The following is a 72,089-nucleotide window of genomic DNA, read 5'->3' as shown; positions in this document are numbered from 1 at the left end:
ACTCTCCCACTATCGTATGGTAAAAATATATTATGTTCATACATATATATATGTATTAAAAAATAACATTTTATTTTTTTTAACTTACATTAATTATTTATTAATTTTAAGGTTATTTAAGTATTTTAAATATGTTCAAGTAAATTATATTTATTATTTAATTAATTTTCAATTAATTTTAAGACGTTAAAAAAATTCGATATTTTGACTAACTATATTTTTTACAACAATATTTTTGATTCGATATTATTGTACTGACCTGTTTGTAGATAGGAATACGATATTTTTGCATTCTATATTTTTTCATCGATATTTAGGTAAGTCTGTATTTTGGTCATCGATATTATGTCAGTGATCCGATTTAATGGTGGAACGGATGGTGAGAGGCTGCTGTGAGTGTTTGAGCAGTGATATGATTCTGACATTTTGCGTACAACTCCTGGGCTTATGCAAAATGATTTGCCTATGGAAACTCCAACCTATCTATAACTTCACAATGGTGACCGTCATTGTGTAATATACACACACACGGGCTTTCGATCTGCCCAAATCGTCCATTGGTCTATTCAATCATCATTCACGGTTTTGCTTCGTCTACCACAGTATGACGCATGGGGCAAGGAATCCGCCTACCTCAGCCATCAGCTCACTTCACTGTGTACAATGACATTTTACATGTGCACATGTGCATTATCTGTCTAAAAAGTAGTTGAAATGAAATGAAAAAATAATTTATAAACCGCGATGGCTACCCAGGGCATCCCAGCGCTACAGAGGTTGGGCTAAAGCGGAGTACGCTAGATTTAGACGGAGTTATTCAAGATGGTTTATTAAAAAGATGATTTCTTAAAAAGCCAGGTTTTAAGGAGTTTTCGGAAGGTAAGTAGTTTAGGCTCAGATCTGATTGAGAGGGGGAGAGTGTTCCAGATTTTGGCTAGGTTGTAGGAGAGCGACCGGCCTCCAAACCTGGCTCTTTTGATTCGCGGCACTGTGGTAAGACAAGAGGTCCCAGATCTGAGGAGACGATTGGGATGATAGGCATTTACCAGGGGGAGGTTGATAGCAGGGCCTGTTCCCCAGTAAGAGCGGTTAGCAATACACATGGCCTTGAATTCAATCCTCGATTTCACAGGAAGCCAGTGGAGCTCTCTCAGTCGGGATTTAACTGAGACTCGTCGTGGGATATCGAGGAGGGTCCTGGCGGCACAGTTTGGGATAATTTGAAGTCTATTGAGCGTGGACTGTGGGGCCCCAAGGTATAGGGCGTTTCCGCAGTCAAGGCGAGATAGAATCAATCCTTGGACCATGATCCGTCTTGAGTGGAACGGGAGAAGAGGGAGGATTTTGCGAAGTAGCCTCAGGAGTCCAAAGCATGTGGCAGCAAGCTTGGTTGCCTGGTGGTTAAAGTTGAGTGTTCTGTCTAGCCAGATGCCGAGACTTTTGATTTGTTCTTTGGGTTCCGGGGGACAACCTAGGCAAAGGGGCCAGATGGAGTCGATGGGTTTGGTGATGGTATTTCCCAAGAGCATAATCTCTGTTTTCTCCCCGTTTAGTTTGAAGCAGGAGGCCGACATCCAGGCGGCGATTGCTTCCAAACATTTGTATAGGCTGTGGTTGGAATTGAGAGGGGGGTCTAACGCCACCACCAGCTGTGTGTCGTCCGCATAGGTGATAATTTTCACTCCAAAGGGGCGGACGACATCAGCCAGAGGGCTGAGGTAAACATTAAAAAGGGTGGGGCTCAGGGAGGAGCCCTGGGGCACTCCACAGTTCAGGGGTTTGCTGGAGGAGGTGAAATCTTTCTCAAATACCTGAAAAGATCGATCTGTAAGAAAGGATCTCAGCCAGGTGAGTGTCGTTCCCGAGATTCCTATACTACTGAGGCGGTGGAGAAGAATACTATGGTTTACAGTGTCGAAGGCGGCACTAAGGTCGAGTAGAACGATGGCCGCTGACCCACCGCAGTCCAGGATCCTTCGTGCCTCCTCCGTCACTGCGACCAAGGCTGTTTCGGTTCCGTGAAGGGACCGAAAACCCGTCTGTGAGGAATCAAGTATGTCGTTTGATTCCAAGAAGTGTGTCAGGACTGAATTGACATACTTCTCGAGTAGTTTGCTGAGCCAGGGTAGTAGGGAGATAGGTCTGTAGTTGGAGGGATTGTTTTGATCGAGGCTAGGTTTCTTTAATAAAGCCTTGACCATTGCTCTCTTCCATAAAGGCGGGACGATGCCAGCATGGAGAGAGGAGTTAAGCAGGTCCTGAATGGTGGGTGAGATCTGACTGGTGATCGGGGTGAGAACCCATGGAGGGGCCGGATAAGTAGGTGATCCTGATTTGACTTGTTGCATGATGCTTTCTAAATGGGTGAGATCTAAGGGAGGGATACATGTGAGGGAGACTGGTAGTGCTGCCACAGAGCCTGGATCTACAGAACCGCTGGGCGAAGGGGTATTTTGAGAGAAAGAGGAATTGATGATTTCGGTTTTGCGGTAGAAAAAGTCCGCTAACTCGTCACAGTGGACCTGGGTGTTGCTGTGCTCCTTTGGTGTCTCGGGTAGTTGCAAGAGGGATTTTGCTATCCGATAGATCTCCTTGGGCTTGGAGGCTGCCTTGTCAATCTTTTCTTCGAAATATTTTGCCTGCGCTAATTTAATGCTGGATTTGTAGCTTTTGAATGCTGTTTTGTAAGCTATTTTGTCCGCTGGTAAGTAATCGAGACGCCATTTTCTCTTGATTCTTTTGCAGGTACGTTTGGCCTCTCGGAGATCAGTGGTGTACCATGGGGCGGTCAGGGTCCTTCGCTTAGGGTGGGTACGTTTAAGTGGAAGTACCAGATCTAGAGAGTTGGTGATCCAGCTGTTGTAGTTATCGTTGCCCTCAATAGGATTGGAAGTTTTGGTGGGTATGGTTAGATCAAGGTTCTCCCGCCATTCCAGCTGGGGGATTTTGGACCAGTTACGTGACTGTTGCCAGTCATGGGTTTGGGTAGGGGGTGGTTGGGGAGGATCCATGTGAGAGGGATAAGGAAGTGATCAGTCCAGGGAAGGGGGGAAGGATTTCCAATGTGTAGGTTCGGGCAGTTGCTGAATATGGGGTCCAAAAGGTGGCCCTTTAGGTGGGTGGGGCCGAGGACTAGCTGCTGTAATTCGAGAGCACCTAGGCTGGAGGATAGTTCTCTGGAGTTTGAGTCGTTAGGGTCGTCAAGGTGGGTGTTGAGGTCACCCAGGAGTGTGAAGTTGGCGGAGCTAAGTGCGAGGTTTGCAGTCGTTGGGGCAAGGTTAGAGAGAAATTGTCCTTGCGACCCGGGTGGGCGGTAAATAAGCATACCTGAAAACGTATTGGTGGGGCTAAGTTTTATAGTGAAGGGAATGCATTCACTATCTGGAACACGACAGGAGAGACAGTGACTCCGTAGCCTATCTTGTGGATCACTGCTAGCCCTCCACCGATTCCAGTTTTACGGTCAAGGGGGAATATTTGGTATCCGTGTGGAAGACTTTGTACCAAATCAGGTTCCGAGTGTTCATTCAGCCAAGTCTCTGTGAGGAAGAGGATGTCCGGGTTTGCATCCTCTATCAGTAGAGAGATTTCCGTAGTATGCTTGGGAAGGGATCTGCAGTTGAGCAAGAGCATGGAATATTGTGTGGGTTCCGTTTTTGCGTGGGGTGAGAAACGAAATCCACACTGGTTGCAAGCGGGATGCTGTGCGGATGGGTCCCACGTGTGTAGACAGGGTGGGGCAGCTTCCTGCTTAAGTTGGAGGAGGGAGTGCGGACTCTAAATTCTGGCCCGGTAGGGCGATCGGGCAGGGGGGGTGGCCCCTAGCCCCGGTCGGCCGTGGACGGGCACAGACGGGCTTGCCTTTGGCGCGCGGGCGGCGCGCCCGCTGCGCTCGTCCGCTGCGCGTCCGGGAAAGGCACATTTTATATATGAGAGGGGGGCGTGGCCTCAGGGCCGTGGGCGTGTCCTGTGGGCTGAGAAGGAGGAATGGCGGCGAAGATCCCTGTGCCGTGGCAGCCTTAATATCGGCTGCCCGGTGATTTCTGTGAGAGATTAGGGTGGGAGAGTGCCCTATGTAAGTGCAGTGCAAGTAAAAACAAATTATTTTGTGACAGTTTCAATTTTTAAAAATCGGGCGTGCTCCCGGCTTCCGCCTCAGGAGTGCTATACCTCTGCATGGGAGCTTTCCAGTCAGCGCGCTTTAAATAGCCGGTATGAGGGGGGCGTGGCCTTAGGGCCGTGGGCGTGGCCTGTGGGCTGAGGAGGAGGAATGGCGGCGAAGAACACTGTGCCGTGGCAGCCTTAATATCGGCTGCGCGGCGATTTCTGCGAGAGATTAGGGTGGGAGAGTGCCCTAGGTAAGTGCAGTGCAAGTAAAAACAAATTATTTTGTGACAGTTTCAATTCCAGTTCACTTCCATGCAGTGCTTGAAATGGAAAAATAGAAGTGCAGGTACTCTGTGCCAGAGTGTTTGAAAAAAGTAATTAGGAACTAATGTTTAAACAAAGGACAAAGACGGACTAGTGACAGCATAAACTATGATTAAACAGAATACATGGTAGAAAATTATTTTATTAAGTATTCATTATGGTAAAAAACACATTATCATTTAGATATACATGGTTATTGTGTGCATGCCTTCATTATACATTTGACTTTTTATCTGCATATATGGACATTTATGGTCGGGTCCTATACATATTTCATGATCAAAAAAAGTTTAAATTGAGATCTGTGCGAAGGCTTTTTTTTAAATAAACACATTATACATTAAAACATGGCTAGGTATATCATCTACGCGCGTTTCGGCTGGAGGCCTTCATCAGGGAGCCATGTAGGTATCCAAGTGGACCTATACATATTAAAAGATATAAACAATAGTAATGCTTGTCAATGTCCGTAAAGAGTCCTAGATATATACATATTAAGAAAACAAGGCGAACTTTGTAGTGATACATTTATACAGTGCTAGAACATAAGACAAAAATGTCGTGAAGAGAGAAAGAACCCGGTCTATTATTTACAGTTATGTACAGTGTGCTACCAATTTTTGATTAATACATTTACTAGGTAGCAAAAACAGATTTGCTAAACATGTAACAGAAGCTATGTAGCATGATTAACGGTAAGGGGAGAGGAAATGAGGACTGAAGTGATAACTGAAGTAACACTCAGGAATAACAGTGCTAGATGGAGGTTAGAGATAAGGAGGGGACGGGGAGGGGGCCCGTGACAGGTTAAGAAGGTGTAACAGTGGATGGAGGATACAAAACAGAGGTCAAGAGTGAGGTGGGAGGGTAGGTAAGATAGTACCTGAACGTATAACTGAAGTTGGTTCTCACATAGGTGGAATGGAAAAATTGGTGCGGAATGGAAGATGGTATGTCTGGAAGACTTAAACACTGATTTACTGACAAAAAAAGAGAAAAAGGCAATTAAGGGGCGTGGTTATCAATGGCCCAAGCTAAGAGTTCAGAGAGTACACAAACAGGTTACAAAATTAGATGAGTACCTTTGCAGTGTATCGTTAATCTGTGTCTGAATTTCTTGTTTCACATGTTTTTTCGTTTAAGGGTAAGCTTCTGGTATTTAAGCTGTGGAGTGAAATTGACTATCTTAGAGATTAGATGGAAAATACTATTGTTATCGGAGCTAGTAGCAGACAACAAGGTAAGAGTAATACCTGTGGAACCGCTCCTGTTTGGTAAGAGGCTACGTGCTATAGGTACCCAGTAGTTGATATGTAGATAACCTGTATATCGGAGTACATATATATTGGGGGGTTAGTTGGGGTGGATGGATGCAGTGGCAAATAAACATGGTAGTCAAGAGCCAAAAAGGTACCTGTTGACTCGATTTAGATAGTTCTCTAGATGATAGTCTGTTGACGATTCAGGTCGCACTGGCAATCTAAGTATTGACGGGGGCATGGAAAGAATAAAGTATTTAGAGGGAGTTGTTTTGGCTTGTCATCGTTCGCTACTGAAAGCTAATAATACATTTGTTCGTTGTTACCTTGACATGCGCCAACGAGGTGTCGCACGTGGGGTCTGTAAGTTTCAGGACGTTAGCCGACGGTTGTCATCCTGTGGATGGCAGTACGTGGACGCATGGAGTGACTGAAAGGGGGGGGAAAAAAAGAAAAACACAAGGCCAAAGGTGGCATCTTAGGCTGTGTCATATGGGGCAAGTGCGGACGCTAAATAGTGAGTCGTAGTTCTGTGCGCATAGGGGCTTACCTGGTGTTTTTATATTTATCGTCTTCCGATCGAGGGGTCTGGTCGGCGTCCGTCTGCATGGGGCCAAGGAAGGAATAGACTCAATGGCGCCGACTGTATTTGAGCCGGAAGGGTCACTGTGAGGAGCCAATGCGTGTATGTGTTTAGTGTGGTATAAAGATGAAGGACGGACTATGCGTGGTAACGTCCTAAATCGTTGTGGCAAACTGGCTGACATGTTGGAACGGTGAATTATTTACTCATTGGCTCGATAGGGTGTTTGGTAAACGTACCTATGGATCTCGGGAACGTGACGCCAAGGGTGTTAAGATCGAGAAGGTCACTGTGAGTGGCCCTGTTTGGGCATGTGTTATGTTGTACATAGTGAATGTTGCTGTTCGGGATAATGATGTTAAATGTAGTACTGGGAGTCGGCAGACATATTGGAATGGAGGGCACGTTGTTGTTCAATAATTGATGTGGTGCTTTTCTTGAAAGTTGTCCAGATTGGTTCCAGGGAGGAGAGACAATTGATGATAGAGAGTGGTAGACAGTGACAAAATTTGTTTGGAGAGATAAAAGTCTGGAAGCTATCCATATAGATGAGGTACAGGGACTAGTTTTAGCCGTAGTTGTATTTCAGTACTTGGTCCCATGGGATTTCGTTGTTCATGCCCTTGGTATATGTTTCCAAGGTAAAAATCCAATATACCTCACGACATTTACGCACCCGAGTGCTGAGTGTGCCGGATGTTTTGCGGATTTTTTCCAGGATGAACCAACGGATATCGTTGGGGTTATGTTTGGCCTCCTGATAATGCTTGACTAGAGGAGCTAGTTGTTTACCTGTGCGTATAGCTGATCTATGCTCTGACAGACGTGTGGACATCATCCTAGCTGTTTCACCAACGTAGCCCTGATTGCATGGGCAGAGTAGGAGGTATACTACGTTGGTGGTTTTGCAATTGGTTAGAGTTTGGGAACAGATATTCTTGTTGTTGAAGTTCAGTTCTTTCGTTTCAATTGCAAATTGACAGGCAGTGCAGTCAAGGCACTTGTAATTGCCTATCACAGGTCTCTGATCAGTGAGTGTTCTTTGCATTGGGGTTCTTTGGTTGTTGGGTTCCATTCTTGTCTAAAAAGTAGTTGAAATGAAATGAAAAAATAATTTATAAACCGCGATGGCTACCCAGGGCGTCCCAGCGCTACAGAGGTTGGGCTAAAGCGGAGTACGCTAGATTTAGACGGAGTTATTCAAGATGGTTTATTAAAAAGATGATTTCTTAAAAAGCCAGGTTTTAAGGAGTTTTCGGAAGGTAAGTAGTTTAGGCTCAGATCTGATTGAGAGGGGGAGAGTGTTCCAGATTTTGGCTAGGTTGTAGGAGAGCGACCGGCCTCCACACCTGGCTCTTTTGATTCGCGGCACTGTGGTAAGACAAGAGGTCCCAGATCTGAGGAGATGATTGGGATGATAGGCATTTACCAGGGGGAGGTTGATAGCAGGGCCTGTTCCCCAGTAAGAGCGGTTAGCAATACACATGGCCTTGAATTCAATCCTCGATTTCACAGGAAGCCAGTGGAGCTCTCTCAGTCGGGATTTAACTGAGACTCGTCGTGGGATATCGAGGAGGGTCCTGGCGGCACAGTTTGGGATAATTTGAAGTCTATTGAGCGTGGACTGTGGGGCCCCAAGGTATAGGGCGTTTCCGCAGTCAAGGCGAGATAGAATCAATCCTTGGACCATGATCCGTCTTGAGTGGAACGGGAGAAGAGGGAGGATTTTGCGAAGTAGCCTCAGGAGTCCAAAGCATGTGGCAGCAAGCTTGGTTGCCTGGTGGTTAAAGTTGAGTGTTCTGTCTAGCCAGATGCCGAGACTTTTGATTTGTTCTTTGGGTTCCGGGGGACAGCCTAGGCAAAGGGGCCAGATGGAGTCGATGGGTTTGGTGATGGTATTTCCCAAGAGCATAATCTCTGTTTTCTCCCCGTTTAGTTTGAAGCAGGAGGCCGACATCCAGGCGGCGATTGCTTCCAAACATTTGTATAGGCTGTGGTTGGAATTGAGAGGGGGGTCTAACGCCACCACCAGCTGTGTGTCGTCCGCATAGGTGATAATTTTCACTCCAAAGGGGCGGACGACATCAGCCAGAGGGCTGAGGTAAACATTAAAAAGGGTGGGGCTCAGGGAGGAGCCCTGGGGCACTCCACAGTTCAGGGGTTTGCTGGAGGAGGTGAAATCTTTCTCAAATACCTGAAAAGATCGATCTGTAAGAAAGGATCTCAGCCAGGTGAGTGCCGTTCCCGAGATTCCTATACTACTGAGGCGGTGGAGAAGAATACTATGGTTTACAGTGTCGAAGGCGGCACTAAGGTCGAGTAGAACGATGGCCGCTGACCCACCGCAGTCCAGGATCCTTCGTGCCTCCTCCGTCACTGCGACCAAGGCTGTTTCGGTTCCGTGAAGGGACCGAAAACCCGTCTGTGAGGAATCAAGTATGTCGTTTGATTCCAAGAAGTGAGTCAGGACTGAATTGACATACTTCTCGAGTAGTTTGCTGAGCCAGGGTAGTAGGGAGATAGGTCTGTAGTTGGAGGGATTGTTTTGATCGAGGCTAGGTTTCTTTAATAAAGCCTTGACCATTGCTCTCTTCCATAAAGGCGGGACGATGCCAGCATGGAGAGAGGAGTTAAGCAGGTCCTGAATGGTGGGTGAGATCTGACTGGTGATCGGGGTGAGAACCCATGGAGGGGCCGGATAAGTAGGTGATCCTGATTTGACTTGTTGCATGATGCTTTCTAAATGGGTGAGATCTAAGGGAGGGATACATGTGAGGGAGACTGGTAGTGCTGCCACAGAGCCTGGATCTACAGGACCGCTGGGCGAAGGGGTATTTTGAGAGAAAGAGGAATTGATGATTTCGGTTTTGCGGTAGAAAAAGTCCGCTAACTCGTCACAGTGGACCTGGGTGTTGCTGTGCTCCTTTGGTGTCTCGGGTAGTTGCAAGAGGGATTTTGCTATCCGATAGATCTCCTTGGGCTTGGAGGCTGCCTTGTCAATCTTTTCTTCGAAATATTTTGCCTGCGCTAATTTAATGCTGGATTTGTAGCTTTTGAATGCTGTTTTGTAAGCTATTTTGTCCGCTGGTAAGTAATCGAGACGCCATTTTCTCTTGATTCTTTTGCAGGTACGTTTGGCCTCTCGGAGATCAGTGGTGTACCATGGGGCGGTCAGGGTCCTTCGCTTAGGGTGGGTACGTTTAAGTGGAAGTACCAGATCTAGAGAGTTGGTGATCCAGCTGTTGTAGTTATCGTTGCCCTCAATAGGATTGGAAGTTTTGGTGGGTATGGTTAGATCAAGGTTCTCCCGCCATTCCAGCTGGGGGATTTTGGACCAGTTACGTGACTGTTGCCAGTCATGGGTTTGGGTAGGGGGTGGTTGGGGAGGATCCATGTGAGAGGGATAAGGAAGTGATCAGTCCAGGGAAGGGGGGAAGGATTTCCAATGTGTAGGTTCGGGCAGTTGCTGAATATGGGGTCCAAAAGGTGGCCCTTTAGGTGGGTGGGGCCGAGGACTAGCTGCTGTAATTTGAGAGCACCTAGGCTGGAGGATAGTTCTCTGGCATTTGAGTCGTTAGGGTCGTCAAGGTGGGTGTTGAGGTCACCCAGGAGTGTGAAGTTGGCGGAGCTAAGTGCGAGGTTTGCAGTCGTTGGGGCAAGGTTAGAGAGAAATTGTCCTTGCGACCCGGGTGGGCGGTAAATAAGCATACCTGAAAACGTATTGGTGGGGCTAAGTTTTATAGTGAAGGGAAGGCATTCACTATCTGGAACACGGACAGGAGTGCCAGTGACTTCGTAGCCTATCTTGTGGATCACTGCTAGCCCTCCACCGATTCCAGTTTTACGGTCAAGGGGGAATATTTGGTATCCGTGTGGAAGACTTTGTACCAAATCAGGTTCCGAGTGTTCATTCAGCCAAGTCTCTGTGAGGAAGAGGATGTCCGGGTTTGCATCCTCTATCAGTAGAGAGATTTCCGTAGTATGCTTGGGAAGGGATCTGCAGTTGAGCAAGAGCATGGAATATTGTGTGGGTTCCGTTTTTGCGTGGGGTGAGAAACGAAATCCACACTGGTTGCAAGCGGGATGCTGTGCGGATGGGTCCCACGTGTGTAGACAGGGTGGGGCAGCTTCCTGCTTAAGTTGGAGGAGGGAGTGCGGACTCTAAATTCTGGCCCGGTAGGGCGATCGGGCGGGGGGTGGCCCCTAGCCCCGGTCGGCCGTGGACGGGCACAGACGGGCTTGCCTTTGGCGCGCGGGCGGCGCGCCCGCTGCGCTCGTCCGCTGCGCGTCCGGGAAAGGCACATTTTATATATGAGAGGGGGGCGTGGCCTCAGGGCAGTGGGCGTGTCCTGTGGGCTGAGAAGGAGGAATGGCGGCGAAGATCCCTGTGCCGTGGCAGCCTTAATATCGGCTGCCCGGTGATTTCTGTGAGAGATTAGGGTGGGAGAGTGCCCTATGTAAGTGCAGTGCAAGTAAAAACAAATTATTTTGTGACAGTTTCAATTTTTAAAAATCGGGCGTGCTCCCGGCTTCCGCCTCAGGAGTGCTATACCTCTGCATGGGAGCTTTCCAGTCAGCGCGCTTTAAATAGCCGGTATGAGGGGGGCGTGGCCTTAGGGCCGTGGGCATGGCCTGTGGGCTGAGGAGGAGGAATGGCGGCGAAGATCACTGTGCCGTGGCAGCCTTAATATCGGCTGCGCGGCGATTTCTGCGAGAGATTAGGGTGGGAGAGTGCCCTAGGTAAGTGCAGTGCAAGTAAAAACAAATTATTTTGTGACAGTTTCAATTCCAGTTCACTTCCATGCAGTGCTTGAAATGGAAAAATAGAAGTGCAGGTACTCTGTGCCAGAGTACCTGCTTGTTTCTGAGAAGGGCGGTGCTCTCCAATTAAAAGTACTGCATTTCTCTTGCGCAGTGCCGGTACTCTCCCTCTCAAAATTAAAAAGTGCTGGTACTCTGTACCGGACAGTACCAGACCATTTAAAGCACTGCTTCTATGCCAAGACTGGTGATGCAAACGATGTTTTTCTTTCATATTTTTTAAACTTTTCTTTAATGGTAATTTTTTACTTTGTATTACTTTATTGCCTATTGCATATGTTTACCAAAAATTATTAAAGGAATCCAAGCTGGCGAAGGCCAGACCCTTTGCTAATACTTGTTTACATTGCACCAGCATCACAGCTCCCTGCTTTGCAACTACACGTCCCTAGTAGTTACTTTCTAATGAGCCTTTGTTATTCAGTACACTACACCCACTAATATAATGCAGAGGATCTCATCCTCTCCAAACATTTCCTATGCTTCTATTGCCACTATGTCATTCTTTCCGACCTAAAAACAGACTCCTCCATCATTCCACCACTCTGATCTTGGTGAATAGAAAACTACTTTGTAACCTACCACCATGGCTGTCATTGTACCATGTGTTATTAATTACAACGGTATCTAAATTATCATCTACCATGAAGGTCTGTAAATCTGGCAGCTGCACTACCCTGTGTCATTAACACATGTGACCTTCACTTTCCTGAAACCAGTCATAATGTCTTCATTCCTCTTTGTAATCCCCTCTGATGCTGTTTCTTGCTTTCAATGAATCATGGTCTGTATGTGTTTTATTTTGTGCCATGATTGCTTGGTGGTGACAGTGCATCCACTTCATCTCCCCTGCAGCGACTGTCGCAGTACGTGCAGCCTTTAACAACTCAGCACAGGAGGAAATAATAATAATTACCTCTGAGGGCAGAATGTCTGCGGCTCTCTTCTCGTGCTCTTCTGCAGCCCGTTCTGTGCCATCTACTCAAGGGCCTGTGAGCCATTCAGCTGTTCCCAACGTTTCCTCCCTGTTAACATAAGAGGAGTGTTGTGGGGTATGTGCTACAGCAGAACTCACAGCACATGCTTGTGTATAACTCAGTGCAGGCACAGCCTCTTCTCTAGGTACTGCCACAGTTGATGCCCCCACTCTGGGCCTGCTACCACTAGTACCTGGTTTGTACTCACATGCTGTACTTGTCATACCCCGAGTTGCCTTTTCCTGCTCTGAGCCATCTTCTTCAGGACATGGCAGTGCTATGCGCTGTGCCCTGCACACGGATTGCTGCATTGCTTCTGCTTCCATTAACCATGCTGTTATCCCCATCGTGCCTGGCAATCGGGGATGTGGCCTGATCTACTATGGTTTGGCCTGAGTTGTCAACACTTCGTCCCACTACTTTACATAACTACCACCGAGGGAGTAATTGTGAAATATTCTTACAAGCTGCATTTCTGCAGGTTTAAGACAGAATCATAAAGCTAACGATCATAAATGTTGCAGACTTTCAATGCAAAAAAGATTATTATTCTAGTTTCTATAAATACATTGGAAGATGGTTCATTGTGCTCCTTCTGACAGGCATAGGTATCAAATGAGCCACTGCAAGGTCTAACACATCTAGACATTTCTGGCTTGTAAGCCAATGGCACATATCCATGATATTTTGTAGCATTTGTATAGTGCTTTTTACTCCTTACTGGGTGCCGAAGCAGATGGATAGCACATTACTTCGGAGGATGCGATAAAATATTGCGATAAAATATTGACAACCAAAATTTTATGAAGGTAGGTATATAAGTAAGCATGGATTTACAATTCTTAACTCCTTATACATGTACCTTGACAAAAAATCTTCATGGGTCCTAGATAGTATAGTGCATCTATACTTACCTATAAGCATGCACTTTCACGAAATTTTGGTCCTAGAAATTTAGGCCACAATATTTTGGAACCACAAGATGTTTGTGCTCCTTTTTCTCACAGATAACCATTTGTCATGCTGTTCATCGCTCATTCGTAACACTGTATGTAGGCAGTCTGCCGTGAAATTTGTCATGCAATCTGTAATGTGTAAAGTTATCACATAACTGTCAGGCAACCTTTCATGCAGTCTATTGTGCAAAATGTACAGGAGAGGTACCACCAACTCGAGGCCGTGACCGAGGGAAGACGTAGATGCCGCAACTACTTATGGTGACGACACATATCACCGGAATTGGATATAAATAATGATGCCATTCCATTACGTTTCCATCCAATCAAAACCCATTTGAGGAGAACTGACTAATGTATTTTAAAATCAGGCTATCCATGCCACTTAATATTTGAAGAAATGCCTCGAGAAAAAGCCTTGGAATGATTAATCCATGATCTACTCTTTGATAACCTTCGCCCTGAAGAAGTCCTTCGGACGAAACGTGTTGGTTACTTGTGTGTGAAGATCTTTTGGAATAAAAGCAAGAAAAGAAAACTCTATGGCCTACTGATATCATTAATTTGATCCATACTGTAACTGTATTTTGCATGGTGTGCTGAACCATTGTGGTGTGTCATAGAGTGTAATGGCACAGAGTAGAGTGAAGTTATGTAGATTGAAGTAAAGTGACGTTGAGTGGCGTAAAGTGGAGCAGCAAGTCGTAGAGTGGAGTGGTGTAGAGTGGAGAGACATAGAGTGGTATGACGTGGAGTACAGTGGTATATAGTGGAGTGACGTAGAGTGTCATGGAGTAGAGTCTTATAGGGTGGAGTTTCGTAGAGTGGAGTATGCATTGTCTGGTATTGCCATTACTGACAAAACATTTTCAGTTGAACTTCCCATTAAATTTGCTCAGACATGCAGTCTTATTGATAAAACTATACAGCACACAAACGATAATGTAAGGAAATTGGCATCACCTATTGTTTTGATCATATGAAAATATTTGTTTCCACCAATCTACAGAATTACAAAAAATGTGTTTCATTTGTGCTTTCCTAATTCTGATATATTTTGAAATATTTGTACAGTACACTTACTGGCATTTAAATGTTGTTGTGTGCTAGAAAAAAACATCAGCATTTCCTTTCACACCCCTCCGGGCATATTACCAACAACTAGCGATATTTATCGCTAAATGGGCTAAGCGAGTTTTTTTTTATTGCCAAGCATCGCCGGATATTATCGCAGAGATAACGTGCTATTAGTAACGTTTATCTCTAAAGCGATAAAATATCCAGCGATAGCGGCGAAATGCGTGAATATCGCTGAGAATACAGCTATATTCACGCATTAACGCCAATAGGGTCTTAGCCATAAAAATCCACCTCCCATTGGATATAATGGCTAAGAACTGGTCTGAGCAGGCGTTAGCTTTTGGAGATATTCGCGCTTAGCACGAATATTTCCATTGCTATGCCTACCTTGCTAATTGGCGATAGCGATGTTAGCGACTGCTTTCAGTTGCTAACAGGTTGGGTGTGCCCACTTTGCATGTCATTAGCGATAAATATCGCTGACATGCAAAGCGGGCCCCAAACCGCTTGCTATCGCCTCAAAGCTGTCGCTAACATCAGTTAGCGACAGCTTGCTACTAGGGCGATGTAATTATCGCCGCTTAGCGGCCGAAAACGGCCGCTAAAGCGGCGATAATCTAATATCGCCAGGCTTGGTAATATGCCCCCTAGTTCCCAGGAAGATGGTCATATAATTCCTCTCACTTTGCAGTCGGAGAAAGAAAAGTAGACTTCAACCTCCCTTGGAAGACAGAGCTCAACATTTGACTGCACAGCAAATGTTACAAGATAAAAACCAAAATTTAAATGCCTTTATGTTTTTTTCTGAACTCTAGCATGTCTACGTTGAGGGTACTTCAGAAATCCCTAACCCCTTACTTCCAGCATCTAAGGAATGGGTGTGAAATTAAAGAAGATGATTGGGATCCAGCGGAAGCGGGTTGTTTCCGAGTGAACCCTTTTTTATTACAACTTTTCTTTCTGGATCGCTAAATCTCAATTCATCAGGCCCATTTTATCTTTTTCTAACTGTTGATGATTTCTACCTTCTAACCATTGCTACCGACATCACATAGGTCCTCAGAAGGATCTTGCATTGAGCTATAAGGGACTTGAATGTTCGAGGAATTAACAATTATATAATGAGGACCTGGAATAGATAATTGTTGTTTCAAACTGACATTTCACCATAACTCAACACTTTTATCAGCCATGGGCACAGATTTCTAGAGACAAAGAATATCACCAAAAGATAGAATCGATAAAGCTAATTTAGTATAAACATTTATCTAATGCCTAAAGAATGCAGTAAATCAGAAATACATTTAAAGATCAGACTGCCGAAGATAACCACACAGTACATGAAATTACAGGTTCCGTGATGAGCATACAAACCAATCAATGTTGTCTCAGGTTCTGTCCTCAAGAAAGCAGTTTGTGTCCATTATTCAGCTTCGATTGTCAGATCCAGAGTCAGAATAACCCCTCAGCAGAAAAAGGTTATCTCCCTGCAGCCACGTGCCGGCCAGCAATAGCACAGGGTAAGGTCTCAATTCGCTTAAAGTTCAGTTTGTTTGAGTCTATGTCACTCAGAACCATGCAATTGAGGAAAAATAAAAGAAAACTCAGGGTAAGAAACATGTGTGAATCAAAGAAAAACCGACAGCATGTCAAGCACGGAAAATGAGACAGGCAGCAGGTCAGACCCAGACTCCTCGTTAATTTGGGCATTTATACTCCAATACCTCTAGGTTTACACCCCTTAAAGTATCGATTTCATCAGTCCATGGGGTTTCATTGGTCACTCACGATGGCTATTATGCGGTGATCAGTAAAATATACAAATCTGGATGAATTAAGTAATCCTTTTCTCACATTTTTCTTTAGAGGCATTCTATTCCTTTTAGTTAGTATTTAGTTACATCCTCGGAAGTAGAAAGTACATTTAGTCATCTGTCATCAGTCCGTTGCCAGTCGCTTTTCAACTGGAATGCAACATAGTTGTTACAATTCACTAAAAACATGTTACATGTGAGTCCATTGTAAACGAAAAATTGGAATACAGTTGGAAACCTTACAGAAAGTTCTCATAGGGTTAGGGTGTTAGTTTAATGTGACTTAACATTAGGTAAGGAACTAAATCCTTTGAGGCCTAAGCAGAATACAACTAAATTATGAAATAAGAGCACACGTTTCTAAATGCATTTAGCTTTTCTTACTTATTCAAATACGATATGCTTATGAAATACATGTCAATATCAAGCAGTTTTTTTCTAAGTCATGTACGTGTACATTTATGTGTATATGAGCAAGCATGTTTACATTTCAACGTTTAACTCTTCAATGTGTGCAAATACATATGTTACATTACATAAGCCTTAGCACATCCTATTTTAGTCTTCTTTGGTTATATGCATTCTTTACACTCAATTAGTGTCAATACACATGTTTCTAAATTAAATCAAATGGAAATACATTATTTGATGCACATTATTATTTGCTAATGTATGTTTTCTAAAGGCTACAGTTTGATTTTATCTTTTCATCTAATACAAATTAAATGTGTCAGCATAACCTTATCATTTCTTAGCATAGTTTCCCCTTGCTACATATATGATATATTCTAGCATTCTGCATGCTTTTATGATGCAGTATCTAAAACATGAGTGTACAGATGACATTTCTCTCAGCAGGTAAACATATCATTTTGTCTCATCCATTTGAAAAAAGGTATCGTAAATCGATTTCCATAGGTAGGTATTGGTGAAAATGGATGCATGATAACACCCATGCTCCATCAATCCCCCCTTTGATGGTGAATCAAGCCATTACAAAATCTTTATCCCACCATCATTTGATGTTTATCTGATGTCACATTAAAACGCATTCGTCTTCATTTGTTTTAATTGATTCTAGATTATTTAATTCATCATAGTATCTACATTGTCTATCCTCCATTTCAATTTCTGCTTTATTCCTCTTCTTTCCCCTCTTTCCCTCATTCAATTGCATTTGCTTGCAAGAACGAGAAATCATCGCTATTATTTGTAAGCCAATAGCAACTGTGAGTAATGGTGTTAGTAATCTCCCCTCTAATCTTCCTCCCAGTGCTGCCAACCAATTTTCAACTGACGAAAATCCTTTCCCAATTGATTCCCATGCACCATCCGCTTTTAGTTCTGTTGGAGAAGTGTGGCTCAATGGTTAGAGCGGCAGATCCTGATGCAAAGTTCTAGCCCGGGACCAGGGTTCAATTCCCCGCCTCGGCGGGTCTTGGGCTCAAAATTCCTCGGACCTGATAATTCTCGCCTCGGTGCCTATTCCAATCATGGAGTCCCACTCTGCAACTCTGGGCAATAGCTTGCTTAATCTCCACAACGGCCCCCACAACGCTAAGGATGCCTGGCCTCCACCTTGGGGGTGCCCAGGAGTGGACACCTCACAGGGAAAGCCAGGATGGGTTCCACAGCGGTATTCGTACAAGCGCCTTGAGACCCTTGCGTGTGAGTAGTGCGCTATACAAGTATCAATTTACATTTACATTTAATTCCTTTCCTAGGTTAGTTATGTTGCTAATATATCTCCGCAAATCTTTGCTTTTGTCAGGGATATATGTGCAACACTGTAAAACCTTTAACATGAGACAGATTCCGCCCTCTTTTGCAAGAAGTACAGTTAAAGCAAGTCTGTTTTGTAAAATCATAGATCGGATAGCAACCATTTCAGTATCGATAACAAAGAATACTCCAGCCATATCAGTTGATAGTTGAACAACTACAGTTGATAGTTTCAGAATTTTGTGTGAATTTAGAATTACCCCAACTGAGGGTATTATGGCACCAAAAATATACCCTTTTATTTCGTGAGCATTTATTCCCCTTTTCAAACGAGTGTGTTTTCCTTCATTGGTTCCACTGTTTTGCCCCACATGATACATTTTTGGAAAAACAATACCCCTGTAAAGCATCCATACCATTGTTTTGGAAGCCTATAATAGGCTTTTTTCCCACATACATCATATACTCCTGGAAATACAGGATCTGCTCCTGCTAAGTATTCACCCCACCGCCCTACAGTTAGGAAGGTGTGATCACATTCACTGGAGCCAACAAATGTATTATTATGACCTTGTCGGCTGGAGCAGGTAGGCGAGCGCAGGGGATCCCATGTGGCGTGTGGGCCCCAGTAGACGTGCACGGACTGCGCCCTACCTACCAGCACCACCGAATCAGCACTACAGAGATACCACCTCGCAGCCTTTTTGGCTCTCCTCCCTGGCAGCAGCACCATTTATTATTTTTTTAGAAATCTTTTTATTAACATAAACAAAAGAAAAAGCATCAGGTGACATACATCTCTTTTACAGTAATCAAGTATACATTTCCATGTATCAGAATACTTTAGGATGACAGTAAGGGTCACTGGGACTCCAACGCTACTATTTCTTCACCAACATTCGGGGGAGTACATATATCTCCTCTGTAGCCATTCCAAGCACCCCAGACCTTCCCCCATTTCTGGGGCCGGCCCCTCGCAACGTATACCGATTGTTCCCTGAACATGCACCAATCGAGATCTTCCATCCATTTCCCAATCTGTGGCACCCGACTGGCCCCCCACATCTGAGCTATGTTACGCTAGGCGATCCTACACGCCAGAGTCAACCATTGCTTCCCATGTGAATTCAGGGCAGTTGGCTCCCAGACATTCAATATACAATGCCGAGTCTCTACCGCCAGCTCCACCCCCATTACCTCTCGGATTTTCTCGTGAATCTTAACCCAGTATTCCTGTATTGCCGCACACTGCCACAGAACATGCATGGACGTTCCAATCTTCCCACATCCCCTCCTACAGTCTCCGCTATCCGCCAGACCCATATGTACCAATCGTGGACCTGTAATGTATGTTCTGTGTAGGATCTTCAGTTGCACTAGACTAAGTCGCATTTGGATTGCTACTAATTTCAGGGAGGAAACCGCCTCCCTCCAGTCTTCATCGTCTAAAACTATGCCATCTGCGCACCACTTTTCCCTAAGAATCACCAGGGGGTCACTCATGTGATTGATCAATTTTTATATATCAATGAAATCGTTTTGGTCAGCAGAATACCGTCCAGTACTCGGTCCTCTAGTGGGGAGGCCTCAGGGAGTTCAGTGTCTCTTGGAACATTAGCGAGCAGGGCGTGTCTGACCTAGAGGTACCAGAAACGCTCACACTCCTGCATCTGATGTCTTTCCTGTAAGGCGGCAAACGTAAGTAACCCGCCCCTCCGCCACTTGTCTTTTATTTGCGAGATCCCAATGAGGTCCCATCTATCAAAGCCCTTCGTCCTCCACAAGCTACCCAGCCTCTCCGAGCTCTACAGTGGGGTTGCCATAGTAAGTCTCCCTTCCGACTAAAGGCATTGATTAGCGCCATGCCATACATGAATCGCATGGGCCGCTGGCCCAACGAGGGGAAACCGACCGTTCAAAGCATACAGTCCCTGAGTGAAATCTCCCCCCGGCATCTGAACCGCGGTCCATCGCATACCCAGGGTCCAGGGGGGACCCATAAATGGCATGATTTATTGCCGCCAACTGAGAAGTCCAATAATACTTGTGGAGGTCCGGTAGACCGATCCCTCCGTCGTCCCAGGGAAGAGTAAGTTTGGAGAAAGCGATACGGGGTCTGCCCTCCCAGAGAAGCTGTCTCTGGAGAGACTCTATATCCTTGAAATAAGAGGGGGGCACCGGATCCATCGTGTTTTGGAGCGCATAGAGGAAGCGGGGAAGAGCCATCATTTTAAATAACACCACACGACCCAACAAGGAGAGCGGCAGTGATTTCCACCTCGCCACATCTGTTTGGAACTTGGCTGGTGGGGGCTCCAGATTCTTTTCGTATCTCAATTTCGGATCTTTGGTCACGAATATGCCCAGATATTGAAAACCCACATTCTCTTTCCGTAGTGGGCAGGAACTCGGGATTACCGGAGGGTCACCACTGATGACAAAAAGCAACGATTTCGCCCAGTTAATGGCGAAACCAGAATATCTTCCAAATATGACCAGGACGTCCATAAAGGTTATCAAAGATGCCCGGGGATTGGTAAGGTAGAGCAGGATGTCATCTGCGTAGAGTGAGATCTTATTCTCCCACTCGGATGTCCATCGCAGCCCACGATTCGACCGGTGCCAATGGACCCATGCCGCGAGCAGCTCCAGGGCCAATGCAAACAGCAGTGGGGACAAGGGACATCCCTGTCTTGTGCCCTTTCCCAGGGGAAAGTCGACAGATTTATGGTTGTTTACCACAACCCTGGCAAAGGGACTAGTGTATAATAAACGGACCCAGTCGATGAACCCCTTGCCAATACCCATTTTCGCTAGGACTGCGAACAAGTAGGGCCATTCAACCCTATCAAAGGCCATTGTCGCATCTAATGACAACAAAACAGCTGGTTCATGTATGCTCGACGCGGCACCCAGGACCCCATGCAGCCTCCTGAGATTGAGGGCTATATTCCGACGTGGCATAAAGCCAGACTGGTCCAGGTGGACCAGGGTCGACATTACCTTGACCAGCCTTGTTGCCAACAGTTTAGCCAACACCTTAGGTTCAGCATTAAGTAGTGAGATCGGCCGATAAGACGAGCACTCCATTTTAGGCTTGCCGTCTTTGTGGATAACTACGACGTTTGCTACGCGCTGGTCGTATGGGTTCTGGCCCATTTCTCTACTTTTGACGAACATGGCACGGAGAATAGGTGCAAGTTTATTCACATTGAGTTTATAGAGCTCTATGGGGATTCCGTTCGGGCCAGAGGCCTTCCCAGAATGGACACCTCTAATGGCCTGCGCCACCTCGTCATCCGTGAGGGGGGAGGCCAGATACTTCATGTCCTCCTCCGAGAGGCCGGGCAATGGGATATCATGTATCATGGTTGCATTTTCGGCCTCTGTATAGGTGCCTGCCGAGTGATAGACTGATTTTAATACGCTGAGAACTCATCTGCGATCCGTTGTGGGTCTGTCACCAGTCCCGATTCCGCCGTCTGCAGTTCAGGCACCAACCGTGATGCCCATTCCCCTTTCTCCAACCACGCTATCAATTTCCCAGCCTTATCGCCATGCTCATAGACCCTACTTTGAGTGTCAGCGATCAGAACTTTGGCCCTATCCCTAGCTAGGCTTCGGTATTCATCTCGGAGAAGTTTCAGTCTATGCAACCCCTTCGGGCCAGCTCCTTCGGAGACCTCCCCTCTAGTGCTATCAGTTGTGCCTCCACTCTATCCACTTCAGCTCGAGCCTTCCTCCTCTTCCCCGAGACCAACGACAGCACCTCCCCTCTGATGACCGTCTTGTATGCCTCCCACAGGGACCGCGTTGAATCCACTGTTCCCACGTTTTCCTGGAAGTACCGATCAGTAATTTGTACCTCCTCCTTCTTGGTATCGGGGCCTTTTAAGTGCCAAGCATTGATAGGGGCGATCCTGTCCACATCTCTCTGACCCACTACCAGACTGAGCCAGACCGGAGAGTGATCGGAAATCCCTCTCCCCAAATGTTGCACCTCTCAAAGCTATGCCGCCTGCAGTGCCGGCACCAAAACATAATCTATTCTGGAAAAGGAGTGATGTGCAGCAGAGGCGTGTGTATAATGCACTCCACCTGGGTTCCTAAGTCTCCACCCGTCAACAAGACCGGTGGTTTCTACGAAATCTGACAACCACCTCTGAGACGGTGTCAGCGTTCGGGCCGGGTATCTGTCCATTTCACCATCCATAACCGCATTAAAGTCCCCCCCCACTACCAGCAGCCCCACGGGCAAGGACAAAAAAACTTGGCACAGGTCCCGGAATGTGTCGGACTGCAGACCCGGCGGAACAAAGACCGACAGAAACGTCACAGTTTTACCCTCCCACAACCCTGAGATGCCAATGTATCTGCCTCTCTTGTCCGCCCACGTGGCCTCAACAATCAACAGGAAAGAGTTTCTAACCAGAATACCCACCCCGAGACCCTGTTGTAAATCCAGCATGCGCCACCAACTTATATCCTCCCCTGTGTAGGGCCATGCAGCAGTTGCCAATCAGATGCGTTTCCTGTAACAGCACCACATCTAGGGAATGCCTCCTAATCATCTGACTAACCATCCCCCTTTTTATCTTGTCCCCTAGCTCATTTACATTCTAGCTAAGCGCCGTAATCCCTAGACCCTGTCTACCAATAAACATAGTGATGGTAAAGCATATCGAGGTCACCTAATCCTAGAAAAAACCCCGAAAACATTACTCGCCAATTCTCCGCTAATAATGCACTGAAGAATGTTTCCGTTTCAAACATAACCCCAAACTTCAACCCCCCTCACCCCACCCTGCACCCCTGCATGCAGCTTGCGCTAAACCCCAAATAACAGTATGCCTGTCGCCCCCACACTTATCTACAGCTAACTAAAGGTAGAAAACAGAGGCAGGGCCCAGACGAATGCGCCATCTCCACTGTCCCCCGCCCCGCCACCATTACAGTGTTCCAAGTCAAAATACGATAATATCTATACCAGAGCAACACTGTAGACAGGCTGTAACAAGCCCACCCCACCCCCAACTTACTATATGACATTATTACACCCTGCAAACATCATTATGACCAGGACTATTGTTCATCTGCGTCCTCCAGATCTCGCCTCTCCGCCTCCGTCGGGTGGATACTGTCCAGCCAATCCGCCGCCACCTCGGGGTTATCGAAGAACCAGGCCATACCATTGAGTTCCACCCGAAGCCGAGCCGGAAACATCATGGCATACTTTAGTCCTTTGTCCCTCAGTTTCTTCTTCACCGGCAAAAACCCCTGGCGCTGTCTTTGCACCGATTTCTCGGGCACCCCGAGAATACGTACATTGTTCCGCCTAGCCCCCTAGCCCTGCCTTCATAATCGTCCAGCTTGCGGGCCGCGAGTGTGCCCGATGCCTTAAGGTCTCTCACCTCTTGTTGCAACTGGTTCACATCGTCTATTAAACTGGCCGGCTTGACCTCAAGTGTCTTTACCTTCTCGTTAGCTTTTGTAAGGTCTGCTTGCAGCAGCCCCACCTCAATAGCGACTGTATCAAGCTTGTTGTCCATGGTTTCCATCTTTTTCCCCAGGGTTGTTTGGACCCCAGTGATAGCCGCCATCAGATCGGTCAGCGTCGGTTCCGCGGGGGCAGTAACCACCTCCTCGCTCCCAGACTGGGTCTTCGTCACCGCCCCTGGGGACCCCTTCGGGACAGTGTAACGGTCCAACCGGTTTGATTGTACATTCCTGGATCCCTTAGAAGACCGGGGCGGCGGCTTTTCCACCTCAGGTTTCGATGCCATGACTTCGCCCTTACCCCCTGGGCCGGGCAAGGTCTCTGTCCCCTCTCGAGGTCGGCACCCCGATCGGCCGCCAGCCTCCACCGCGCACAGATCTGATATGTGTCGTCTTGGCGTCCCTCAAACACTGATGAGTCACGTCTAACCATCCGCCCAGGGCCGGGCACGAACGTCTTTACTCCTCCCGGGAGCTGGGGGCAATCTAAAAGTTATATTCCCTTCTCAGTGTGGCTCCACCAGACACCCCATCCGCACTTAACTCGTGTGAACTGGACACCTCACAGGACGGTCCATTAGATCCCCACAATGACTCTGGCAACCTTCGCATGTCGCAGTAGTCCCCCCATGGTGTGCCACTGCTCAGCCGATCTCCACCTCCATGCCCTCGTGTGAGGCCAGAGGCTGCGTCGCAGACTCACGGATCACCCCACCGCCATATCAGTGCATCCGCAAATGTCTATCGTTTTATGTGGATTTTTGCCTGCGCACGTCGTCTGTGCGGACCGCCCCCAGGATGGGCCCGGCAGGCCTTGAATCTGCTGGGCTAACAATGCTCCCTCTCACTGCTGTGACCCACCGGTATACCAAGGCCTCCTCCGCTCTCCACATGTAGTCACACTCATGGCCCCCTCCAGCAATCTGGCTGCTCGGCGATGCCTGCGCTCCTCCACCGCTGCAGGACAACCTCGCTCCCCCACTGGGTTCCCGGAGTCCTATGGGAAATGTTACTTCAGCAGCCGGGTCGTTGGCAGACACTCCAGGGCAGTCACAGTCCCGAGAGGCCCCCGCTTGCGCAGCTCTCAACGCGCCAGGGGCATCGGGAGCGACCCACCTCTCTTCACCCAGCCGCACTGTCCCAGCACTCCCCCTCCGTAGTCCCGGGGGCACGCGCCCACGCCTCCGGGCGGACCGAGGAAAGACCGGTCGCGCCTCCGGATGTTGACGCACTCGCGACCGGCTCCCAGGCACGCAAGGCCCCGGCTTTCACGCCGGACCAGGTCTCACCTTACGATGCGGTGTAGCTTCACCACCCGGGCACGGATATGGACCGCGGAGGCGGTGTTCGGTGTCGCCTCCGTTCAGCGGACAGGGAGTAGGGTATGGACCAGGATAATTAGCAGGATTGATGGGCAGGGAACGGCGGCCGGCAGAGCCGATTCCCTACGCGGCCATCTTGGTCGCTGGTCAAGCTCCTCCCCCAGCAGCACCATTTTTATATCTCAAGAACAGAGGAGGTTGACCTGTGCATACGCCATCGAGCTACCTTCCTGGTGCACTCCTGTGGCCCACAGCGCTGTTTGGCACGTCGTGACGGACCAGCCCTTGTGGTTCCTCACAACTGGTTTCCCCGGCATCTGCTCCCTGCAATGCCTGTGCGCAGCCCCTTGTCGTCTACAGATTTAGTTGGATGTCTTGTGGCACCATTAGCCCTGCTGCAGCTGTAACTCGCCTCCACTGACGATATTGTCCCTTTATTGTGTCTTCCCTGAAATTTAGACCACAGGCGCTGCACCGTTGTTGCTACCACGCAGCCCCGGCCCTGCCTACACTGGCTGTGCTGTGCTTGGGGTTGCTGCTGTGGCTTGGGCGCTGCATGTCGCCTGCATCTATTCTAGAGCTCTCACAGAGCAAACCTCCCTCTGCAGCCATTTCTTGCTGGATCATTGACGGTGGGGGACGCACTAGTGGATGCCACTCACGTGCTGTAAGGCGCACAGGGGAAACAACCTTTACAACGCAACTTTTACAACGAACTACCATTACAACGAAACTTTTACAACGCAAAAACTTTTACAATGCATACCATTACAACGCAGGATTTTACAACGCAAGTACCTTTACAACGCATACCATTACAACGTAAGTATTGGTAAGTATATAATTAATTTAAAAAAATTATATGTTTGGGTTTTTGGGTAAAGGGGTATTTTTAGGGTTCAGGGTCAGTTTTGGGTTTTTGGGTAAAGGGGTATTTTTAGGGTTCAGGGTCAGTTTTGGGTTTTTGGGTAAAGGGGTATTTTTAGGGTTCAGAGTCAGTTTTGGGTTTTTGGGTAAAGGGGTATTTTTAGGGTTCAGGGTCAGTTTTGGGTTTTTGGGTAAAGGGGTATTTTTAGGGTTCAGAGTCAGTTTTGGGTTTTTGGGTAAAGGGGTATTTTTAGGGTTCAGGGTCAGTTTTGGGTTTTTGGGTAAAGGGGTATTTTTAGGGTTCAGGGTCAGTTTTGGGTTTTTGGGTAAAGGGGTATTTTTAGGGTTCAGAGTCAGTTTTGGGTTTTTGGGTAAAGGGGTATTTTTAGGGTTCAGGGTCAGTTTTGGGTTTTTGGGTAAAAGGGTATTTTTAGGGTTCAGGGTCAGTTTTCAGTTTTTGGGTAAAGGGGTATTTTTAGGGTTCAGGGTCAGTTTTCATTTTTTGGGTAAAGGGGTATTTTTAGGGTTCAGGGTCAGTTTTCAGTTTTTGGGTAAAGGGGTATTTTTAGGGTTCAGGGTCAGTTTTCAGTTTTTGGGTAAAGGGGTATTTTTAGGGTTCAGGGTCAGTTTTCAGTTTTTGGGTGAAGGGGTATTTTTAGGGTTCAGGGTCAGTTTTCAGTTTTTGGGGTACAGGGTTAATTTGTAAAAATAAATTAAAATTATATTTAAATTAAATTAATTAAATAAAATTAAATAAAATTTAATTATATTTTAATAATTTAAATTAATTTTTATTAAAAAAATATTTTTAGGGTTCAGGGTCAGTTTTGGGTTTTTGGGGTACAGGGATAATTTGTAAAAATAAATTAAAAATATATTTAAATTAAATTAATTAAATAAAATGAAATAAAATTTAATTATATTTTAATAATTTAAATTAATTTATATTAAAAAAAATATTATTTACTTACCTATATTTACGTTGTAATGGTATGCGTTGTAAAGGTATTTGCGTTGCAAAATCTTGCGTTGTAATGGTATGCGTTGTAAAAGTTTTTGCGTTGTAAAAAATTCGTTGTAATGGTAGTCGTTGTAAAAGTATGCGTTGTAACGTCATACATCCGGTGCACAGACATCGTTACCCACCTTCCTCTTGCCACCTGCAGGCCTTGCCGGAGGCCTTGAAGCACTACCCCACTGGGCCTTACAACTGCTGTTGCACCGCTCTTATTGCTCATGCAGGCAGATAGCTGTGGAATTCCTGCAGGCTAGTCCACCTATGCCACATCGCTATACGAATTATTCTCACTTGCCTACTGTGTGCACAGGATCTCATCCTTGCTTCTGCTGTCATGGGCGTGCAGCCTGCACACTTAGGGACTCTGGAAAATTTAGTCTGTTGACTACTTCTGTGACACAGGCATATACATATAGTGCCCCGACGGGGATAATTCCCTGACAGCTCACTTCTGTTGACTTGGACGCGGAAGGCATCTTAGTGGCAGAAGGCGCACAGGCATCAGTACACGTCTCCCCATGACTCTTCACCCCTGACGCTCCGCACATCTTTTTTTTTGTAGTCCTCATACATGCCACCAGATGATGAATACTCTAGATGGGATCTCTCTGTGCCTTTCACACAAACAGACTCGATTGCCGCCCTGGTGTCTGTGTGCGGCAAACAGGGTTCACTCAGAGGTAGGCTGTCTCCCTGTCCAACTCCCTTTCCCTTCGATGGACCGTCATGGGAACCCAGAAGGACCGGACCACAAACCTCTTGCATAATTATTGGACCACCATTAGATCTTCGACCAGGCCACCAGTGCAGACCACACCCTGTCGACACTCGCTACATCGCAAGCCATATCTTACTCACTGACCATCATAATATTTTTTAAGCAGTCCGCGAACCTAGGAGGGGCCTCCGACTTCCATTCCCTACAAATTTCTCTCCTAGCGATGACTATCACATAGAATAGGAATTGTGAAGCAAAGCTATTCATGTTGTATTCAGATGGCAAGCCAAAAAAAAACAGTCTAAGGGAACATATAATCGAGATTGACAAAACCTCCTCCAAAAAACCACAAACGGCCTCCCAATATCTGGATATCTCTGGGCATTCTAAAAACATGTGTCGGTCGTCTGCTGCCGGATGTTTACATCTAGGGCAGTGATAATTATCCAGTGTGACCTTGAATAATTTAGCCGGAGTCCAATAAACCCTGTAAGCTGTGAACAGATGGTTTCTTCTCAGGTTTGCTGGCTTTATTAATCTCTGAGACATAGAAAATGAATCTGTTCATATTTTCTGAACCTCCTCAGGACTATCAGATAAGACGTTACCCCAGAGGTTCGCCAATTCAGAATCCAAGGTATCTTTTACCCCCACAAACGACCTGTACCAAAAAGAGACCTCCTGTTTCCAGACCACGCCCCTACAGATAGAATCTAAAATCCCTGTGTCCCCTTCAATCCCTACTGATTGCCTTGACCACCAGGCGGAGAGTTGATAGAACTTAAATCTAGTTAAAGACCTGTTGGTTAAATTCGTTAGAGACTCCCAGCTCATAAGGCAAGAGTTGACACAAAGATCCCCCCATTTCTTAAAGCCTGCCGCTTTAAGCGGCTGAGACAATTGGTCTTGAAGGCATTGCGGGGTACCGAGTGAATCCCAGATTGGGGCCTGTGTATTATAATAGGGTATCCCCAAAGTTCTCCGGACATAGGTCCAATTCTTGAGTGCCGCCTGCAGGATCTTAAGGCGGACTTTTTTATAAAATTTTTGGTCGCCAAATTTGAAAAGGAAGAATTCCAGGCCCTGTGGCTGGTCGTGCAACAACGCCTGAAAAAGGCAGCCCTGTCAAGAAGAATCTAATTTAATGTCCAATATTCTAAAATTCTTGAACTGAAAGACATGGCAGTATAAAAAAAAATCCGGTAGGGCCAAACCACCTATCTTCAACCCTCTCCTTAATTTCTTCCAGGCAATCCTGGGTGATTTTGCGGCCCATATGAAGGATCCAATCTTCCCTTGAAGGCTAGCGATGTCCTTAGGGACAAAGGGTAACGGGATGGTGTTAAAAAGAAAGGTTATTTTCGGAAGGATAGTCATTTTCACTAGATTGACTCTCCCATATAAGATCAGTGGCAGACTTCCCCATCTTGTTACCATTTTGGAGACTTCCTTCACAACTATCTGCCAACTGACTTTAGGGATGTCAGTCAATTTTTGAGTGAGGTGGATTCCCAAATACCTAATCTTTTTTCTAGCCCCCTGAATAACAGATAAGTTGTTCCACCCCATTATATCTGTTTTCTCCTTATTAATTTTGTACCCGGAAACCCTTCCAAATTCCTCGGCCAGTTCGAATAGCCGAGGGATTGCCTCAATATGATTTGAAGTGTATAAAAGAAGGTAATCCGCGTACAGGGCGGTTTTAAGCTCCAGATCTGCAATTTTAAAAAGTGAAATTATACTGTCGGCTCAAAGTGCACAAACAAAAGGCTCAATATAAAGATCAAACAATAAGGGGGACAGGGGTCATCCCTGCCTGGTGCCTCGAGAGATATCAAACCAATCAGATAAGCCTCCATTAACCAGGACTTTTGCTCGAGGACTCCGATAAAGGGATTTAACTCCTTCAATGAAAATCGAAGGAAACCCAAACCTTGCCTTAGCAGCCCAGAGATACGCCCAATTGACCTGATCGAACGCTTTGGCCGCGTCGATTGCTATAATGGCGAGTGGCAACCCCCTGTCCTCTGCGAAATCGATTGCCCCGATTACCTGAAGCGTTAACTCGTTTAGCTGCCTCCCCGGTATAAACCCTTTGATCTGGGTGTACGATTGTTTTTATAATTCTGGCAAGTCTAGTGGCCAGTATCCCAGAAAAAATCTTCAGATCCGAATTCAACAGGGAAATTGGTCTGTAAGACTCTATTTTTTGAGGATCTTTATTCGGCTTAGCTATCAGAGTTATAGTAGCTTCAGACCAAGAAGGGGGGATACTATTGCCATGTATTGCCATGTATAAAAATACTATTAAAGAGTGTGGTAATTCCCTGACAGCTCGCTTCTGTTGACTTGGATGTGGGAGGCATTCTGAGGGAGCTCATCTTGGTGGCGGAAGGCGCACAGGCATCAGTACACGTCTCCCCATGACTCTTCACCCCTGACGCTCCGCACTTCTACCGACATGGGAAACCTGACGCCCGCCAGTCCAAGCTCCCTTTGACACAAAAAGGTGGCCACACGCTCCAGCTCAGATGATCCAGAGCCACATATAGGTGAGCAGGTCGCAAGCTCCTCTGCTTCCCCAAGTCGACGGAGTCAAAACTCTCCTCTTAGCCATCCAACACAGCCTTGCAGACATCTCCAACTAAATGGAGTCCATGAATAGCCGCATAGACTTTATAGTGCTTAAAGTGGATAAATACGACGAACAGCTCAAGGAGGCGGAGAAACGGATTTCCGACAATGAAGAAAAGCTACGACTCAAGTGACACAGCAAGTGGTGCAAATGGACAAGCTCTTCAAGGTAATTGCGGCCAAAAATGAGGATTTGGAGGTCCGCAGTAGGCGCAACAACATTTGAGTCATTGGGATTCCCGAGATTACCAACACTGGGCGTATGGAGGATTTCATCAAACGCCTGCTGTGCACCACCTTTGGCGCTGAGGCCTTTTCCACCCAGTTCAGTTGATTGTGGAACGAGCCCATCATTCTTTAAGCCCCAGACCTCCTCCAGGGAGCAACCCACGTCCGATAGTTGTTTGTCTTCTTAACTATTGTGATCGCGACGCCACTTTGAAATTAGCCAGGGTCAAGAAACGTCTACACCTCGAAGGTAACAAATTCAATATCTATCCTGACTTCACCGTAGCAGTCCAGGAGGCGAGGCGCAAGTTCCTACCAGCTAAGCAGAAACTCAGCAAGGTTCAAATCAAATACACTTTACTTAGATTAGTGGCCCATCTAAAAGTCACTCACCAGGGCAAGCAACATTTCTTCACCAATGGGCAACAGGTTGACGACTTTTTCAGGGCTGTCAGAAAAGACCCACCGTAACGAGAATCCAAAGAGTGCTTCTCAAGATCTCCATCATTGGGCTCTTACTGACACTCAGGATCCTTCATTTCCCTTTTTTTCTACTATTTCAATGGGGTGCATTGTGGATGCCCATGGTATCCCTCTCATGCTGCACTTGGCGGAAACTGAGCAGTTTCTCTCATGGTTCTTTCTGGTAAGCATGATCTCTCGGTCTCACAGATGAATGAACCTGATGGACTGCTACTTACAGACAGATAAGTGACATGGAACTTAAACATGCACATAGATTTAGGTGGCGGGCACATTCTTTCATGCTCGTCTCTGCTAATAATTTAACTTTGCCAAGCGACCACTCCCTTCCCTCTTTTTTACCCCTGTCATTGGGAAACTGGCTTAATGGCTATGGGACAGGGGAGCATCTCGTTGCCTACCAGTGTTCCCCCACACAGGTGTTCCCCTAGTCTTTCTGGGTGAACTGTTTTAACTTTGTAATGTTAAAGCTTTGTTGGGACTGGGTGGGCAAAATAATACCGGCACAATTGGGGTGCTGTTGTGGGAGGGGGTGGGTTGGGACTCATTCACAATTGTTTTCATTATAATTTGTTTTCCACTGGTAGACTTATGACTCCACATTAAGAGGCACATTTCCACACTTCTTTTCAGAGCCCACTGCGACACTACCATATTACTCGGCTTTGCACACATGTACTGAGGCACTACAAATGAATCTCCTTACATGGAACGTCAGGGGACTAAGAGATCCCCGGAAATGCAGACAAATACTCACATATTTAGATAGGCATCATGTGCACATCGCAATGTTGCAAGAAACCCATCTTGATCCGTCTCGCACTCCCACTTTTGCCCAGACGTGGGCCGTAGTATGCCTGTTCTCCTCGTACTCCACTTACTACAGAGGTACAGTGATCCTTGTAAAAAAGAATATTCCTTTCATTTTAGGCGGCACACACCAATACTCTTTGGGGAGAAGCTGCATTGCTATGGGGCACACTAGGAACACAGTCTGTCACACTGGTGTGTTGTTACAGGCTGAACATAGTCGGACTCAGACTATTTCACAACACTTTGGGGGCATATACTCCAAGTAGGCTCCCCTCATATCTTCTGGGGAGGAGACTTCAATGCTGCACTCCACCCTGCCCTAGACAGGTCTAACCACATACCTTCGCACTACACCAAGACAAAGGTGTAGAAGAGTAGGATCTGCTTCTTATAGTTACCCCCAATTTTGCTGATGTGTCACTGTTTTTTTTACTTTAGTCTGGCTGGGGACCTGCTATCCAGGACCCCAGCCTAGCTGCTTCCTCTCTATAATGATTCCATGTACTCTAGCTACACTCCAGATTGGATTCTGGTGTACCCTTGTGAGTCCCTAGTATATGTTATACTATGGACCCAGGGCATAGGTACCCAGAGGCCTACCAGTGGCTGAAGCATGTATTATGCCACCCCTGGGCAGCCTTCCAAAATGATACAACAGGTCTGCTACAGCAGCCTGTGTAAGGTGGTGTATGCATCCCTTACTTAGATATAGGTTCCCTATATCTACCTTATATCACTGCACATATAAACCTACCAGTCACGCCTATGGCAGACCTTATCAATCCTGAAGGCAGGGTTCTGGGTTTTGTGTGAGAGGGTGACCATGCATGAGCAGGGCCCCTCTGCAGCCTTCGGAGTCTATTCACCGGGGTTGTTCTGTGATGCAGCCAGACCATATACTCCTCTGTGCATTATAACCTCAAGGTAAATGCTAACTTTGGAATGGTTGCAAGGAAACATGTCGTGTTTGGTGTCAAACACCTTGGAATCATACCTCCCCGCTAGCACTGGCGGCAGAGGTATGATTGCACCCTCCAAGAGGGAAAAACATGGTCACACCGGTACACCCGGTACCAGCTTAACGAAACCCTGGCATCACAAAATGGATGCTGCAGCCACAGACAGAAATCTGGCCTCCTGCTGCAGGATGAAACTCCACTCCAGCAGTGGAGGCTTGGACAATAGGTTTCTTGTCACAGGGAGGTGTAACCACCTCCCAGACAGGCTTTAGTGTATTGGGGCTGGGTGGGTGCACTCCAAGAGTGCTTTGAAGTCAGCACTGGGGCCACATTTGGTATCCCTGTGCATAGTCCAGTTCAAACCAGTTGTAGGGGCTACGAGCCCCTGCTCTGGCGCAACACTGGACAAAGGAAATGGGTGTAGCCACCCCTCTTTCCAAACCCTCCCATAGGTGGGTCCCCAGAGCTCGTCCCACCCCTTCCTTGGGTATAAATAAGGCTCCCTGTTTTCCTTTTTTACTGATTTTTACAGATAAATACAGACAGAAAATCATTTATTTTCTTGCCTGTATTTATTTTAAAATGTGGATAAAAATGGAAATTGGGTGCTTTTTGAGTGATTCTAAATATACTTTGCCACGACTCCCGGGCCAATAATTGTGTGGACTGATAGGTAAGGGGGTTAAAAAAGAAAGGAATTTTAGTATAGAGGCTTAAAAAGCATTTGATATGCAAAAGGCTGATACTGAAATATGCATAATTTCATATAAGTGCATGGATTTATCTTCTGCAGGTGTTCAGATTACTGCAACCTGGCAGGCATTCAAGCATGACTGCATATTTATTGGTTGAATAAATGTGGAAATACACCAGTTTCAACTTTACTTTTTTCACAAAACCCATAATAAATATAGATAAGTACAGATAAAGTGGTCAAAATATAAATATGGATAAATACAGACGGAAATGACACAAAAAAAATACCGTAGAACCGGGAGCTTTAGGTATAAAGTAGGAACCCCTGACTACAGGACTTTAGATGTACCTGGACGAAACTCTGATACTGAACCCTGGAACTTCGATAATCTACAAGGCACTAGATGACTGAAGGATCTCTATTGGAGTAAAGGAGTTACTCTCCTGTGTGGCAGGCACCAAAGACGCATCTGACCGGTTTGCATCTCCGAAGCTCCCACCGGACTCCAAAGAATTTGCAACACAGGAGGTAGGTTCCCAGACTTCCCAGAGGCCGAACTGAGTCTCGAGCAAAGCTGAGACCCATAGCCCTCTTGGGTACCATGGAACCGGAACCCCTGGACAGCATGCACATTTGCAAGTGCATATACTTCTCGACGATCCTTGAAGCTGTGAATTGGGTTACTTGTAGCCCAGACCCTGAGCAGTATTTCCACCGAAGATAGCCGGCCTACACTCCACGAGTGTTCCGTGAGCCGGCCCTTTGTGTCTTCTCTTGAGGTACCTTCACGATCCCTGGTCCGTCAACCTGTGGGTCCCTGGGAAGGCAACTTTAACTTTCCTTGGGCTTCCTTGGTTGCTCCAGAAGTGCCCTGACTCTCCACCACTTGTGGAGTCCACTGGACCTTGCTGGTCTGCACCGAAGCATCTTTTCTCTTCCTGTGTGGGTTGCTGTTTCCAAGGCTTGTTGAGTTCAATCTGAGCACTGATGCCACAGCACTCAACGTCCTTTGTGGGACAGCTCGAATTCAGCTCCTGGTCATTGCCGACGCCTCCTGGTCCTCGTGGCTGCAGAGTCAAGCTTCACCTCTTTGCACCTGAAGCACCTTACATCGGTGGGCATTTGTCTATCGTGCCCCTGGTCACTGGCAAGTGACCCAGACTCTGGCCCCTCGGCTTTCGGCTTCTTCACATCTCCGATTCAGGCTTGGATCACACCGGACACTTTTCCTCTTCATGGCAGCTGCACTTTGCAGCAGTTCGTCATTGAAAACTACGACGATTCCTGACACCATTTGACACCTATGTACCCGGCTTCCCTGGGTGAGGTAACTCGAGTACTCCGGTGCTCCCGTGGGTGTTAGCCCTAGAACCCCATAAGTCTAAGAGGATTTGCTCAAAGTCCTCTCCTAAGTGTCCTTAAACTTTAAAATTCCAACCGTGACTTTTCCCATTGAAGCTAACAGAGCTCGCGGCTGTGTTCTCACACTGCACACATCCCCTATGTCACTACCTTGGGTGCTTCCTTGGGGTTCCAGCGATTCTACAGGCTCTAGGCCTTGTGTCTAGTCAAGTCATGGTTCCTTTACCACTTTCTTAATATATGGTTTGGTCTACCCCAGGGGCCCAGTGTATATTATGCTATTTACTGAAGTTCTATTGTACTTAAAGTGTGTACCTGGATCTGTAATCTCATAAAGAGATTACTAGATAATGTTTAGTAATAAATACATATATTTTATATATACCTTGTGTGGTTCTCCTTTCATTTAGACATTCAAGAGGTTATAAACTGGTAAACCAAGCTGCTTTACACTCCTTCAAGACTTCGCCTCAAGACTGCTCTCCATAGCTGCCACTCGAATAGCTTTCAATAAAGGTTGTCTTCAAACCTATCATCAATAAGGGTTGTTTGGACTGGTGCAAGGTGCCTACTATAACTAGTGGGAAGCATATTCCAGGCCAACTTCTCCCAACAAGGAGAACTATCAGACATGTTCTCAGCTTATGGGCTCACAGATGCCCCGACAACAATGGGACACAATTACTAAGCCCTATTCCCAGGCTGGGTTCGATGTCCCCAACTTCGAGCTACACTACTTAAGCACGCTAGCTCACTACGCTCATTATTGGTTTCACCCCCCCAAATACATGCCACAAGTGGCGGGTGAGCACTGGTTATCTGACCCCATACCGATTGAGGGCGCCATATTGACTGCTACTATGCCGCGAGCGGTAGGTCCATCGCCGATTATTTGCACAGTGAAGGCATGGCAGGGTATCGTCAAACATTCCCATGCCCCCATGCTGTACTCACCACTACCCCCCCTAGTTTATCACCCAAAGATGCCGGACCTACAGGAATTTGTCTTCCACAAAACTAAAGTTAAATACTGGATTACATGCTGGGGGGATCTTTACCTCAATGGTAAGTTTCGTGCATCACAACAATTATTTTCTAAACAGCCGCCCTCTTCCATGGACATTTTTCTCTATGTTCGACTGAGACAGGGCATCAAAGAGCACACACCTACATACCCGCTGGAGCCTCCAGAGGTTGCTCCATTGCGCATGATACTGCGTAACAATGATGCGTCACACTTGGTCTCTACACTATATCATAGCCTGTACACTAACTTGGACCCAACACAATGCGCTACCAGAGATAAATGGTCTGTCGAGATGGGACATGCCATTACAGATGGGCAATGGACTTAATGTTGCAGTCAGACAGAACAAAGTTCATTCAGCAGCCGGCTCCAAATCCCCCTCCCCCCCCGGCCAAAACGTAATGATATAAGTTGCGTGATAGTGACAATTGTGTTTGCTGCGGTATTGCAGGGGGCAGACTTCCTGAATCTTGCCTGGGATTGTGGCACTGAACATGCCTACTTGCTCACACACCCGATTGATAACACCAACAATACCTAGGCCTTCAGTGCTGTAGTATGCTGAATGATTCCTACTCATCCATATTCATCGCCTTCATCTTACAAGTTATGATTGTAGCTTCCGCCTATAAGTATATGTCTCCCTACATTAGTGGTGGCCTTTCATGTATGAATCCTGGTACAATGATCATTGTTGTGACTGTTACTTTACATTACGCTCTGTAAATTTCGGTTATTGTGCTCATCTTGATTCCCTCTCTTCACGATCTGGCAATCATGTCTCTACCTGTGCATTGCTAATGCTGTATTGGTTCTATCTGTTTACAAAATCTGAATAAATAAATGTTTTAAAAAAAGTAATAATGAAACTGACCTTTGCAATAGACGACACTAGTTAGTACACTACAGAATATACCATATGGTAATGTAACAGGTGATAGGTTACACCTTCCGATACAGAAGAAGGTAATTGCATGCAACATAACAATCCCTCACATCCATAGTATATACATACTCATACAAGAGTTTAGTAAACACATTAATGAGAAGTTAATAATAGACTGATCATGGGGCAAATTAGTATTGATATATTCACTAGTCACACCCACATCATTCTTTTCTTCTGTCGGTTTAGTAACTGGGGTGGGTTAATTTTTGACTTCACATAGACTTGATGGGTAAGTTTAATATTATCAGAAACAATACAATATATCACGACAAATATAGTTAAAAGCAAGCACATATGCGTTTACGCCTTATAGAAGATCGATTTGAATTTTCCAACTCTTGGTTAGGGTAACTCCTTTTAAAAAAATAAAAAATTATAACATGAGGTTAGAAGGAATGTCCTTACTTATGCCTTTGAACAATTTTGTCACCTTATCTTGTCTTTGCTGTATGTCAGTTCACAATTTTGGCAATTTGCAGTGTACTTGATCTCTTAACCACTTGGCTGCTAAGGCACCTGATGAGCTTCCATTGACTTTCCATTGAAATCAATGGAAAGTCCATGACGAGTTACCCTTGTCATTAGCGCTGAAGTGATGATTTCTCAGCCTTTTTCTCTTGCTTTTCTCACAACAGTTCCTTCAAGGTGATTTTTGTGAGTTGCGGTCTTTAAAGCAGAAAGCGCAATATGCTCTTTCCCAGTTGTTTGCAGCTGCTAGATAAGTCCACTCTGGAGCAACTTATCTCTGAATTGGAACCCTTGCTCTTTTCATTCTGCACACTGTAAGCTCATCATCTGTGTCACTTTGCTCAGATTGACTCGAGACTTCAATCACAGTTGGAGGTATTCTCCCTTCAGTCAAGATCAGCCTCAGCCTTTCACTTTTTCTGGGCCATTGGTTTCCTCTAGGCACTCGCTTTTCGCTTGCACTGTTCACATTAGCTGAGTCAATGCTTCGCCTAGTTTGATCTCCTTCAGCTTGACCCTTGTTACCAACCAGGACCAACTCTTTTTGACTCTTGTCTGAACCAGTGTCTCGAGACCCAGTAGCTCTATTCTCTGACTTATCTGAGTTGGACAACTCTCTGCAACCACTGTCTCATCCACTGCAGGCCCTGCATTTTCAAGGGGACATGGGACACGGCGAGTGTAGACAGCATATACCAAACTAGGCAGACCACCACATTTAACCGATGTTGTGGTTACAAGTATACTTGATATGACCCGTGCCAACGAGGTTCCAAGCAAGTTTTTTGCACTTGCTTCTTTGCAAGTACCCAGTCACCTGGGCACAGATTGTGGCACTGCTTTTGCTGTGTTGAGGTTGCAGCTTCCCCAATCCGGTGAGACACAGAACGCACCACATCAGCCAATCCTTTACAGTAATCGAGTACCAAATCATCAGTTATGTTCACAAGCTGATTTGCTGGGACTGCAGGCTGTCTCATAGCCCTCCCCATTATTATTTCATGTGGCAACTGTACTGTTCTTCTATCTGGGATGCTTCTCAAACTCATCAACACCAAGGGTAAAGCATCAGACCGTTTCAGAGATGTAGACGCACAAACTTTTGCCAATCGGGACTTTAATGTTCCGATGACCTGCTTAACCACTCCTTACACCTCAGGTCGATATGTTATGTTATGTTATTTTGTTATGTTATTTTTATTTGTACCGCGCACAGCTGCCTCAGCAAAGGGGCATCCTGGCGCTTTGATAAGGCAAACACAACACAGCACTGAAAGGAAACAGAGGGGAAGTGCAACACATCATAAAGGCTAAGCGAATAAAAAGGTCTTGATGGCCCGTCTGAACTGAAGGAGCTCATCTATGGCCCGAATTTGCGGAGGAAGAGAGTTCCACCAGCTTGCTACCAGGACTCGAAAAGAGCGGCCACCAACTCTGCTCAATTTAAAACGCGGAACCACTGCTAAGTTCTGACCCAGAGATCTAAGAGTGCGCGAAGGAACATAAGGTGTTAACAAATTCTCCAAGATTTGGGGAGATGTACCTCTAAGGATTTTAAACGCAAGGCACAGAACCTTGAATTTAATCCTCTGCTGCACAGGTAGCCAATGGAGAGCACGCAAGGATTTAGACACCGAGCACCGCCTAGGCAAGCCTGTCACCACTCGGACCGCAGCATTCTGAACTCGCTGCAGCCGAGAGAGTTCTGATTGGTTAATCCCCGCCAGTAGGGAGCTGGCATAGTCCAATCGAGACAACACAGATGCTTGAACCACCAGTTGTCTCGTGGGTGCATCAAAGAATTTGAGGATAGGTCGAAGTCCTCTAATAATGCCATAGCAGGAAGCTGCCACCTTCTTGGTATGACAAATGAAACTGAGGGATGGGTCAAGCCACACCCCCAAGTTTTTTATCTCTGATGCTGGAGAAGGAGTCACACCCAAGTCCGAAGGCCACCACTTGTCACCCCACAATGCCGCCTGTTTACCAACCACCATAATCTCCGTCTTCTTGGTGTTTAACTGGAGACAGTTGGAATTCATCCAGTTAGCCACTGCCCGTAGACCATCGCAGAACCTGGTAGCCTCCAAATCTGAGTCCCCACTCAGTCTGACCGCCAGCTGCGTGTCATCTGCGTAAGAGACCATCGTCAGGCCCCACCGTTTGACGACCGCAGCCAGTGGTCTCACATAAAGATTAAAAAGGGTGGGACTCAGCGATGACCTCTGAGGGACCCCCAGTTCTAACGGGTAAGATGACGACTTGCCGGGCGGGATCGCCACCTGGAATGACCTATCCGTGAGAAAAGATCGAAACCAGCCAAGGGCGAGGCCGGAGACGCCAACCTCCTCGAGTCGCTGAAGCAAAATCCCGTGCGAGACCGTGTCGAAGGCGGCACTGAGATCTAATAACAATAGTGCCGCCGTCCAACCAGCGTCAAGCACGGAACGCAGATGTTCGACCATCGAGAGGAGGGCCGTCTCCGTGCTGTGACCCGCACGGAACCCGTTCTGAGTAGGGTCAAGAATGTTAGCCCTAGCCAGATGGTCTGAAAGAGTGGCGTTCACGTGGGCCTCCGCAACTTTCGTGGCCCAAGGAAGTAAGGAGATTGGGCGGTAGTTTTCAGGTTTGAGGGGGTCAAAGGTCGCCTTCTTCAAAATTGGCGTGACTACCGCCTGCTTCCATCTGACGGGAACCACTCCAGAAGAAAGGGACAGGTTGATCAGAGACAGCACCGGGGTGCGACAGACCGGCGCCAGCATCTTGAATAGGGCCGGTTTCAGCGGATCTGCCGGAGATCCTGACTTGATTTTAAGACTGAGAGAGTCAAACACCTCCATAGAAAGGGGGGGCAAGATGGAAAGACACTCCCCATCACCCAAAGCGCAGCCAGCCCGCTCTACAGTGGGGGGGCCCATCGGGAAAGTGCGATCGATGGCTTGCACTTTTTCCCAAAAGAAAGAGGCCAGGCCCTCGCAGTAGGTGTCCGTACATATTTCCGCCGCAGTAGCTCTCTTACCCATCAGATCCTTTAATACCTTAAAAATGAGTTTCGAAGGGTTGGCAGAATTCTGAAACTCATGGGCATAAAAGGAGGCTCGTGTTTGACACACTGCCCTGTGGTAGATTTTAATCTTAGCCAGATAACAAATCTTCAGTTCTGGGTCGAACGACTTCCTCCATAATCTCTCAGCCTGTCTACAGGCTCTTTTAAGAGATGCCAAGGCACTATCGTACCATGGGCTCGGTTCCTTCTGACGGCACTTGGACCAACACATAGGGATCAGAGAGTCGAGGGCCCCCGAGATCCACTCACAGAAGGAATCATATCCCCGATCAACCTCAGCGAGAGGGCCTAAGGGAGCATCCTCAAGCAGATGGTAAAAATCCTCCAGTCTTAATTTGTTCCAATGTCGTTTAAGGACGAGTCTGTCCTGAGATAGAAAAGGAGGATCAGACAAGGGACATGCCATTTTCACCAGCAAATGGTCTGTACAGACCAGCTGGGAGGAACCAAGAGATAGGCACAATGCAGTTTCTGTTCAGTCTGGAGTGCTGCACAAAGCATTCGTATCACATGGTTATTAAAATGTGACCCTCTATCTGATTCCAGAGAAATTGGAAATCCAAATCTCGGTATTAACTCTCTAAGAAGCAGTTTAGCCACTGTTAAGCTGTCATTACGTCTATTAGGGTAGGCTTCCACCCAACGAAAGAACAGACACCCGATCACTAAAACATATTTTAATCCACTGCAAGGAGGTGTCTTCAGAAAGTCAACTTGCATCCTGTTAAAAAGACCCCTGACTTTCCAGTGTGACTCTTGCTGACCAATGTTTTTCTGCCAGCATTCTATTGTTGGCATACCACACATCTCTGGCATGGGACTTCTGCAATGGCTCTGAATCAGGGATTAAAACCATGTTTGTCGATAGAGGTGCAGCATAGCATTTCTTTCCACATGGTTAGGACCATGATAGTTCCTTTCCATGGGTGACAGATAAGAGTGGTCTCCCATCAGAGGCAAAGCGTAACACTGTTTCTTCTTTCTTTTAAGCTCATCGTCCACAAGAACAGCATCAGGGTCTCGACTAGCACGACGACGCGCTCAGCACCGCCGAACACATGCATTTCCAGATCCACATTGACCCCAACTCCACCCTCAGAGGCACCCTCGTCTACCGACCCCCGGGCCCCGCCCCCGGTTCAGCGACTCCATCGCCAACTTCATCAGCACGCACGCCCTGACCTCCACCGACTACATCCTCTTCGGAGACCTGAACTTTCACTTTGAGAACAACAATGACAGCAACTCCACCACCCTGATCGACTACCTCGCCAACCTCGGACTGAGGCAACTCGTCACAACGCTCTCCCAATCCCCTGGCCACACGCTCGACCTCGTCTTCTCCGCAAGCCTGCACGTCTCCGTCAGCCACAGCACTGAACTCCTCTGGACTGACCACCGCTGCATCCACTTCATCTTCCAGAAACCCACCACACACCACTGCACCCAACAGATCCCCCCCCCCGCCGCTGGAGCAAAATCACCAAAGACCAACGACATGCAAACCTCGCTCTCAGCCCACCCACCGAACCCTCCAACACCGACGTCGCTGCCCACAACCTCAGACGCTGGATCTAGGACTGTGCCAACACCCTCGCCCCGCTGAAGACACACCCCCACAGAGACACCAGCAAGAGGGCCAGCTGGTTCACCCCAGAACTCCTAGATTCCAAGCAAGCCTGCCAGAAACTAGAGAAGAATTGGCACAGTGAACAAGCTCCGGACAGCCACGCAGGACACAAGGACGCCATCCGCAACCACCACCACCTCATCAGGGCTGCCAAGAAGACCTCCTTCAAAGACCGCCTCAACAACAATGCACACAACAGCAAGGAGTTCTTCAACATCATGAAGGAACTCTCCAACCCCAGCTTCAACACCAGCGGCATCCCGCTATCGCAAGCCCTGTGCGACTCCCACGCCACCTTCTTCCACCGCAAGATAGCATACATCCACGACAGCTTCAACACCCAGACAGCCCCAACAGACAGCAACACAACAAACCCTCCGCACACCATCAACCACGTCCCCTTGCTAGCCTGGACCAGCGTGAGCGTCAATGACACCAACAAGACCATGAGCACAATCCACTCCGGCTCTCCGTCAGACCCATTCCAGCACCACGTCTTTAACAAAGCATGCAACTCCATCTCACCCCACCTACGCAACGTCATCAATCTCTCCCTTGAGACCGTGACCTTCCCAGAGACCTGGAAACATGCCGAGATCAACGCCCTACTCAAAAAACCCAAGGCAGACCCAAGAAACCTTAAGAACTTCCGACCCATCTCTCTGCTCCCCTTCCCGGCCAAGGTCATCGAGAAAATCGTTAACAGACAGCTAACCCGATACCTCAAAGAGAATAGAATCCTGGACCCTTCCCAGTCAGGGATCGGCAGCAACCACAGCACAGAGACCACCCACATCGTCGCCACCGACGACATCAGGACCCTGCTAGACAACGGGGAGACTGCAGCACTCATCCTCCTAGGCCTTCGACACCCTCTGCTACCGCACACTACGAGCATGCCTCCATGCCGCAGGGATCCAAGACAAGGCTCTGGAATGGACCACCTCCTTCCTCTCCGGAAGAACCTAGAGCGTCCGCCTCCGCCCGTTCCGTTCCGAAGCCGCCAAGATCATCTTCAGCGTTCCCCAAGGATCCTCCCTCAGCCCGACACTGTTCAACATTTACATGGCCCCGCTCGCACACGTCGCCCGACAGCATGACCTCAACATAATCTCCTACGCCGACGACACTCAACTGATCCTCTCCCTCACCAAGGACCCCATCACCTCCAAGGCCAACCTCCATGAAGGAATGAAGTCCATCGCCGACTAGATGAAGATCAGCCGTCTGAAGCTTAACTCGGACAAGACGGAGGTCCTCATCCTCGGCTCCAACCTGTCAGCCTGGGACGACTCCTGGTGGCCAACAGCACTGGGGGCAGCCCCGCCCCCCACCGACCACGCACGCAACCTGGGAATCATCCTTGACTCAACGCTCTCAATGACCAAGCAAGTCAACGCCGTCTCCTCCTCCTGCTTCAACACCCTCCGCATGCTCCGCAAGATCTACAGATGGATCCCGACAGATACAAGAAAGACAGTCACCCAGGCCCTCGTCAGCAGCAGACTCAACTACGGAAATGCCCTCTACGCGGAGCCCCAACCAAGCTCATCAATCGACTACAACGCATCCAAAACGCCTCGGCACGACTGATCCTCGCTGTACCACGACACGGCCACATCACCCCCCACCTGAGAAACCTGCACTGGCTCCCCGTCAACAAGAGGATATCCTTCAAGCTCCTCATCCACGCACACAAGGCACTCCACAAGACCGGCCCAACCTGCCTCAACAGACGGCTCTCCTTCTACACCCCCAACCGTCAGCTACGCTCCGCCGACCTCTCACTCGCCACCGTCCCGTGCATCTGAAGAACAACCACCGGCGGGAGGTCCTTCTCCCACCTCGCCGCCAAGACATGGAACACCCTCCCACTGAGCCTACAACAGACCCAAGACCTGCTGACCTTCAGGAGGATACTAAAGACGTGGCTGTTTGATCAGTAGTGCCCCCCCCAGCGCGGGTATGTAGTGCGCTTAACAAATGACTGATTGATTGATTGATTGCCTTCCCACCTTTCTACTTCTCCCCATCGTTTGAGAGTGGTAAATAACTCTTTAATCTTCAATCTTTTTCCTGATGGGTTTAAACTGTCTAAATCTTTGTCACTAAAATCCAATCGATATGTCTTCTGCAATCCCTTTAATTTCTGTATATCCACTCCATATTTCTGAGCTACCTCAACAAATTTCTCACGTGTGTTCCTAGCTCACCGAATAATATCCTTGCACATGAATAATAATCCATTGTCACAGTATTTCCCTAACCTCTCTGGACTAATCGTTCCAAATATCATCTCTTTTAGTTTTACTTTTAATCTACCTATATCTAAGGTACTATCTTTACTATCATCTACTTCTGTGTAATTTTTCCCTAAAGTATTCTTTGTAATAGTTGTTGGAGCTATATCCCTAATCCAGTCATCAAGTTCTCGGAGTTCCCCACCAATTTCTACTAACTGCGGTGAACAGGTGTCTCCAATCTTTGAGTCCCCATTTACAATACTTTCCCTGTTATGGCCTGTGGGCCTCTACTTGATGTTTTGGAAATTCTTCCGGATGTACCAGTCAAAGAATCTAATCTTCCTTCCTTCGTGGATGTTATTCTCTCACTAACCCCCATCCCAGCTCCTCATTTCACAATATTTTCTCCAGTATATGCTACATTCTGGCTTGTTTGCTCGTGTGATGATATTCATTCCTGTCAATCCAGTAGGTATTGTTGTTGCATGTATTTGCGATGGTCCCTTTCCTGACTGATACAATGGAATAACTGGACCTATAGTAGCAGGGTCAGATATAGCACCTGGACCAGCTGTCATAGCAGAATTAAATTCTCCTCCATCAGGGGTCTGTCCACTGGACAAAAAGGGATTTCCAGGAGCCGAACCACTAGGTAAAGGTGGTGCATCTTGTGTCAACCCCACAAACGGGTTAATTCCTGAATTTGTCTGCTCTTCATTATTAGGTGGAGGTTGATTCATTAATAACTCACCCAATACCTCATCATCTATTTCATCATTACTCCCTTTACTAAATGTAAGAACTTGGGCTCGTGAATCCTCTAAATGTTTATTTTTCTCCTTCCTTTATCTCAGCTACTGGAACAGGATGCATTCGAGCACCCTCCTCAACATTCTGTCTCCACATTTTCTTCTGTGAATCCCACTTGGCTTCTACATATCGATTTAGGGTATTCTTATATCTATTCTGATATTTCTCCTTTCTTTCTGATGAGCTACATGTTCCCTTTCAAGAGCCTTAAATTGCATGGTTCTAGGCAATGGTTTCATGTCATTCATTTGTCTCCTCTGATTTTCCAAAATTCGTACATTAAAAATTCCATATTGTAGAAAAGCCTTCCTTTTCGGTATTCCTTACCCAGTTCCCTAACCAAGTACAAGTACAATATTCTTTCTCCAGAGACATATAGAATGCTAGCGTTCCGTACGGAGCCACAGGAACTCCACCCTAGTAGGAATAGGCTCATCTCTGCGTATCAAAGCCCTTAATCACTCTAACAATTTCATGATATCCCTTTTTTCAATTCCAATCAATCTTTTTTCGGAAATGCTTACTTCTGTATTATCGTTTCAACTTCCAATCACTGTGCGATCTCAACAACCAATCCTAGCGCGGCTCTACACCAACCGCCCTATCGCAGCATGGCACTTTAGTGACGTCAGTCTAACTCCTTACAGCTCTTACTGTCCCTTTAAGATTTGAGTTTCCTTTTCTTTCAACATGATTTAACACAACGCATACATTAAACACAAAACAACTCTTGTCTGCACCACTAAAAGAAATTACAGATTTTCATACACTCAGAAATTTCCGAATCAAACTCTGTAAAACCTCGTCCAGTGCTATTTCACTTCAAGGAAAATCTTTAGGATTCCTCCCGGTGCACTCTAGGAAGAGTCCCAATTACTTTTAACCTGTCACACTCTCACAGCGCTTTCCTTCACTGGTGGTACTGGCGACGACGTCTCACACACAGTGCCCTCCTGAGACCCACCTGTAGGTGTATATCCCAGGTGTATATCCTGGGATGTTAGGCCACTTTGGACCGGTTCTCAACATCAAGACAAAATATTTATACAAATCTTCACAGAACAAAAGACAAAACACCTTTGCGCTCACAATTCCACAATTCCACAATCCTATTTCATTTTCAATAATTAGTCTTGTCACCACTTTGTCTTCAAAATTATCATTTGATTCAAAGGAACTCACTGAACCTAAAAGAAATCTATATACCAACATCCCCCTTACATTCCCCTAACATCCCATTTATAGTCAATACTAAACCATCTGACAGGCTACCAGAAAACTGATCCAGCGGAAGCGGGTTGTTTCAGAGAGAACCCCCTTTTATTACAACAGTTCTTTCTGATATAGCAAAATCTCAGTTCATCAGGCCCATTTTCTCTTTTTCTAACTCTTGACAATTTCTGCCTTCTAACCACTGCTACCAACATCAGATAGGTCCTTCGATGGATCCTGCGTTGAGCTATAAGGGACTAGAATGTCCAGTGAATCAACAATTATCCTATGAGGACCTGGAATAGATAATTGTTATTTCAAACTGACGCTTCACCGTAACTCAACACTTTTATCAGCCATGAATATAGATTTCTAGAGACAAAGAATACCACCAAAAGAATTAGACAGAATTGAATACGGTAATTTAGTATAAACATTAATCTAGTGCCTCAAGAATGCAGTAAATCAGAAATACATTTAAAGATCCGAGAAAGGTTATCTCCCTGCACTCACTTGCCAGCCAGTAATAGCACAGGATAAGGTCTCAGTTTGCTTAAAGTTCAGTTCGTTAGAGTCTATGTCACTCAGAACGAGCAATTGGGGCAAAGTAAAAGAAAACTTGGGGTAAGAAACATGTGTGGATCAAAGAAAATCACAAACAGCATGTCAAGCACAGACAATCAGCCAGCCAGCCAGTGAGCCCCCGGCTGGTCCTTAATTTGGTCAATTATACTCCAATACACCCAGGTTTAGACCCCTTAAAGTATCAATTTCATCAGTTCATGGGGTTTCATTGGTCGCTTACGATGGGCTGATCAGTAAAATATACAAATCCGGAGGTATTAAGTAATCCTTTTCTCACATTTACTTTAGAATCATTCTATTCCTTTTAGTTAGTGTCTAGTAACATCCTCGGAAGTAGACAGTACATTTCGTCATCTGTCATCAGTGCGCTTTTTGACTGGAATGCAACATAGTTGTTACAATTCACTGAAAATTTGTTTACATGTGAGAAATTAGTCCTTGTATACAAGAATACAGATGGCCACCTTACAGAAAGTTCTTATAGGGTTTGGTTGTCAGTTTCACATGATTTAACATTAGCTAAGGAAAGAAATCCTTTGAGGTCTGAGGAGAAAACAGCTAAATTGTGAAATAATAAAGAGCACAAGTTTCTAAATGCATTTAGCTTTTCTTATTAATTCAAATACGCTATGCTTATGAAATACGTCAGTATTAAGTGCTACAATTTGTTTAAATTTCAATGTTTCACTCTTCAATGCATGCATATACATACGTGACTTACAGAAGCCTTATAACATTCTATGTCAGTTTTCTTTGGTTATATACATTCTTTACACTCAATTAGTGTCAATACATGAGTTTCTAAAGTAAATCAAAGGGAAATACATTATTCGATGCACAATATTAATTGCCAACGTAAGTTTTCTAAAGGTTACAGTTTGATTTACATCTTCATCTAATAAAACATAAATGCATCAACATAACCTTTTCTCATTGCTACATAATTTCATGTATTCTAGAATTCTACATGCTTTTACGATGCAGTATCTAAAACATGAGTGTACAGCTGAAATTTCTCTCAGCAGGTGAAACTATCATTTTGTATCATCCATTTGAAAAAAGGTATCGTAAATCAATCATCAATCAATCAAAAGGTCCTTTGTTCAGCAACTCAATGCCATAAAAGTGAACATGTTAAAAAAATACATTTCTTCAACAAACTATAAAACCTTTAAAAAAGATTAAAATAGGAACATTCTTAATATCAATAAAAGAGCAAAATTCAAATTGTAAAATGAAATGGAAGGCATCATATAAAGTGCAAAGTGCTACGGCCAAGTGCAATAGACAGTGTATCGTAAAAATAGCAATATTAGCGTGAGATGGGCCTTGGAATCAAAACAGTCAAAAACAGATGGCTGCTATAGACACAACTTTTTCATGCGCCTAATGGCTCCTGTTAAAAAACTTGCAACCCCAAAACAGACCATAAGGAAGATAGCATTTGGAGGTACAACAAAGCAGGCCTGACTTGGGTAAAATGACAATCTCTAAGTAATGGAAATATAAACCTTTTGTGCAATGAGAAATAATAATCACAGAAAAAAATAAAATGTAAGGTATCTTGCTCAGAGAAATTGTTGCAAGAACAAGGTTTTAGGGTACCAGGTTTTGAAAACCTTCGGGAACAGCCAAAAGCCAGGGAACCAAATGCAATCAGAATCTGGTCAGCACAAACGATAAAAGGTGTTACTAACGACGAGTAGCTACGGTTGAACTTGATTGCACAGGGGTAATGTAACATATCTCCTCGCCGTTGGTTTTGCTAACTCCTTTTCTTCCCTAACTCCCTAGCGCGTGTCCAAGAACTGTTGTTTCATGGTTCTGATTGTTGATTTACTCAAGGATTTAGGGCTACGGTACAGGTCTGGGCATCGTAAATCAATTTTCATAGGTCGGAATTGGTGAAGATAGATGCATGATAACATCTATGCTCCATCAATTGTTTGTTATGCTATTAGGGCATATCACTTTAAAGCACACGCATCTGCCAGTGTCTACGGGACAGTGCATGAGAAGTGAGGCCCCGAGCTTGGAAATGCACATGCTAAATAAACAGTTTTGAGTGTTATTTGATATAAGGATAGGTTTGTGGGATATTTGCTTGGGTTTGAACTGTGAGAACTCTCTCTCTGCCAGTCCTTGGTCTTTGGTGCAATTCTATCTCACTTAGTTTATCATTTTCAGTCTGGCACTGATATATTCAGTGCTAGTTTTAACTGCCTATTGTTTTGGGATTCATCTGTTTTCTTCGTGGTGTTCACTGTGGTATCCTTTTTAGCCGTCAGCCCACTTCACTTTGAAAGCTTTTATTGTGACGACAGAGAGTCGCTCCCAACATTTGAAGGGCAGATGTGTGTTACTGAAGACAGGCCGATAGGGTGATATGTGTGAAGAGTGCAGTTGAAAATGTTATGTGAAGGGATGTCTGGAATTGAGATGTCATTATCTAATTCAGCAGCGTTTTGAATTGCAGGCTGTTTTTGACACGGTGTGCTAGCTCTCCATCCTTAGTCCCGGGTAGGTATGGAGAGGGGATGAGTCAGGACGTAAACAATGCAGGCCGCCCGACTCGTCGCCGCAGGTGACCCTCATAAGAGGGCGGACACCGTAGTGCCACAAGATGGCAAGCGCACCAGCCTTCTGGTGTTCAGCGGCTGGGGCCGCTGCTGTGACGTCATTTCACTTCCGTTAGAGGGGGGTGAGGGGGGAGGGGTATTTAGGCTTGCCCCACCCGCGGAGCAGCCTCTTTGTGCTCTTGCTGTCCTTGATGTTGCCCTCCCTGCTGCTTACCCTACATCTCAGGAGGCGTGGGGGTGCTATGCTTATAATATTTGTTATTTGTGTTGCAGGAGGAGTTACAGGATGATCCAGAGGCGAAAGGTACTCAGGAGTACCCTATGCAGAAGCACAAAGGGTGCTGAGGCCCAATATCCCGGGGAGATCTGTGCGGTGGACCCTCGGGGTGTGACGGCGCCCCGTTATCCTACGGGCGGTTGGTTACCTGGACAACCGGGGGTCGCTTGAACGCTCTGCCCCTCGTAGGGGAGGGTGTGAGCTAGAGGGTGGACCAATGGTTCACCGGACAGGTGAGGGGCTATCCTCTCACCACAACCGCTAAGCACCGTCTGTCCAAGGCCGGTGGCAAGCTGCGAGGGGCGGCTTGCCTTTGGATCATCTGTAAGTTAACTCACCATGTTTTGCCATTCTATGCTAATAAACCTGCAGCTACTTTTTCCCAACAACAAGTTGTCTTGTCTACTTATTTATGATGTGCATCATGAGTTTGGGGGGATGGTGTGCGGGCCGATATTGGCACTAAGCTTTGCTAATCTGAGACTGACAGAATGCCCACTCTTCCTCCCTAGAGGCATGGCCGAGTGCAGCGGCTCGCCTACAGCACGCTAATGTGTTTGCAGTGATTGGTCTGTAAGCGGGTGTGAGAGAAAGTTCAAGAGAGTGGGGCTAAGAAAGTTCCACGGCTTTTATTGAGTGACGTATGAGCAAAGGAGCTAGGCCATAGACCGAACTGTGTTGTAAATGAATAAGAATCCTGAGGTGACTCTGTGTATGAGTGGTCTGTTTGCCAGAATGAACAGAGTGCTGTGACTTACTGCAGTGTCTGAGAGAAAGAAGCCTGGATTTAGAATAAATAAAAGGCAGTCCAGCTGTCTGCTTAAAAAAGTTATATTATCGTCTTACCAAGAATTTACAGTGCTCTTACAATTTGTTGGCTTTATTGTTACTCTAGTTTTCTTTGCTTCTTAATCGATGGTTAAGCTTTGTCCACTGTGTTCCATCTTGTGTTCGTTCCTCCCCTGGAGCAGCGACTCTCTACCATCTTCTTGATTTGGCCGGTTTGTGGCCTTCCTCTTCTCACTTTTAGATAACTACTCTTTCCTTTTTGAGTAAGCAAGCACTGCATGAGCCTGCATGGGTTTTTCAGCTAGCTTTTACCCATATGCTCACCCTTCAAATACTCCAGGCTCCATGTTACTTTTTCAGGTACTTATCCCCAAGCGCTCTGTGCTGTTCTCCTAATGTGCTTCTACCCCCCCCCCAAACTTCCTATGTTGACGTCACCCTGATGTGCTGCTAACTGTCTCAAGTGCTTCCCCCAGCCAAGCACTCTGCATCCTTCTCTCCCTAACCCTACTCCATTGTGTGCTATTCCCCCATGTTGCTCTCTCTCCCACCTATGTGCTGCTCTCTCCCTTGTACACTGAGCTTTTCCTCCTGCCCGATCACCTGCTCTGCCTTTGCCTTTTCACACACACAGTCCCTTTTATTACATGTTTCTGCAAAGCAATCTTCATTTTCTTATTTACTTATAGAATTGTGGTGTATTGGATAGGTAAATAAATAAAAAACAATGGAGCCTGCCTCAGTCCACTGATGTGTCTGTGCATTATGATGCATATGTGCACCAGCATAATGGTGCGATTTGTCATGTCATTATCATTTTTTCTATTTGTTTTTTTACTGATGTTGCACAACATCAGGAAGAAGCATTTTGCTTTTCCTCCGATGCTATACAGTATCGCAAAAAAACAATGTCAAAGACGATAGGTCCCAGAGAGGAGACCTATTGAGTCTGCACATGCTTGTTTTTGAATGGATGAAACCTCCAGAGGTATTTTGCTGTACGATGGTAGTGTGGGGCCTTCAATCGAGGGGGCTTGTATATTTATTATACATGGGCAGACAGCGTCTTTGAAAAACTTGTACAGAGCGTGCTTTGAGAAGTTGCGCCACCAAGTGAGAGTTTGGTGGTACCAGTGAGTCCCAAGGGCTCAATCAGTATCCTAAATGGGTCTCCTCCAATAGTTAGGCACACTGGGTACTCTCACCACAGTGAGCTGCATGTGGGAGTGACTTATCTGTGTTTCAAAAGGATCTGTGAACAAATGTTTACAAAGGAGAAGAGACACTGAGGTAGTTAGTGATTTAGGAACAATTCTTTGTAGCTCAGACTAGCTCTTCCCAGAGAGGCTAGGGAGCATCACCACATTAACCCAAGATAGCCACCTAGTGGATTTGCATGCGGGTTCTAGCGTACTGAACTGCATTTGTGGTACCATTGACCTTTGGCCTGGTCCGTGTAGAGCCCACACTCACTGTCACTGTTTGGGAGGAAGGAATCTTGACCTTGCGGGACAGTGTTGTGAAGTCACCATATTCTCCCAGAGTGGATTTTATTTTTAGAAGCCACAATAAAGAACCATGGAGCACTCACTTTATCCAAACAATTCATGCTGGTTGATGAAATTGTGGAAATGAGCCTTTTTAGGAGCCCACCAGTGCAGGGGGTCACCCTTATTTTTTATTTTTTTTATTTTGCAGAGTTTTATATAGCGCAAACTAGACCCGAACTGAATCAGGTATCAGAGCGCTTTACATAGCACCAGTTACGTTACATGAGGACACACTTTCATTTAAAAAAAAAAAAAAAAATTAGGCCTAGAAACACAAAACCGATATCAGATCTTCCACAAACTCACACACATCACTGGACACATCCGAGATGGCATTTTTGCAAATCAAGAACTAGTTATCTATCAAAGGATTACTTCAGTCAATGGTCGGACCACCATCTGGTAGTTTTCCAACACGAAACACCACAAATCACCACACCTAAGGCCACTTTTCAAGCAACCACATATCGATCGATGAACAAACTAATTGAATACTTAGAAATACCACTAACATCCAACATAGGTCTAGACACAATAAATTCTGTACGCAAACTCCATCAGTGGCACCAGGAAGCCTTTGATACTCATCCTACTAAAACAACAACAGAAAACAAGCACCTTGGATGAATGCAGAACTGACAAAGATAAAACAACAAATTGCAAAGCTGCAACGCACCTGTTTCAAAACAAATAATAATCATCACAAACGTCACCTACACAACAAACCTAGCAGAATATACACGTCAACAATCAAAAATGCTAATATAGCAAATAATGCTAATAAATAATTTTATGAAATTCTCACTGAATTTTGTAAACCTAAATGCACAGAAGGAACAAGTCCCATTTCTCGAGAATTTATTGACAAACTAGCTAATCATTACACAATCCTACTTAAAACAAACGAAAGCCATCAGCACCAACCCATTTCCAATGATCCCCTCCAAGAGTAGGCCTAACCAGCCTCTAAATTCCTTCTTTTCTCTCATTGTACCACTACGATCTCCGTAATAACCCGTCCTGGACTCTTCCCTCCTCTCTATCCCTCATTTGACTCAGCCCAAACCTCATTTTACTACTACAATCTCGCTAAGAACACCTTCTAGACTCATCCTTCCTTTATCCTATTAAATCCAACTAACAGACTCACATGTCCACCGCTCGAATTAACAACTTAGACTTCCCTATACTAATCCATCACTCATCCACTTTGGGTTCAGAAGTAGCATGCTACTCACCAAAAAGTGCTTCAACGCCTTGCCAGGGGTAGTAAGTGATATATAAATATGATTACAAAGATATCACTCAATGTGCCAGGGTGAAACAAAAGATAAAGTCTATATAGAGCCATGTGAACAAGAAGCTTTTTGGTTAACAAAGAGATCAAAGTATTCTTTTTTATTAAAAAATATAGTCAAAAAACTTTTGTGCGTTTTTTAATTAATATTCCCCCATTCTGACTAAGCCCCTGCCAGTTTGGTTTTGTTAATGTTTTATATGGTAATTCACAGGGACAGAACTCTGTACAACCTTTTAGTCCCCATTCTACCCAACTTTTTCCCTATATTTGTAGGAGGCAATTCAGCCGCAATTCCCTTCCCTGCTCAACACACCCAAACAGAGATGGGGTCTTGTGAGCACCTACAGTCCTTAAAAAAACAAGCCTTGGACCACCTGAAACATCCAACTAAGAGAAGCTCTGTAGCTAGATCATGCCCACAAAACCTCTCATTGCAGAAGAGCTCCAGAACGACTGACATCTCGCCATTCAGCACAAAAGTAGATATTTAGAGTGACCAACAGCAAATACCATCAAGTTGCAAATCCAGGATTTTGCCACTTCAGCTACCACAGCCCTCCTTCCACTCCCAGAGTGTTGTGCAACTGCTAGAACTCCAGGGATTCCAACCACCAACCAAAACAAACCTGACACATCTGTCTACTGATTCTTAAACCAACAAAATAGAGATTGGCACTGAAGCTGGAATATCAAATAACAAGTTTATTGATCACTCATGAGTGAGAATACATCAATACAACACCCTCGGGCACTGTTTGAGGTAGTACCAGGAATACAGAAACCAAGGGTCTTTTATACCCGGTTTGTTGCACAGTAAGCATGGAGACTCAAATAGAAGGTAGAAACATACACAGGAATAGCTATCGACTAACATGGTCAGGTAGAAACCACTTTGCAGAGTTGGAGGGGAGATAGACTGGTTACATCAGTTGAAATAGCCTGACAGCTACATTCTAAAACAGGTGCATTCTAGCAACTACAGACCTTTCTGAGCTTACACAGTGCTCTGGCTCAGTAGGAGTTAACTACAGTTGATGACTCAAGCAGAATAGAAAGGCAGGCAACAGTGAATACGGCAGAATCACATGACTAACAAAGTGGGTGCCACAACTAAAATGGCTTCAGCTCATGCTAAGGCAATTATCTGCAATTTCCACAGAAAGCCCTTTTAGCATTAGCTGAAGACATCGCTATGCAGTAGAAGAAACATGAAAGTTATCACCTATATCAAGTTCTTTTATTTCTTGGTCAGTTACTAGTCGGGCATTTACATTCTTAGCAATTTGTTTATTTAGTATACATGAGGTACAAGTAGAAATTCATAAGAAACAGAGCATTGGGCCACATTGTATACAGAGACAGCAGGAAAAAAAGATCGCAACAATTATACATAAGGCTGATAATAACTCCCAGCCCAAGACAGAAAACAGTGCCTATAACCACCCAGTCCAAGTCTATGTCTCTGAGTCCTGGTGAATTTCAGTGCTATTTTATGCAGTTTAGAAATAGCCAAAAACACATGTCTGATGCAATGTCTAAATAAAAACATTATCTTGATAGACCTTCCAGTGTTCTTCTTTATGAGGGCTAGAGTACCAATGATATGTTCGGGGGATGGGGGGGGCAGGCGGAGTAGTACTTATCAAAGTGTGCACAAGATATTTTTCTTGCAGAAAAAACTATTCCAAACACGAATATTAAAACAAATACAATAATTGTTCCAAAAATAATCTTTGTTTTGGTGGACCAGGAGGACCAAACAGGGTCATGGGAATTAGGGCGAGGAGCCGCAAAGGGCTGCTCCTCCTCAAAAATGGGATGGCCAAAGGGGTACATTGCTAACAAAAAAAGGTACTTGGGGAATTGAAGCCACTGTACAACCAGCCAGGGGGAGTCTTCTCCCTGTGTCTGTCTGAGCCTCACAGACAGGCTCTTATTGTTCATCATGTGTTCACTTCTCCCACTGTGAAGCTGCACAACTTGCAACCCAGAAAAACAATCACGGCCCAGGCTAAGGGAAAAGTCTTTCTTTCAGGATTGGGCAATCACCCTCCAGGGCAAATACCCTCAACAATCCTGTCCAGTGTCTCAGGGAGGGCACCAGTATTCTTCACTCTAATCTAACAGGCACCAGAGGCCCAGCCCCAACCCAAAACTCAAGTCCTTCCCTAACTCCTGTGTTGCTCTGCTGGTGCACTGCTCCTTCGTCGGGGCCACAGATTGTACCTAGTGTGCCCAGGCACCTCCTTATGAATGAATTTAAAATTTATATAGCGCTCGAATGCCCGAGGGCATCTAGGCGCTGCAGCGGAGGAATCTGCCAGAAATAAGTAATAGGTAGAATTTAGTTTGAAAACAGCCAGGTTTTCAATGCTTTTCTAAAGGAAAGTAATGTTGTACAGTTTTTTATGGTTAAAGGAAGTGAGTTCCACAATTTTACGGTGTTGAGGAGAAAGGTGCTTCCTCCCCAACAAACTTTCCTAAATTTGGGAATCTGGAGAAGTTTATTCTGGGCAGAGTGAAGCATTCTGCCTGGCTGGTACCATAGAAGGTGTTGTTTAAGGTATGCAGGTCCTAATCCCTGTAAAGCCTTGAACGCTAGACACAAGCTTTGAATTCAGATCTCTTTTTCAAAGGGAGCCAGTGTAGTTTTTTTAGATCTTGGCACACAGACTGGAATTTAGGAATGTTCAGCAACATCCTGGCCCCAGCGTTTTGATCCCGCTGCAATTTGAGCATGTGCTGTTTCTGGAGGCCCAAGTAAAGGGCGTTTCCATAGTCCAGTCTGGCCAATGCTAAGGTTGTCACCAGCGTTTTTACTGAAGCTGGGGGAATGTATGGTTTCACCTTCGTGATTAATTGTAGTGTTAGATGGACCTGAGAAATGACTTTATTAGTTTGATAATGGAAGGTGAGTCTGTCATCAAAGATAAAGCCTGGATTTTTTACTTTGTGCACTGGGGTGGGGAGGGTTCCCATGTCCAGAGGCCACCAGTTCTGAGACCAGAAAGAAGTATTGAATCCCAATAGGAGAACCTCTGTTTTGCTTCCGTTAGGCTTTAGGCAGTTTGCACTCATCCAGTGGTCCACCTAGGATATACACTGATTAAAATGAGCCGCTGTTTTCTCCAGATTGCTTGAGATGGATACCACAATCTGGGTATCGTGCGCGTAGGACACCAATGAGAAGCCAAACTGCCTGATAACATCGGCTAAGGGGGTGACGTATAGATTGAAAAAGGTAGGCCTCAATGATGAGCCCTGCGACACCCCACATGGAAGTGTGAATTGTTCTGAACAGGAGTCACCGATTTGAACAAATTGCTGCCTATTGTTTAAGTAGGATTTGATCACACTTAGCGCTGAGTCTGAGACTCCCACATTCTGAAGCCTTTTAATAAGAATAATATGGTTCATGGTGTCAAAGGCCGCCAAAGATTCAATGCGATCAAGGCGGCCCTCGCACCGGTATTCAACGTGGAACGAAGCTCCTCTGCTGCCATGACCAGAGCCGTCTTCGTTCCATGCCTTTGCCAGAAACCGTATTGCGTGGCGTGGAGTCCAGCAAGTTTTCCAAGGACACGAAGGCCGTGAGTTGGGAGTTTATGATCTTTTCCAGGACCTGAGCTGGAAACAGGATCCTAGCTATTAGCCTGTGATTATTATGGTCACTAGGATCCAAGTTTTTTTTTTTTCACAAGGGAAGGATAGAAATCTTCTTCCATGCCTCTGGAAAAATACCAGACCCAAGAATCTCATTAAAAAGTAGGTTAAGTTGCTCACTGATGTTGTCAGATGCCAGTTGGAATATACTAGGAGGGCATGGGTCTGAAGGTGCCCCTGATTTAACTGATCTGACTATAAGCGAGATCTGTTCTGCGTTGGGTGGAGTGAAAGAGTTCAGACAGTGACCCGGTCGTCCGAGAGGTGTGGATAGTTGATTCTCTTGAGGATCAGTACCCCTTTCTGTGAATGAGTCGTAGATAGATAACACTTTGTTTCTAAAAAAAGCAGCAAGACCATTGCAGAATGTCACACTGCTGTTGCTAATGGAGTGGGTAATGTTACTGGTTCCTTTAAAGTTGAAAAGAGTATTTTACTTGAATTACCCGCTTGCCTAATTGTCTCTGAAAAGTAGCTGCTTTTTTTGTCTAGGATAATTTTTTTTATATTTGCTCAAAGACTGTAGATATATAGTTTTTTCAGCTTCCACATAAATTTTCCTCCATCGCCTCTCTGCCTTTCTGCAGAGTTGCTTCTGGGTAGGCAGTGTATCACAGAACCATGGTTCTGATTTCTTCATCCGTTTGCTAGTGAAGATTTTTTCTGGTGCTAGGGTGTTTACTTCAACTTCTACCTAGTTAGTAAAATTATTGGTGGCTGCATTTGATTCGGGCGTTAGGTGCGGTTTAGAAGCTACTAATAATAACTGCAACTTCTGTGGACAGATGTTCTTCCAAATCTGCCCTTTGGATGTCCTAAAGGCGGAGTGAGGGCGGGTGAGATGGTGAGAGGAGGTAAGTACAAACCGAATGGCCTTATGGTTGGACCATGGAATTGGCAGAACCTCCTGCACTTTCAATTGAGGATTAGATGAAAATATTCCATCTAGAATATGACCAGCCTCATGAGTTGGCTACTTAACCAGCTGCTGCATCGAAACACTGGCCATCGACTCTAGAAGCGAGACTGTACATTAATCATTTGTATTTTCCTAGATAGTAATTAAAATCACAGAGGATGGAGAATTCCTGGGCATCAATGCTAGATCCAATGATATGACTAATTATTTCTTCGAACTTATTTTTCGCTCCTGGCGGTCTATACAATAATGTACCATTAAATGTATAATTTTCCCTTATAGTGATTCTGAATGAAAGCAGTTTGCAGTCAGGACCTCTTCCTATTGTAGAGCTTTTTATCTGTAAGGTGTCCTTGATAATAATCGCTAAGCCCCCTCCCCGCTTATACTGTCTATCATTCCTGGATAATATGTAACCTTGCTCATGATCAGAAGTACTGTCAGCCCAGGTTTCCGTGACAAACGCCATGTCTACATTATGTGCAGCAAGCAGCTCTACGAATTCGATATTATGTTTAATTAGGGAGCGCGCATTCAGGAGCAGTGCTTGAAGAGACTTTTGCGAAGATGTTTGCGGGTGTGAGGCCAGATTCACACTTGATCAGCCTCTTGTTATCAACAAACAAAGGTGCAGACTTGCTTTCACTTGGGGACCGGAACTTGGAGGGCTGATGCACAGAACTCTGTGTATCCGAAGCAACCCTTGTTTCAGAGGGGGGTCAACCTCAGGCAAAACCTCCTTGCTCTTGTTATCGGTCTGTGCCTCTCTCAGCTAGGCATAGAAAAACAGAAACAAAGCGAAGGATCAGCTCTCCGTCCTGATGTGTGACCCTGTCTTTGACCCAAGAATTATCCAACAGTGGTAGAAGTATGCATTTCACGACCATTTCATGGACCCAGTGCTTCCGGCCTTCTACCTTCACTGCGGTCCTAGTTGCCAGCAACACCTGTGCTGGTTCCCTTCACCTCGACTCCAAGCTGGACTTGTGCTGAATCCTCAGGCTGGATCTGATGTCCGGGCCCCTCTGGCAATGGTTGTAGGGAAGCAGATATCTATTAGTGAACAGAACAGAAATCTTTAGACACAACGTACAAATAATCAATCAAAAGAGGATATTCTATTTCAGAAACGCCCCTATAATATTCATCTGAGGAACCTAAAAAAAAAAGGAATTTCAAAACAACTATTCTTTTGAACAAACTTTTACTTAATAAGTCATAGAAATCACAATACAGCTTCTACTTTGTGAACTTTCACCATTGTGCAAAACTGCAGACACCTCTAAAATGATTTTCCTTGCAAAAGAACAACCATGTTTTGCCTTTTATGACCATGCTCTCATATCATAGGTGTAGCGGGAAACTCTAAAACTGTGAATGTAACAGAGATCCATATTACATGAATAACTGATAAATTAAACATAACCTAATAGGTAAATGAATTTTCCAGCAGAACCTGTTTGTGGCAGACAAGAAAACAAGCAAAAGAACATGTTCTTAAAAATGTGTGCTAAGGGCATATAGGCATCTTTTCTAGCATTGTGAACCATTTGCATCAAATGTTTCACGATCTGGGCCATGTAATATCATTTTCAGGGGAGAAACCTATTCACCAGCTCTAGCAAGTGTTGTCAGCTCAATTACATAGACTAATGAGGGACTCGTGATGCCCCTACGACTTATGTATTGTATTGTATTGTAATTGCATTTATATAGCGCTTACTACCCCTGATGAGGCATCGAAGTGCTTTTTCGGAGAGTAGCACGCTACTCCGGGACCCATAGAGGATTAGTGTTGAATTAGTATAGTGAAACATGCAAGTACATTTTAAGTGGTGGATAGGTTAGTCAGTTAATTGGATTTGGAATGATAGCAGAAAGATAGAGGAGGACAAATGTTTGTATTTATATAGCGCTTGTTGACTCACGCTATTCAGGAAGCCTACAAAGGATTAGTGGTGAATTAATATGATGAAATATGAAGTAATTTCAGTGGTGGATATTAGTCAGTTACTTGGAGTGAGAAGGTTAACGGAGGGATAAAAGGGGAAGAAAGATTTGCATTCATATAGCACTTGTTAACCCTGATGGGTGTTGAAGCGCTTTTCTGGCGAGAAGCACGCCACTACGGAACCCATAAAGGATTACTGTTGAAAATTAGTATAGTAAAAAAATATGAAGTAATTTGAGTAGTGGATATGTTATTTGGGTAGTATATTAGTATAGTTTAATATGGAATTTGAGAAGTGAACATGTTAGTCTGTTAATTTTGATTGAAAAGGATAGTGGAGGGATAAAAGAGTGAAGGGTTTTTTTTTAGGTCTTAGCAGTAGCAGGAGGCTTTTGGGTGAGTAAAAAGGAGTTTTGGAGGGGAGGAATCAGAGGGAAGAGTTTAGAAAGGGTTTGTTTTAGGGGATTGGTATAGTAAAAGAGGTGTCATGATGCAAGGAGGGGTAGAGTAGGAGAGAGTCTAGAAAGTGTTATTTTGGCGATCATAGTAGTGGTATGAGGTTTGGGATAAATGAGAGAGTGGATGTAGAGGATGCATTGATAGAAGTATAGGATGAGAGATAGGGTAGTGCATTGGAAGGAGTAGTAGAAAGAAGTTTGAGATGAGTCAGAAGGTTGGGCTAGAAGATATATTGAGCGAAGTATAGGCTGAGAAATAGGGTAGTGCATTGGAAATGCTAAATTGTAGTGCTGTAATGACATAAACAATAATGGTGTTGCCACCTGGGAATTTGGAACAAAAAACACCAACAAATAGTTCCCCGTAAAGGCCAAATAAGGGAATATCAGTCTATTCTACCCATCCTTTCATCCTTATCTAATTCCAATGTCATCAGTTTACAGACAGGATGGGCTGTAACATGGCATATTTATTTATTCATTTTGTTAATTCTAACAATTTGTTCAAACAGTATTACATAATAGCCAATTAGACGTGCATTGGTGGGGTGCTTTGTCTCTATTTATTCAAGAACATATTCACAGCATCCTGTGAAATGAATGACTAAAGCGAGCCCAACAGATTGTCTCATGGCCGTTTCTAGACAGCTTAGACAGGCGAGAGAGAGAGAGAGAACACAACAACAAACAAAACCCCCAAAAATACAGTGTGTTACTTAATGTTGCTTACCCTTAGCCCTTGTGTACATTATTTAGCATCTTGTGCCAATGACCTACTGGTGTGCTATTAGTCCATCCCACTGGCATCTGTGACCCCAGGAGCTACCACCCTTCGACAGTAGGTAACCTAAGCAGGTGACCTCCTGTCGACAATATTTACCCCTTTTGGCAGCTGGGCAAAAACAGACTTGTAGGAGGTAAATAGCTAGGAGAATCCATACCAAGGAGGCCATGTCCAATACTATTGGACTGACCACTTTGTAAATGTTACTGTACAAGCGCATTGAGCTAACTAGAGAACATTAATTCAATGACCAACTACCAATTCCTTTAGCTATTGTACTGTTTTAACATGATGGCGCATGAATACAAACTTAATTTTATTGCCTTCTTATCTAGCCCTGGCACAGTAATCTTAAGTTAAAAACCATTATTTCTGTATGCATGCCAGAGCTGCTCTCTGCATATGGCCCACAGACGCTGCTGCCCCTCCTTCTCTCTTATGGCTTCATAGAACCTGCCTGGTATTTTGCCAAAAATAATAAGCAAAGCCTCTCTCTCTCTCTCTACGCTCTGGCCCCCTCCTTCGGAATGTCTTCCAAGGTCGAAGTGACAGAGAAAGCCTGTCAGAAAGAAACCGTCCTGTGTGGGTATTTTGCTTTCAGCCGTGCTAGTTTGCTAAATACAGAACTTGGCCTCTGACAATTTAACCTGTTGTCCCTCGTCTGAGCAAAGTTATTCCCATGTGGCCATTACAATTCAAAGTAACTCTTTCAGAAGAATGACTAAAGGCATCCTTGCTCAGTGCCTGTGTGCTGATATTTTAAAGGTAGAATGTAACTTTTCCTCTTTATTTTGTTTTTTATTTTTGTGCACTGTGCTTTCTAGCACCTAAAGAACAAGCTCAAATTTTTTCGTTTTCAGAACGCCATAATGTGCCCAGAACTATTTTTCATTAAGGCGTGTGATGTAATTCACATGTCTCTAGAGTTACTCTTTTTGTATAAATGTTAATTGTATTTGAGACTGCAGCCATTAGGCCATACTAGAAATCACATTTTAAGTTTGTCACTAAGATACAATAATATTGCAATTTCTAAAGAAACTAATACTCACCTTTTTAATTTTGAAACATAATGTATTTAACCATTTAGACATTGAAATCTTAATGCACACTTTGCACAGGGTAATTTTCTGCAGTGCTAAATATTATTACGTTTTCACAATAGTGTTATTATGTATTGTAAAGATCATAATAACGCAAAAACGATGTTAGTGCAATGACTTTTAATATTTATTTCATTTAGTCATTTTTTGAATAATGAAGAGTAACCCTTTTGTTGTTTCTTAATATGAAAAGCAAGCCTCATTCTTTTCCTTTTGCATTTAATTACATTTATTTATAACACTTATAAAACTTATTTTGAAACTAAGCACAGAAGCTTTACTGAAACATAGAACGTCTGTACCACTGTTAAGAAAGTAGTACCTCTTTACCATCAGATTCACAGATGTGCTTCTTATGAAAGCAACAAGAAAGAAAGTCCTTACTTTTTTCCTTTCTCTTTTATCCAAAATAATGAAGCTGTATTTCTAATTGTCAAAATTAGTAGTCTTTAATGCATGTGCTTTTATGCCATGTTGTACGAACTTAAAACCTAGTTGCCACAGTGTTTATTTGTAGCTTGTGCCTGGGTAAAGCATATCTTATTTATTTAGCTGGGTTTTATGACTGGCAGGTGTTAGCTTCTACACTTTTTCAGGAGAGAAGGCCTTGTGCTCTAGGACTGAAAAATCCTGTCTGACATTTAATGGCACAGGGCCCCTTATCATGCTGTCTGTTTCCAATATGACAGCAATGTGCTGTATTCTAATGTCCTCACAGAAACCCCAAAAAGTTGATAAACTACTCATTACCTCCCTCTGCTCTGACAGACAGCTTCCTTCGGACAGACAGCTTGAGCAGCTGTTAAAAGCTCTCTTTCTGGTGCTGAGATGCTCAGTTCATTCTATTAAAAAACAGACATTCCAAGCCAGTAAAAATCTATAATTTGCAGTGTGGTAAAAGAAGGACTCTTTTATTTTAGCCGCAACCAATTACTCATATAATGTGAATGCCTTTTAATATTTAATATGATGTATCTAAGGATAGTGCTGTAAGATTTTGCACAGCTGATAGGCAGTACTAACAAAATGTCGGGCATCTATTTTTAACGTTGTTAAGTCCTAGCTGTGTAAAACACACAAATTTGTTTTTCTCTGTCAGGCCTACTTTTCCCTATTGAGTGCCTTTTTTGCTAGGTAAAGTTAGTTTTAACATTATGTAGCTCTTGCTATACCCAAAGATCTCAAAGCGCTTTATTTGTTGTGAGATAACATTTACAAGTGGTATATCTTTTTATATGGAAGGCTAGGCAATTCTGCTTCAAGTTTTAATTCTAATTTTTTACCATTGTGGCAATATAATAATTGAATGTTCACACATCTATACTTTGTTACTGCTTTTACTTCCCATAGTAGCGTGCAGCTACTTAACATATTTTATATAATTCATTCTTTGAAATTTAAAGTGTAATTCTTCCAATGGCATCTGCAGAACACAATGAAGACAACAAACCAAATTGAGTTAATTCCAGACATTTTCAAGAAGGGGTCACACACTCATAACACACAACACAGCTTGCTGAGGCAAGCCATCCTTACTCAAAGAGCACAGTCGCTACTCACTCAAACAAGTACTTCACAAGCATTACCACCGGTGTCAGTCCACAAACAGACAAGACACTCAAACACACAATCAACCCACAAATCAACCCTAACCAAAAACAAAAGGCAGCCCACAGATTGTACTCAAACCAAACCAATTGTAAATACACAATCAAACATATCTTGTTGACTCTTTCTCTGAAACAGACACTGCTCAACATACTGAATCTTCTTAAAATCAAATGACCTATTTACTGGCCATTGTAGATCAGGATCCTTTTTGTATATTTGTTCCATAGTGTACTATACATTATGGAAGAAATACCATATATAATATAACTAAACCTATTAAGTGCCCCCTCTAGTGGAGCCAGCTGACAACTTTCAAAATCCATATTGGTACCTCCAAGACAGCAAGAAATTCTACTTACAAAACTTCTTTTGAAACTAAGCACTTAAGCTTTGCTGATACATAGAAAGTCTGCTAGAAGTAGGCATGCCAAAAATATTATCTATACTAATATAATAAAGAGAGAGCCCAAACCGTTGAGGCGTGTAATCTCTGGAACCTCAGCACCAATCACGAACACCCAATACAGCGTTAGAAAGGGGAGTTGCAGCAGAAGGACACAGGCTATGCAGACGGCCACCATATACATTTAAAAGGTAAAAGAACCGTGCCAGCAAAGTAGTCCCTTGTGGGCGTGTCTGCGTTGTGCTGTGGGGGGCATGTGCTGGGGGCGTGACAAAGGCTGGGGGCGTGTGGTACGTTCCGCCCTTCATGCAATGTCTCATATCGTGTGCTGTGGGCATGTGCTGGGTGCGGTCGTGTGCGTGGCGCGGGATTACGGGGAAAAAAAAGCGAGCGTTGTGCCCAATATTTCATTGTTTTTTCTTCCCAGGTTCTGTACATTCCAGCTCCGGTTGTCCACCCTGCTCCCTTTAAATACCCCTGTACCCCATAATCATAACTCACCCTTACTCCTTAAAATACCCCAACACCCTTAAAAACTAACCCATCTTAACCCTATAAATATACCCTGTACCCCAAAACCCAAACCTATCCCTAAACCCTAAAAATACCCCTGTACCCCAAAACCCAAACCTAGCCCTGAACCCTATAAATACCCCAGTACCGCAAAACCCAAACCTACTCCTGAACCCTAAAAATACCCCTCTACCCCAAAACCAAAACCTAGCCCTGAACCCTAAAAATACCCTGTACCCCAAAACCCAAACCTACCCCTGAATCCTAACATACACCTGTACCCCAAAACCCAAACCTAGCCCTGAACCCTTAAAGTACCCCTGTACCCCTGTACCCCAAAACCCAAACCTACCCCTGAACCCTAAAAATACCCCTGTACCCCAAAACCCAAACCTAGCCCCTGAACCATAAAAATAACCCTGTACCCCAAAACCCAAACCTACCCCTGAATCCTAAAATACCCCTGTACCCCAAATCCCAAACCTAGCCCGGAACCCTAAAAATAGCCCAGTACCCCAAAACCCAAACCTAGCCATGAACCCTTAAAATACCCCTATACCCCAAAACCCAAACCTACCCTGAACCCTAAAAATACCCATGTACCCCAAAACCCAAACCTAGCCCTGAACCATAAAAATAACCCTGTACCCCAAAACCCAAACCTACCCCTGAACCCTAAAACTACCCCTGTACCCCATAACCCAAAACTTTATCTGAACCCTTAAAATACCCAAACACCCCAAAACATATACCTCAGTACCCCAAAACATATACCCCTATAACCATACTTACCTTATCCAAACATAAAAAAAACCCATGCTTTTAGCATTCATGCATTTACAACGAATTTCGTTGTAAATGTATGCGTGGTAAAACATATAAAATGTAATGCCATGCGTTATAATGGCATTGCGGAGTCATGGTACTTTCGTAATGAAAGTATGAGGAGTGATGGTATGCGAAAAGAAAGTTGCCGAATAATGGGTGTTTACCCTCCCCCGGTAAGTACATTGGTGGCACGGCGGCCCACATCTCCAGCAACAAACTCATATTTTTTCACCACCGCTTTGAAAAATGCACAGGTCTCTCTCATTGATGGCCAGCACCGACATACACTTTTAGGCACACCTCCCGCCACAAGTTCTAGAATTGCGAACTTTAGAGCTTGGGAGCTACGTTCGAATCTCGGCATCAGCTCAACATCCTGTGATTCCAGGCAAATCGCTTTGTCTCCCCGTGCCTACCACAAATGAATGTGTTCTTTTGTAATGTAAATTGTGCTCATGCGATGTTGTCGAGTTCGCGCTATATAATATTGCAAGGAAAAATAAAGTAGGGAAACTCGAGTTCACACACTACTGAACGCGCACTCTTAAGTGCATCAGCAGTGCACTGTGAATCGGAGCGTTTCACAGGCCTGTCACAGATAAGAAATGCTATCAAAACGAAATCCTACAAAACAATATACTACTGGCCGGCAGCAATTCATACCCGGACAACGTCGGGACAGGCTGCTAGTAATGATATATAATATTATAATCAAATAGTATTTATTTCAAGTGTATCAAAAGTAGAGACAAAAATCTTCTCATTGGGGAGGAGCTTCGTGCGCATCCGAGATGGCCGCGTGAGCACAGGGCTCCCGGGACCCTCGCCACCTCCCACATCTATCCTGAATTCTATCCTGATTGCGAAGAGGGGTTATTGAAGACGCAACCCAGCTGATATAATATCTGCTTTCAGAAATTGATTTGGACTCCGGGAACCGCAGCTACGATACTTTGAACTTCTGTGGCCCGCTCCATGGGGCTACCCAGGGCTCGAGTCATTATGGTGCCCAGGCAGTAGTTGAACAACAACGGCCTGCGGGGCTCTGTTTACAACCTTGGAGTTGACTTTGGGTGTCGTTTTTGGTCCCTCAGCCTCCTCCTATCTCAGGACCGCTCTAGCCCCGGGGTGCAGCCGGGCCCCGCAACTTTACCGTGTGCCAACTGATGAGCGTTTATGGTCGTGGTGATATCCTGTTGAAATTCGCTTTTGGAGATCTCGTTGGGTGAATCGTGTGGAGCCATTTTTTCCAGGTCTCAAAGGCCCCTCCGGGGCGCAACACCCACTATGGCGGGCAAACCCGATAGCGAGAAGCGAAAGACCAAGACCATTCACCAGGGGGTACTATTCAATCGAATGTTATGGATCGCTATACCTATCCTAAGGGGTCCCCCGGTGGTGCGAGTAGGACTCTGGTGGAGGCAGGTGACGGCTCAGCCGAGTCGGATGATTTGACTCTACAGGATGTCATGGGCGCCATTGCTAGTATGAAGACCTCCATTGGCCAGCAATATGAGGCTCTGGCCCTTAAGCTTGACACTGTGGCAATCGACGTCAATTTGATCAGGGTGGACTTATCAAAGACTAACGAAAAGGTCAAGGGCCATATGTATCATACTACCGTTTTGCGAATTCCAAATAGCAAATTTTAAGGAATCGCTATTTGGAATTCGCAAAACGGTATGTATGTACAAAATCGCTATTAAATAGCGATTCTTTACCATTCCTAATTTGCTATTAGCAAATTGGTAATCGCAAATTACCCATTCATTTCTATGGGCCAGGAGGCCCATAAGAATGAAGATGCAATTTGCGATTAGCAATTAGCTAATCGCAAATTAGGAATTTCTTCAAGGGTGCAGGGGTGTCTCAAGAACACCCTGCTGCACCCCTGAAAAAGACATTTGGGGGCATATGGCGCACATACATGCCCTAAGGGCATGTATGGGCGTCATATGGCACCTTTTGTTTTTTGGAAAAAAGCTTTTTGAAAAGAATTCGCAAATTACCACTAACTAGAAGTTGGTGGTAATTTGCGAATCCTTAATGGCATTTTTTGAATATTTTTTGTTTGATACATTGCATTTCAGGAATCGCAAAATTTGCGATTCCTTAAGTGCAATCGCAAAATAAGGAATTGCAAATTTTGCTATTCCTTATTTTGCATCAAACATGTTTGATACATACCATTTGTCAAATTAGCATTCGCAAAGGCTGAAATTCGCAGAATTTCGGCCTTTGCGAATGCTAATTAGCTTGATACATATGGCCCTTAATCCTTAGATTTGAAGACCTCCAGCCTTACGACTGATGTGTCCGATTTACAGACGGAGGTTCGCAACCTACGATCCTCCAATGATCTCTTTGCTCGTCGGCTGGAAGATTTTGAAAGTCGGGCCGGACGCAATAATATACGTATTATTGGGGTCCCTGAAAAATCGGACGAACCAGCTGCAGATCTCCTTGTGGAGGACCTCATCCTAAATCATCTCGCCCCCAAAGGCCTGAGCAACTTCTTTGCGGTGGAACGTGCACATAGAGTGCCGGCTGGGAAGCCAAAGCAGGGTGCCCCACCGCGGCCTATTATCGCCAGAATTTTTAACTTCAGAGATAGAGACGCTATCCTGCAGTCATCGCGGGTGGACGGCCCCACGAAGTTCGAAAACACTACAGTGAGCTTCTACCCAGACTTCACCCAGTTCGTTCAGAAGCAAACGATGGAGTTCCAGGGGGTGAAGCGACGACTGAGGGACATGGGTATGAAATACGCAATGCTCTTCCCAACTCGGCTGCGTGTTGAATACAAGGATCGGACGTTTTTCTTTGACCGCCATGAGAGAGTGAGTGACTGGCTTGATACATTGCCTATGCAGCGTGATCGCTCGGAACATTCTGGAGGAGCTGAAGGTGGCCCGTTGGAGCAAGAATGAGCAGTGGTTCCTGGTTTCCGGACATTGTACATAACTTGCAGCTGTGGTTCGATGACTTTTACATTTGCGTTACTTATGGTGGGAGACCCAAGGGTGACGGGGGGAGTGGGACTCTCTCCTCCTCCGGGTTTCTTTTTGTAGACTAGTTTAATGTTAGAGCGACAGGCAAACTGCAAGTTGGGGTGGCTTTTGAGTCTAACGCAGGGGTGCAGGGTGGGGGGAGTTGTATCGGGTGTTTGTCGGGGGGTGGGGGGGTTTGGGTATGTTTTATTTTTTCTCAAGGCAACGTATTGTTTTACTTCTGGATCTGGGTGTTGTGTTCGCTATGGGGTGGGTTCTGCATTCACTTCTGGGATGGGGGTAGGAGGTTGAAGTTACTGTGTTGAAATGTTAACGGGTTGGGGGATAGGATAAAACGTGGGGTAGTGTTGCAACCACTGAGATGCCTTTCCCCTGATGTAGTGTTACTGCAAGAGACACATCTGTTCGGAAACACATGCCATGCTATGAATCGGCGAGGATATCGTCTTGCTGCACACTCCGGATTCACTACTGGTTCTAGAGGGGTGGATATTCTAGTTAAGAACTCCCTCCCCCTGGAGGTAGATGACATAATCCTCGATGACAGGGGGCGCTATGCTGCTCTCACTGGTAGGTGGGAGGGGAACAGCAGCGGTGCGTCCATTGGGGCGTGGGGGCGTAGCCCCTCCAGCCACCATGGACCCGCATCGCGTCGGCCGCAATCCTATCAGTATGTCTTCAGTGAGTCAGAGCAGCTCTTCTAAATAAAAGCCGCCGGCGGGAATTGCGCAGGGGGGGTGGCCTGCTGCAGCTTGAGTGACAGTCCACACTCAGGCTGCAGCAGACCGTAGTGCGCAGTGACAGTCCCGCTGGGGAACTTACAGTGCGCACGCTTGGGAAAGTTTGAAACTTTCTCAAGCATGCGCACTGTAAGTTCCCCAGCGGGACCCAGGGGTGCTTCTTTGCTGCCACAGCCCGTGTTTCCAAAGGGCGACAGGGCGAGCAGCAAATGTGACCCCCTAGCCAATCCTGGCGCTCCATGGAGCGCCAGGATTGGCTGGTCCACCACGCAGCATCCATCATTGGATGCCACGCGTGGTGGGGGTGGGACATCCTGATCCTGTCTCACAGCAGAAGGCGGCGGCTGGCTTCCAGGATGCTGGTCAGTGTAAATAGTATATATTTGAAACTTAAGAAAAATCATCATCATGAAAATGGTTTGCTCTTGTGGTTTGTCCAGCCGGTACGAGCCTTCACCATACACTCCTGCTGCAGTGAACAAACAGGAAGCGCACGCGGCGCGTGGTAGGGCCTGGAGGGGGGACGCTGACGGCCTTCGGTGACTGTGGCAGTGTGGCATAAAAGCAGCGGTCACAGTAACTAACACAAGGTGTCTGCCCACTCTCTTGTGTCCTCGAGCATGGGAGCTGTTGCATCACCCCCCCCCTCCCCTTAGAGAGGATTGCTTGCAGGGGGGGCCTGAAGAAAGTCTGCGGATAAAATACATTCTCCTCACCGAAGTCCGTGGGCCGAGCATCAGGGAGACAGGCGAGGCGTGATGGATGAAGCGGGGGCGAGACAGCTCAGAGCATCTGAGTCACTCAGTGAAGCCTCCGACGGACGGGCACGCGCAGGTAGGGCCGCTCAGAGCTTCTTCTCGTCCTCCTGTTGTTTGCGCACACTGCGAGCCCAGTAGTCGGGAACGACGGAATTTCTAACAGTTTTCTTGACAACGTGATGGATGGGATCGAGGATAGAGTAGACAGACTGTGGAGGAAAGAGAAATTTCACAAATATGCAGGAGTTTCAGGAAGGCCAGTGGGGCTGGGGCAGATGGAAGGAAGATGCGAGAAAAGTCTGAGGTAATGTTTTCATGTTGCATTACATAAGACATAGAATACACCACGTTGTAAGAATTGTTATATATATATTACAAAACGAAAAGTAGTGACAGAGTGGTACAAGTATATTCCTCTTACTGACTATGGACTCCCTTTCATTAACACCCCTACAGAAGTGGCATAGAAGACATATTCATATACTGTCATTGACATTAGAGAATTTCTGGGCATGCGTGAGGACAATCTGTCTCCTCAGTGAGGAGACAGATTGCGTTTTGATCATGTGTCTGCTGGTGTGTGCAGGGCCTGCTCTGATCGTGATTCGTGAGGCAGGGGCCGAGCAGGTCAGAGCCATTTATGATATCACTTTGCAACAGCTGGCCTGAGCTGGGGGAACTGTGAATAGGTGCAGGGCTGTGATGCTTTCACTGGAGACACACCGTCTGTTTACAGGCGACTATGTATGTGTAAATCCCTTAACAAGATTTATTTTTTAACTGCATTTTTTTCTGATTTATAAAATGGTGAAACATTGTCTTTTCGCATTTGTCATTATTTAGGATTAAATATGGCTAACGGCTTTTCGCTCTCATTAGCGGTGGGGGCAGCTTAAAAAAATGTACTCACTAATGTGTCAACTGTTCTGGAATGAGATGCATTTGGGAAGTTTTCCCATAATCGTCATAGAATGACTGGCATCATACCAGGGTATGTGCCTCACTGAACAATTGTGACCTCCAATATCATGGAAGAACCTACTCTAGGAAGCCTTTGGCTAAAAACCCATTAAAATGCTGCACGCAGGGCTGAATGTGAAACGTCTTTCTTTACTGGGAGTATTTTCTTTGCACTGACAAAGGAGACAGCTGTGGCATATTATGCTCTGACCTCGGTGCCGCTATGTGCTGCGTTCTCAGAAAATAAACTCTTCACATTAAGTGACACTTCAAGCAGCTTTGTCAGCTTGCCCTGAATTTCCTTTTTTCAGTTCAGAAACTCTGAACTAAACGTGTTGCGGATTATTGCAGCCTAACTCATGATGAACGATTAACTTTTTGTGCTAGCCCAGAATGTTGAAATTTAGGAGAGAATTAACGAGACTGTTATTGGCCTGCATTTTTGTGTGTTTTGGCTTTGAATAAAAACATTGATTTTATGAAAATGTTCTCTGGCTGTTTACATACCAGTTCACGTTTATTTAATATTGTGGATTTTTGAAAATGTTATTATAACAGGTATATGTGTATACTTTTGAGTGGATCTTTTGCGCTAAATTGAGGCTGGCAGTTTGTGAAAAATATGCCATTTTGCATTCTTGGCGACACACTATGATTTTTAATGATGTCTATAACATATACATTCTATTCACGGCTGGGGCTTGAGGGTCAAACAGGGGGGGGGAGGTCAGAGGGCAACAATCATGCCCCTTGATGTGTGGAAACAGATGGTTTACTCATCTAAACTCACTTGTGAGAGATTTCATGTCGGGAGTAGGTGAATCAATACCAGGCAGCACGTATGAGTTTCACTTTGAGGTGCTCGGCATAAAAGAGCAAAGGGTCACTTAGTGCCACTGAATGGTTGTTAAAACGTTAGCAGATTGGAGACTAGAGGTGTGCAGAAATGTTTTGTGGTAACAGTTATGTGATGAAGTGGATTGGTAAGGAATACGGCAATACTGTGTGAATGGATTACACCTAATATTTTTTGTAGCTTTAAAAAAAAAGATCTAAAGCTTGTGGAGAGCTGGCAGGGGTGGTGTCATCAGTGAGAAGTATGAGCTGCACCAGACCAGGAGTGCTAGGGAGTGCAGAGTGACTAGGGACTGCTAGGGAGTGCAGAGTGCAAGGGAGTGCAGAGTGCAAGGGAGTGCAGAGTGACTAGGGAGTGCAGAGTGACTAGGGAGTGCAGAGTGACTAGGGAGTGCAGAGTGACTAGGGAGTGCAGAGTGGCTAGGGAGTGCTAGGGAGTGCAGAGTGACTAGGGAGGGCTAGGGAGTGCAGAGTGCTAGGGAGTGCAGAGTGACTAGGGAGTGCTATGGAGTGCTAGGGACTGCAGAGTGACTGCAGAGATTAAACTAATGACAATGCCATTGTTTTCAAAACCAACACATTTATACAAATTTTGTCATTTACAATGCCAATAGCTCTAACTTTTCCAAAGGCGAAACCATTGCATTGTAAATGCTTGTTTCAAGCTGCTTACAATGCCTTGCTTGTTGAGAATGTTACATCAAAAAGTCTAACATATTTTGTAATTCAAAGTTGACAAGGTGGTAGTGGTTCAATAACATTTGTTGCTGCAGCATGGACGGCAGGGTGGAAGAAAGGGCAAGGCA

This window comes from Lissotriton helveticus, chromosome 7 (assembly GCF_964261635.1).
Source record: "Lissotriton helveticus chromosome 7, aLisHel1.1, whole genome shotgun sequence".
Lineage (NCBI taxonomy): Eukaryota > Metazoa > Chordata > Amphibia > Caudata > Salamandridae > Lissotriton > Lissotriton helveticus.
Note: the sequence above shows the minus strand (reverse complement) of the source record.